At 36.3% G+C, this 72,089-nt stretch overlaps 1 protein-coding gene across 7 annotated transcripts; it reads right to left on the reverse strand.

The window, feature by feature from the left end:
* Positions 1-10,074: 10,074 nt before the first annotated feature.
* LOC149797143 (uncharacterized) lies at positions 10,075-44,891 on the reverse strand. 7 transcript variants are annotated; one of them, XM_089961817.1, is made up of 11 exons: positions 44,821-44,852; positions 41,314-41,377; positions 31,894-31,941; positions 24,176-25,078; positions 21,851-23,245; positions 20,192-20,367; positions 17,705-17,789; positions 16,642-16,833; positions 15,719-15,847; positions 14,463-14,507; positions 10,075-11,715 (listed from the first exon to the last, which is right to left on the reverse strand). In XM_089961817.1, exons 4-11 carry the CDS (start codon positions 25,074-25,076, stop codon positions 11,474-11,476), a joined length of 3,165 nt encoding a protein of 1,054 aa, XP_089817943.1. In that variant the 5' UTR covers positions 25,077-25,078; positions 31,894-31,941; positions 41,314-41,377; positions 44,821-44,852; the 3' UTR covers positions 10,075-11,473. The 7 variants fall into 7 exon arrangements, 6 of the variants coding, with proteins under 6 accessions (XP_089817943.1, XP_089817944.1, XP_089817942.1 ...); XM_089961818.1 differs by lacking the exon at positions 44,821-44,852 and adding an exon at positions 43,313-44,767; XR_016421776.1 differs by lacking the exons at positions 31,894-31,941; positions 41,314-41,377; positions 44,821-44,852 and adding an exon at positions 37,237-37,473 and having other exon boundaries at positions 10,075-10,246; positions 10,549-11,715.
* Positions 44,892-72,089: the final 27,198 nt, after the last annotated feature.

Genomic DNA, 72,089 nt, shown 5'->3' on the forward strand with positions numbered 1-72,089 from the left:
AATGATATTCTGAATGATGGAAGTGTCCAATGTATCATACTAAGGCTGTGGTTTTTATTGTTCTAGATCTCCAATTGCTAACTGGTGGAGGGAATATGACAGTAGTGTAATAACAACAACTATTACATAATTAGCTTACACGCTCCCCAGCGCCCAAAAATATATGCACTATCAGATTTATACATGTTGGGTGGCTTTCCTAGCAATGTTGTGGCTTCCAGAGCATGTGTTAAAATTTATTTCAGTTACATCTGTAGAACTGCTGAGCCAATTTTGATCCATTCAGTTTGATAGGAACAATTCATATGACATGTCCTACCACAGTTGTTTCCATGGTGGCTCACTATCAACAAATACCTTGCTAAGGTAATTTAGAAAAATTACTGTTCAAGATGTAAATAACCTGATTAGAATATCAGTAACTAAATAGATTGTTTTTTTAATTTACTTTCTGGACATGACCCATTTTAGGCACAACCCTTGAGCATGATTAAGCAGAATCCACATTACACAGATGAAATTTGGTAGGCATATTTATTTTATATTTAGATGACCTGATTTGTTTCTCATGTCTTTTAACAATTATTAAATTGTTTATGTGCCTGTCCAAGGATGGAGCATATAATGTTATATCCATTCATCTTGTACATAATGTGAAATGTAACCTTTTTCATTTTGTTTTACATGATCTAATTTTATCAGATTTTGTGGATGGCTTGCTTTTCTTGTAAGGAGGTAGCCTGTCAGTGGTCGTATCAAATGAACAAAAGTCAAGGTCACTGCCACTGAAAGAAGAAAATTATTTCTGAATATATTGCTGTATCACAGACTTAAACTAAACTGTTGTATTTTTGGTATATCTCAAAATACACTAAACCAGAGTCACTGAAACTTGCCATGAAGCATCTTGCATGTTGTTCTTTTTAATTTATGTAAAAGATGCTGATCTGCCCTCAAATATGGACACCATCACTAAAAACAAACTTTAAATGACATCTTAACAACCACACAACATAATTTGATCAAGTTTGATAGAAAGCATCATTACATCAGAGCTTTTCACTTGTGTACAGATAATGCCAAACAGACTTCAAATACATCCACTAATACAAACAATAAGAAAAGTTCCAGACGAAATCCTCTCACAAACCCTGTAGAAAATTTTAACAAACTTTGTTAAAAATCATTCTGGCAAGATGGTCTTCCAAATTTGTGTTGGTTTACCTTCATATATGGCCACCATTACTACAAATAGAAATTGGAAATTTGTATAGAGAATGCTAATAGGTTAGTAAATATGGCTGCCTTATAAACAGATATTATAAAATTGAAACAATTTCTCCTCAGAAATCATTGAACAACTTAACCAGATTTGACACAAAAAAACACCCTTCCATGAAGGTCTTTGAAGTGTGTTTACTAATCCAAATAACGATTACTGCCGTTATTTAAATTAAATAAATTTATTTATTCTCAAAAACCAGTAGATTTGGACAAAATTATCAAATTATATTCTAGTTTAAGAGTCTTTTAATATAGTTTAATATTTATGCTGATCTGCTATTAAATATGGTTATATATACTCAATTTGGACAAAAGATTGAATTAATTTATTTCAGAAATAGTTTACTATCATTGTACCAATTGGGCAGAAAGCATACTGGCATTTAGGTCCTTTAGTATTGTCATTAGATATGTATGAAGTGTTAAAAAAATCCTTGAAAGAATTAATTTCATAATGTATGCAACTGGAAGAAATTTTCAGAGACCCCCAGATTTCTTGTACAGTGGATTTTGCATTAGACTAATAAACGGATGTTAAATAAGAAGCAATCTAGGTCCAACTTGGGCCTCTTGTTTCATAATATTGTTTGTCAGGTACATTTGCTCTAAGATGTTTCTCTTTAATTTAATTAAAGAAATACTAAATTAAGATGACATTGATTTTTGAAATATTTGATTATGACATTAGCTCACCTCTACGAATTTAAAGAGATTGTACCACCTTGCCGTCAGCATCAACACATATCAAATAGTGTACATATGTACAGACTTGTTGCATCTCAACCCTTCTTTCTTCCTAGGTCCTAGGCAGTAGTTTAGAATTGGGCATCTTATCTACCCACTAGCTAGATGGGATAAGGAGGTCTAACTTTATACATGTACTTAAGTTTATATTCTGTGTTATTGTTTTTATGTTAAGCTCAAGTCTTTCATACTCAGTACACATGCTGTCATTCCCAAAATCATGAAACTAGGTTGTGGGATGCCTCTTCTAATAAACCCTAATCCCAAAAGTTGGCCACTATGACCCATATTTCACTCATTTTAGTTAATTTGTGTGAAATTTATTAAGTTAACCACCGTTCATGCAAGGTTCGTTGAAATAAATGTGTAACTATTTATTTCTATTAGCATCACACCTGTATAACAAAATTAGGTCACTGTAACCTTAATTACATATTTGACTAGCTTATATTGTGTTGATGCATTTAGCTCAAGACCAAATACATTATTTGCATTCTGTATATAAACTGTTGTAACTGGAATCATTAATTTAGTGAGGGCATGTTTCATGATGAGTACTGCATCATCATTGCCAGAGTTGGTCACAGTGACCCATATTTTATGTTTCACTTAAGTTGGTCAGATTTTCTGTTTGAAGTTACTTCTTAAGTTCTGTTCAATCCAGAATCATAAAACTTGCTGATTGCATGCATATATTACCAGACCTGTATGCAATTCTGTTAGCCTCACGCTCTTTCAACAAAAAAAGGTAAATGTGACCCACATTTCATATTTAACTGCCTAAGATTAGATTTTGCATTTAGCTGATGACTGAATAGGTTCTTTGCACCCTGTATACAATATGTTATACCTAGAATCATAAAAGATGAGCACCACTTCCTCATTTCAGTAGTATGCTATTATGGACCATATTTTATGCTTCACTGACTTTGTGTTAATAGATCTCTTTGTGTTCAACTTTATAAGTACTGTTCATGCTAGAATTGTGAAAACGGATGTTGATAATCCAGAAAATCTTGTTCTTGCTCTTCTTCCATAGTGGTATGGGGCTTTCACCAGAAGACTTCTTATGGTATCTAGTTGGTCCTAAATAAAAATAGTGTGAATCTTGCATTCAGTATGGTGGTCATGATGGCCATCTTGAAAATCTTGTTATCTCTACTTCTGAATGGATGACTGTATTGATAAAGGGTTTGTACTAAAATGCTTTAATGATGTAGTTGGTCTTAAATGAAAATGATACTCAACTGAAATCCAGTATTGTTGCCACACTGGCTGATTTCAAAATCATGTTATTGCTCAACAATATCAGAAATGGTTAACACTGCAGTTAAAAGGGAAAACGGTATTATTTTTGGATTTATGGAAATAATTTTAAGGCAGTAGAGCACCAGTCCGAGCAATGAAGTTTTATTTATTGCTTTTTATCTTTTATGCCCAGTCACAGTTTACTTTGTATGTATGTATGTAACAGCCTGTCAGCACAGTAATGGCAATATAGTGCTAGCTAAAATTTAAGTTATAGAGATGTAATGTACAAAAAGCTAGAAAACACTAGTTGGTTAATGCTCTGATATTTCCTTGTCAGGATCCCTTTAGTATGAATTGATTGTGTGCATGATAATGTTTACAGTGGGTACTAAAAAGCTTCGCAGAGGCGAGCTATGTAATCATTGATTACACTGTTTTTTTACACTCTTAACTGCTAATTTAAATTTCAGCTTCATCAGTATCATGAATTAAATTTTTCTTTGAAATATTGTGTTGGTTTCATTTTTATAAGAAATGGGTTTAGGAGAATATTGCACACCAATTGTTTTATACACCCACCATGACACAAAACATTATGTAATGATCCATCTATCTGTTACCATTTTTTATTCTGGATATTAACTCTAGTTGTTCATACCACATCAGTTTGGGCTTTCAAGGTCACAATTACAGAAATGACAAAAAATGGTTTCTGCACAATAACTAGAGTTCTGCACCATCTATGGCAGCCAGATTTTTAGTTTGGCTTGTATTATAATAGGGGGCCCTGAGTGGCCGAGTGGTCTAAAGCGCTCTCCATTACAGATCACTGCCATCTCACCTCTGTCTGCGTGGGTTCGAGTCTAGGATTCGGCCAATGTGGGTATGTGAGAAAGCTTGCCAGTACCTTCTCGTGGGTCGGTGGTTCTTCCCGGGTTTTTAGTTTGGCTTGCATTATAATAAGGATGGTCCCTTTTAATTTTTGGGTCTAAAAGTCAAGGTTATAGTGACCCAAAGAAGAGTTGTCTCTAAACAATAAACTGAGTTCTTCACCATACAGCAACTGTTGCTAATCTCTGTGGATAGCTTTCACGTAGAGCTAGTAAGAAGCCTATGGATTGGGGGTCAAAAATCAAGGATAGTTAATTGACTGCAGCATGTCTTGACCAAAGACCATTGTCAATGAGACCCACAGGTCATAATATCCAGACAAGAGTCTGCACAAAGGACAATAAAACAAGCATGGGTATATAATACATTATAATTTTTTGATGATGTGTCAATTAATAACTTACCTTATTTTCCACTTGCTTTCTTCTTTAAAAGAAAAGTTTTACTAATATTTTCATAACCTGTACTGGTCCATAGCACTGTTTGCTGACTTGTTTCTTGGTCACCTGAACCAAATGAATTTGTGGTATACTAGCCCCGTGTTATGGGGTTTTTACTAAAAGACTTTCTCTGATGTCTAGTTGGTCCTAAATGAAATTAGTTCTGATATGAGTTCCATTAAAGCACCATCTCGAAATCCCATAATCACTACCCCTCCTAAACAGGAAGTCATATTCACTTTTGTTTTCACAAGAACATGTATAATGAGATCTTGTTAATGTTAAATGAATATGAACATCCAGAAAGGCCGACCCAGTGGTCATCTTTAAAATGTATTATTATGTAGGTAAGTGTCACTGGAAAACGTCTTATAATGTTTAGGTGGTCCTAAATTAAAATGGGTGCCAATCTGGCATCCAGTATGTTCAACAAACCAATTATCTTGAAATCTCCTGAATGGAAGGTCATAACTTATTTTTATTTGAAGATTTCTAGTGATTTCTACCTGGTTCCGTGATGGTTTACATATACAAGTTACTAGCACTGAGTGAATTGCATAAATTAGAACAATAAAGCTTGACAAACATGCAAATGAAATCAATTAAATTCACATCACATAAGCTGTGAAACTGTAATAAAATACTAATTGCAACAAAACTGCCATGAAATAATTACAATATTAATGTTGGACAGGAGGACTATTTTTTAGAGTGAAGTAGAAACTGTCTTAGAAATTAAATCGGTTTCCAACATGAATACTTTTTGATTTCCTTAGTTTCAACAAGACATATATATATATATATACGATTCCACACAGAAAAAGTAACACAATCAATATGTAAGACTATGCTGCATTTGTAGAAAATGGCAATTTTATGAGAGAATAATTCATTAGAGAGAAACAAGTACTAAACGTCTAAGAAACAATTCTTTGCCTAGTGGCTAGGCTACATAAATTTAAGCAGAACCAAGAAGAGGGTTTTCTGATATGATTTTGTAACACCAATAACAAGTGTGCATTCACCTTTCCAATTCATTTTCAATGGCCATTCTTGGCACCATACTCAAGATCCAAAGGTCAAAGGTTTTGATTCTCAAGAAGAGATTTTTCTGCAACATTCTTAATTCCAGGCATGAGTAATGGTCAAAGAGATACAAAGCAGTTATGAAGCATGGTTAAATCTGTTGGTAGAATTTTCTCTACAAGAAACCGCAACCTAAATATATTCAAACTATACTTCTTAGTTATAAGACGCATTTCTAAATACTATTCTGAACTAGATTATAAGGTAGTTCCTTTGCATTTGCCAATTTCTGGTCACTGTCATACAAAACATAATACACAAAAATTATGGCATTATTTAAAGTGAGTTTGCAAGTCGAAAGATATAAAATTAAGAAATATTCAAAAATAATATTTAAAAATAAAGTTTATAAATAAATAATTTACTAAGTTTGGGATTCCAATAGTGTATGATGATTTCTTTTGTATTTGTTATTATTAAATGTAAGTTTACAATTAAGTTAATAATAATATAACCAATAAAACATTTATCCATATCTCCAATTAGAGAACACTAAATAAAAATAAATTTACTAACTACTGAAATCTCTATTGCATATAATGATTTCCATTATGCAGAAGGTAGGTCACATTTACGTGAAATATTCTTTGAGTAAATTAGCACTATTATTTAAAGTAAATCTTCAATATTTATTTTTTTATGTCTCTTTATCACCAGAAATCACATTTAGTTCAACTAGTAACGAAAAAATGTTATTATTCAAATTTTTATTTCCACTGCATTCTAATTTTCCATTGCATATTTTAGTCATAACCACACCATAAGAGTGCATGCACAATGTTAAGATAAAACTTTCCACTGGCTGCAGTTCAGAAGATGCGGATGAAAATGGCTTCAAAACTTGCCCTCGAGCCAAAATATGCCAAATATTATGCAATTTGCTATTAATCATAGAGGTCAGAACAAAATCGTTACTATGTGTTTCAAAAGCATCATTACTGATGTAGAATCCAGTTTGAGATATCTGGTGACATGTACATGGTTTGTAGTGTATCAAGGTCTCCCCTCTATGTATATTTGTCAAAGTGGGGTAAGTGAAGAAATATATTTTCCGGACTTCCCTCAACAAAGAATATTTTGTGCAAATAGTTTAAATGTATGAAGGAAAAAAAATTCACTTTGTGCAAATTCATTTCATTGATCATGATGAGAAAATAGTCATGTTGCCATTAATGACAAGCAAACAGATCAATTATTAGAGTTACCAACCTTTAATATTGTAATATGAATGTGTACAAGCTTTGGTGTGTGTGTGTGTGATTTGGATTTTTAACGTAGCTTTAACAATTTTTCAGTCATATCGCTATGATGTCTGCAATGTGGCAGTTTAAGGTGATGTCTAGCACTGGGGCATCATGCTGCAGACATGTAGCATGATGTCCCACCCAGTCACATTATCCTGACACCAGGCCGACCAGTCCTACCACTAACTTCTTAATGCTGAGCGCCAAGCGAGGCAGCTGTTAGTACCATTTGTGTAAGTCTTTGGTATGACTCGGCCGGGGATCGAACCCACGACCTCCCGCATCCGAGGCGGACGCTCTAACCACTAGGCCACCGGAGCGGTCTACAAACTTTGGTAGTTCAATCAAGTTATATGGAAGTAAATGTGGCACAACTTTCTTAGAAAAAATTTCTTTTACTTTTTTAACATGACATGTATGATAATATATTGTTCGGACTGCACTCTAAACAAAATACTTGCAAAACTATTTGTAATTCAAAGAAATATATTTGCGCTGAAATTTAAGTATTTTCTTGATGACAATTTGAGATATTTGGTGACATATATGTATAACAATATACCTGAAAATATTGCTATTAAACAAATCAAGGCAGATGGAAAAGAAACAATTATTTTGTTCAAAGAAAACTTAACAACTATTTTATATTTTGGAATAGATGATGTACTGGCATCTTGCATGAACGCAAAATGTTTTCAAGCTAGGACTCTATTATCACTATCAATTTTGACAATATTTATGTAAGGTCAAGGAGTTCAGAAGAGAAAGTCATTTTATGATTATTGTTTGCTATATTTGTAACAATGGTCATACTTCATACAGGAAGTTTCATTTTTTGTGGGGCCCCGAGTGGCCGAGTGGTCTAAAGCGCTCTCCATTATGGATCAGTGCCATCTCACCTATGTCTGCGTGGGATCGAGTCTCAGATTCGGACATTGTGGGTATGTGAGAAAGCTTGCCAGTAGCTTCTCGAAGGTCGGTGGTTCTTTCAGGGGGATTTCCTGGGTTCTTCCTCCACCATTAATACTGGCTGCCATGTATAGCCTATCATGTGCTGAAAAATGCCATTAAACCCTACAACATCATTTCTTGTAGGATTTCCTCCTGTTTACTATTGAAGTCTAATTGTTAACAAAGAAGCTGCATCAAATATAATTCCAGAATAGCAGATCTAAAGAAACATTACCACCAAGTTTGATTTAAATTTACTGAGCTAATCTGGAAAAGTCAAAAGTGGGTGTTTTACCTGGCTACTATAGAAGCCATAACAATGCTTATGGAGCCACAAGGACCTGAAATTGCTCACATGGCATGACATTTGCCTAATAGCAAAAGCAGTTGTCCAAAACATCTGGGTCACGTAAGATGCTTTCTGTAGAAATGTCTTTAAATGTTTTTAATAATAATAATAATAATGAGGACTTTGTATAGCGCCTAATCTTTAGAAGCTCTAAGTGCTTTACAACATTAGACAACACCTAAAAGATAAAAAACATAATAATATTATTACAAAAACAAACAACATGAAATTAGAAAAACATTAAAAAATAAAAAACATGTTGAGAATATTTCAGGAGGGAAACATTATTAGGTCTTTAAGTTTGTTCTTGCAGTCAAAATAAATGAGTTTTGAGAGCCCTCTTGAATGTGATCACTGTGTCTTTGTGTCTAAGTTCAGTGGGCAATTCATTCCAAATTGCTGGGTCCTGGTATGCAAAAGAACGCTGTCCATATATGACTTTGTTTTCATAGTGGGAATAATGAGTATATGATTGTCAGAAGAGGAGCGTAAGTATCTTGCTGGTGTGTATACATGGGTGAGGTCAGATAGGTATGTTGGACTAGAATGCATACTTTTCTGAAAACAACTGTTTCAAGGTTTCTATATTTTTTAAATCTTCATCCACATTTAGTGGCATATTAGCAACATCTGTCCAATAACAACAGTCCTTTATGCTTGGTGGTTTGAACTGTTGTTGTTTAACCGATTCAGCCCCGGTCCCGTCTGTAGGCGTGATGAGGCTGTACCCTACTTCAAAGCTCTGCAGCATCAAGGCCATTTAAGATACACCAACGTGGGTGGTATTAAAAGAAAGCAGACAGATATAGCCCTAAAATGAAATCAAATAATCTGGAAGTTCAAGTTGCACTACAAAATACAGAGAGAAAAACCTCATTTTTTGGACCCGTTTTTTTTTCCCACCAAAAATTCGCTCAAGATCGAAATGTGATTTTGGGTCCGGATTTTAGACCTTTTGGCCGCAGATCTAAGGCATACCAGTCTTAACTGCACACAGACAGGTGAACCTTTGCAAAAACTAGGATAAGGTGGGCATTTGGAATAAATTGCGGTCTCCATACGAAAATGATGGGTCCATTAAGCAAAAAAAAAATTAAAAAAAATAAAAAAAAAGGACTCCAACTTTTACCCTTCTGCTCATGCACAAGCAAAATAACCAATGAAAAATGATGTTTCTAATACAACTAGGCATTATTCTCATGGAAAATCTGTTGAAAACCGCTGTATTAAGATGTATTCAGAAATAGCCCCCCTGAATGTCTTTCCTATGCACATTTCAGGCAAAAATGACAAAAACCTCTGGGGCCGAATGAGTTAAAACGTTCAATTTTTTACAATTATGACCATATTTGTTGGCTCATAAGCATTATTTCTTAGCAACTGTGCTTTCTTTCAAATTTAGTGAAGCAATTATTAAGAAGTTGCTTACAGATTTTGCAATTATTAATAACTGCCATATTTGATTTATACAAAATAAAAAGCCCTTTATATCAAGTTACTTACTGTCAAATTTTATGAAATTCTGTTGAGTGGATTCTAAAAGTCATTTATGATTTTTCTAATTTTAGTAACAGCAGCCATATTTGATAGTGGATCAGCATCATTTGTAAAAAAAAAAATTGAATTCTCTTTATGCCAGGATGCTTTTTGCCAAATTCTGCTAAGTAATTTCTGAGTAGCTGTTTAAACAAATATTATATTTTGATATTTAATGTAATGGTGGGCATATTGGATGTCATATTGGTATGAAATGAGGCCAGAATACTTGCAACAGAAGTGTGTGCAAACTAGTGTAGTGATTTCTGGCAAATTGCCAATAACAACTGTGAACTAATTAAACATGACTGATGACAGATGAAGAACCATACCCAAAAGCTCACTTCTGCCTAATGGCCAGATAAGCAAACATTTCAAGTCAATGAATGAAGTCATGAAAACTGACCTGGTATATTTCTCATGGACCTGGTATGGAGTAGCTGAACCATTCTTCATACGACTCACTTTGACTAATAAAAATTAAAGAAACTATGTGATATAAAGCATTTAACAATATACACCATGTTATTCGCCAAATTTGTATTCAATATTTACATGTCAAGTTTGCTGTAGGAACTGGGACAGAAAAGTGCATACTTTGTTGTTTTTGGGATTAAATATTTGCAAACTAGATTTTTCATATAAATTTCAATCACTCTAGTACAAATCTGTATTGAATGAACAAAAGATATATTTGATATTGATACTGATCATTTAATCACTATAGAAAACAATATATTTCATCTTTCATCTTCTTACAAGCAATACAAACCTTTCATCTCTTGTTATTTTGAGATTTCCTCTATGTATAGGTCTGGGGCACTTGCAGGTATTCACGTTTCTGACAGGTGTGATGTTTCTATATTTCAGTTAATCAAAAGCTCTAATTTGTTATATGATAAAGAGAAGAACGAAAACTTTCTATTATATTCTCTCAAATTCTCAGTGTAATTATGAAAATGCATTCAATAACATTTGTTTTGATACTATAGTACTTCTTTCAATCTGTGTTATCCCAAGGTACTGGTCAGTGTGTTTTAATGTCAGGTCAACATTTTTTCCGATAAGAATAATATTTTGCGTAATAAAGTCCAAGTCTTTCTGAGCTCTTGGAAACTTTCTATGCTCTTTATATTTCCTTCTAGCACTACAACTTCTGCCATTCTGTTGTTATATAACTTATCTGGATTTATTGCAGCAACATGGGTTTCTCCAACATTCAAGCCATCTATGTCATAAGGATCTGATAGGTTCTCCTAAAGAGGTTTTTAAGAACATGACTTGTATCCATTCTTGACTTTGATCATGGATAAATCTCTTCTACATCTTCCTCTGAAACTTATGTTTCTTGCAACCAGCATTTTATTTGATTTCTCCCTTGCTTTATACCCTGTAACTCCTTCATTTTGTTTATTATTTCTGATTTCAGTTGGTTAACTCCTTGTCATTTCATGTCTTAGGTTCTCCTTTGCTCATTATGACCTGGTTCCCCATATACTCATCATTTGTTTTCTGTCCATTTAGGCAAACATGCTTTCCACTTTGTGCATTTCATCAGACTGGACTAAAACAATCCTTTCCACTTTGTGCATTTCATCAGACTGGACTAAAACAACTAACTTCTGCATGATGGTGTTTCTGTAACAACTCAGTGCCCTTTTCTACAGGTATCCGATTATATTTCTCCCGGGTAACTCTTAACCATAAAATGTCTTCACTGTCCCTTTAATCAATGTCCTGCAGATTGGACATTTCCTCATGGCTGGGGCACAGTCAGGACACGTCACAAGGTGACCACAGGGCAGAAAAACCACACTAATGGTATTTTCTAAGCAAACTCTGCACAGTGTCGCTTCAGATAATTCTCTGTGTTCTCTCACAATTTTTTCTGGATCTGTTTGAGATTCCTCCATTTGGGTATTTCCTGTTGCCTTATGCCCTGAAAAAAACCCCCAAAGAACTTGTAGACGGACTGAATCTGAATTATTCAGACATCTATTCACTACAGGGTCCAGGAAGCTATAGATGGGAGTGCAGTTATCTGGACATAAAAGCAGTAAATAGTGGATGCATTACAACTATTTCAAAGCAGGTAAGAAACACATTATTTGAAGACATATTTATTTCCCCCTCTGATTCATCTGAAATACTTTATCTAAAAGATAGAAGTTATTCATAATTTCTTAGATTAATCTACTCTGTTATGATACACAATTATTAAAACTCAACACAAATGACGCAAAGATTTAATTAATCCTCCACAATATGACATCAGTTAATGCCATTCTTTTATCTCTGCAGACTCTAATTCAAAACAGATAATATATTACAACAGTTTTTCCACCAGAAAGAATAAAAGACTTTTAAAATATAAAATTACAACACCCATAGACAGCAGCTTTATAGGCCCACAACAGTATTGTATTCATAAATGCAGTGAAGTCATACAAAAAAATGCATTATAAGTGAAGTCACTTTAATGATAATAAAATAAAAGTTTTTCTACAAACAAATTTTGCATATGTATACACACAATGCAAAAAGAGGGATTTAATAACACAGAACTACATTAGGAATGGCTCTCATTAGCTAAGAGATATTGACTGAAATGAAATAACTAGTTTTTATAGATTTACATTAACTGCGATCACATGTACATTACTAAAGGGCTACATGACACTAAAGGGTATTATAGCAAAGATATACATGGTGTACAAGCTCTCAATACACCACTCCCTCAATAACTCGCACCCTGATAACTCGCGAACCTGCTTATAATGCTCGGTCAAGCATTAATCCCATTTTTTAAACCAGAAAATACCCAAAAAATTTATCCCTGTTTGTTGAACTTGAAGAAAATCATGATCAAAATCAGTAACAGAAACTCTGATGTATCTTTCATTTTATCGTCAAAAATGGTAGATAGGACCTGGAAATTTTAATCAACACTATGAAATATCAAATTTAAATATAGGTCATACAATTTTTCAGATTTTCTTTCAAAACAACATTCCTAGTACACCGCAATTAACGATATGTAAGGAAATTTTGATCAACGAAAATGTCACGCCGAGTGGAGGCAGTACTTTAATAAATAAATACAAATTAGATACTTTTTTTTTCAACTGAAATTTTTGTTCTAGTTCTATCTTTTAGTTTCTTTTAAGTGTAATCATCATAAATGCAATGTGTCCTCTTGTAATTAAACATAAAATGCATCAATGTACCATAAGAGCCATGTCCACGAGCATTTCTCTGAGAACCTAATTAAGTGCTGTGTTTTGATAACTGACTTCCGGAAGTATTTGTTGTATTGTTGCACTGAATTAAAAGCTGGCCTCCTTTGTAATTAATTATGTCTTCTGAATCAAATAAAGGAGGTGGAATAAAAAGAAAAGTTAAAAAGCATGAAAATACTACAAACTTAAAATCTAGCAGCCCCCTGTCGTATGTTGGGTGAACTCACTTCATTTGATCAATCGAACACTTATAAATGTTATTGTGTATGTAACATAAACTACCTTAAATTAACTGACTCTTTCATAACTGTGATCAAAGATAAAAAGGCAGCCAAGCGAAACGAATACTTCATAAAATAAAGAGCTTGCTTTCACAGATATGGACCATTGTGGGCAAGCGAGTTTCAGAGAATTCTTGAACTGGCACTTAGAGATATCCTCAAAGATGATAAGAAATTTTATTATTACTTCCAATGAAATCACAACATCAATGTTGTACTAATTGTGCGATGCAAAAATTGAGTTTCAATGTAGACAATTGTCTCATGAATTAAATGTTGCATATTTTTGAAGAAAAAAAGGAATCTTGTTTGGAGGTGTAACAACAGTTAGTCTAGTTCCCTGCTCTGTGGATTCCTGATTTGGCAGGATAATATTAAATACCAGTCCTCAAACCAGACTCATCAAGAAAACAAAAAGCAGTGATGTAATACAGATTTTTTTTGCGTACATGTGATGGTTGTTGAAACCAGTTGGAATGATTTTTCATATGTTGGACATTTGAAAATAAATGTTATTTAAACAGAATAACGAACAACTTCATTAGAAAAAGCACGTTATTAAAAATCACTATCGATGTGATTGTAAAATGAGGGTTCCATAAATAAACAGGCCAGTTCCCTAATGCCGCTCCCCCCATGGTTTTCTCGATGTCAAAGCCATTTTTTTCCTTCAATTTTTGGAGGTCCCTCAGTAACTCAAGCCCCGCTTGTAGTGCGGTCTATGTTTGTGGACCCTGTTGTGCATGGGTTGTCCAGGGAGAAGTGTATTTTCAAGAAAATTTCGTAAAGAATTTAAATCAACAGGACTAGCTGTTTGGGACCAAATCACCCCTTTTGCTCTGGCACATGTCGAAATTTAGCGAAGCTTGCTGCATATGATCTTTTATTTATATTATTTTCATATTAAGTCTGAATAATCTGAGTACCCTGCTAAACATTTTTTTAAATGCCTTCCCTTGATACTACGTATTTTTAAATAGTACAGCCTTTAAAAAAAAGAAATACAAATTTCAAGAAGAAAACACAGAAATGATGTCATAAAATTGGAGATATTTAGTATAAATGTATTTTGTTTATTACTATTTCTCATTTATTACCCTGTATGCTGCAGGATACATCCAACAATATCTTTAAATTATGCAAAAACATGTATCTGTAGTTCTTACCTTGCTGTCCATCTTGTTTATTACTAGCTTCACTACTTATATTAGCTGAAATATCAACATGAATATAAATTAACACAGCATATACAACTTGAATGAAGTCACAAGTAGAAGCTGATGGGTTAGCAACATGTGACTAGGAAACTGACAAGTGGCATCACAATAATGTAACTGTTTAATCTGAGGACTTACCTGATTCAGAATTTGTTAATTGAAAGCAGTTAAAGCTTAGAACCATCTTAACATAGATTATCAAGTGTTTGACAGAATACATTGTCTTAACTGTGAATTGTGTTATCATTACCTAGGTAAGACATCTGAAATTAAGGCAGTGTGTGTGTGTGTGTCTGTGTACTGTAAATAACAATATTTAAACTTTTGCTAATCTTTAATTTGACATTCCTGAACCAATTAAATTTGATGATGGATCTGAACCTAATCAGTGAGCAGTATTGTAACAAGAATTCCAATATGGCTTCCAATAAATCAGACTGGGCTTTATCCAGTACAAACAGCCTGGTGTCAGGATAATGTCACTGGGTGGGGCATGATGCTACATGTCTGCAGCATGATGCCCCAGTGCTAGATATCACTATAAACTGCCAAACTGCAGACATCATAGCGATATTACTGAAAAATTGTTAAAGCTACGTTAAAAATCCTAATCCAATACAAACAAATGGATTTCCAAATTGATAAATAAACACTATCTTCCAGATGAAAAGGATAGACATAACTCAGAAATGGCAAGTGACTGTGCAGTGTAGTTGTTTTGTACTGATCTTGCCCATCTTTCTGAATGAATAAAGCCCTGGTCACTCTGTGTATCAAATCAGTTACAACAATTATGTTTACAGTCTCTATGAATTTTATTTTGGTTAGGTCACATGCAAACCTATATATCTGTATAAATTTGCAGATGTTTTCATTGCATGAAATCCATCAATTATACACCTCACTGTCAAATTAAAGCACTACAACCATAATATGTCAATTGATATTGTCTTGCTTTAATAAGAAGAATTAAAGCATACAAGCCTGTTTAGCGCTCCAAGTTGCATCTAAAATGGTTGTATTTGGTCATTGTACTTGTGACCAAATATCCTGAATAGCAAGTGAAAACTGTCAATTGGTCCCCCGCTCCAAAAGTCCACATTCAGCATTTTCAAGCAGCTGCCAGAAAACCTCATAAAAAAAGCAATTGCATCATGTGCTCACAATTACTAAAAGTAACAAAATTTCAAATAGTCGCATATTACCTTTGTCACTGCTTTTACCTTCTTCAGCAGCCTGCAAAGAAACTGGCTGAGTTATACCTTGTGACTTGTCCTCTTCATCAATTTCAAACACAGCTTCCATTATAATTTGTCCAGTCAGTTCTTCACTTCCTGATCACAAATGAAAAAGCAATATTTAAAACAAACTGAAATAGTCTTTTTAAAACTATTAAATGGATATTATTTTAGAGTACAGGTGTCAAAAACAAGAAATTGGCTGGGGTCATTTTTAATCATGACAAGCATCTTGTATAATAGATTGCCAAATTTAAGACAAATTAAACCTCAGAATGAAAGTCTTTTAAAATTTTATCGCAAGTTGCAGTCATATGGGGTAATAATATTTAGCAATTTACAAAACACTACCAATCTGTCCTATTTCATGCAGTAGATATCTATGTAACTTTCAAATTGGCTGACTTACAAACCTGAGTATTTCCAGAAACTGATAACTTATGTCTTCATTCTAACAGCTATCTGTATATTCTGAACTCAGATTGTACAAAGATGGTGTCTATTTACTTGACATGGCTGTTCCAATGGTTAACCAAGTTTCCATCATGAGGAATTACCACAAGAACAAAATAGTGTATGTGAATCCATTGAATGACCTAATATAGTGATAAAATTCACAACATTTAGGTCCGATCCTTACTGTATCTACTAATATGGAGGTTGAGTGTGTAAATACAAGAATTAATCAAATTAAATTTCCCCCAATATTGAAAATATACACATAAGGCAGTAGTGTTGCACAAAATTTGTTTTAGTAGTCATTTTTAATATTCATTTTTTTATGAAATTCCTGGCTATTCATGCTGATATAAAATGACTATCTGGGTAACTTGATATTAAATTTTAATATGCAAGTGAAACCAACAATAATATTATATTTAAACACTGACCCTTCTTCATCAGTACTCTTTCAATGGCACGCAGCACCAGCTTGGGTTGGTAGCCCATGTCTAGTACACTCTGAGCTGCATCTGTCAGCAAGTATTTCTGTATTTCTGTATTGCCAGGTGGCAGACTGGATGCTGCACCCCTAACAACATTGCCATCTGTGGCCCCCACACTGCCTGGAAACTCTTTGGAAGCTGTGGAATTAGTATTAAAATTGTTTGTGGAGTTATGGAAATGAAGGAAAGTCTGTTAACTAGTGATGATATGCGTTAAATTTTTTACTACATGCCTACTGTGCTATTTTGGTTAACATATCCATATAATAATTTGTTGATATGCAACAAGTGTAATAACACTTCATTACATCATAATGACATCTACATGTCATGTATGGCAAAAACTCATAATTTGTTGATATGCAATAAGTGTAATAACACTTCATTAAATTACAATGACATCTAAATATCATGTATGGCAAAAATTCATAATTTGTTGATATGCAGTAAGTGTAATAACACTTCATTACATCATAATGACATCTACATGTCATGTATGGCAAAAACTCAAAGTGTGCTAAAATGTTTTCTAATGAGCAATGTAAGTTTACATTCTATTAAGTTGCTAATTTACGAGAAGCTGGCAGTAATTGTACTGAACAAACATCATCACAGAATTATATCTAGTGTCATCAACTTGTGTCTATTGTTACTGACTTGTGTCAAATGTCACTGACTTGCATCTATCAAATAAATTACAAATAAAAATGTTATCACTGCCAAATATGTACAAAATGCATTTGGACAGAAATTTTGTTCTGCTACATTTTTGACTTTCCAACTACCCAAATATTATACCAGTGGTGCAAAGGCCAGAACTGATCTTGACCTATGCTAAACTGGTTGCACTGCTTAAGTTTTGTGTCGAAAATAAAAGCATAAATATACATGCTATAATTAAGTGGATGTGTTGTGCTCCCTGTATTATACCATCACTACAAGAGACCAAATCATTGTTTCTCTTCTAGTATGGATATTACAGTTTCCCTGGGGATTATTCCCTTATTACCTTCCTTTATAATAGCTGTTGGGGCTGCTTCATTGTTATCTTGTGATGTCAGGTTTCCTCCATCACTACTTCTTGCGGCCTCCTCCTGTCAAATAATTTAAATACTGAATTAAGTCTTTATGCATCAGATTAAGCCTAAACTTGTAAGGCCTAAAACATGACCTTGTCCCATATTTAACAAAATCAGGTCACCTTAGGACAGATCAGAAGATTTTTTTCAGGAGTTTTAATTTGAAATCGGAATGAGTTACATCAACAAGATTTTTGGCATGCAAATGATCAAAATGATAAGTACTGAACACATTCTCTTTTTCTATGTGAAAATATGCATATCATCTTGTCATGTCAGTCCTTGTTGTCTTTCATACTGTTTTTTTATGTAGCACAAGCATTTTAGTATTTTTTTTACAATGTTATTGCCTGAATTATATTTGTAGCAGTCCTCATCATTGTTAATCTCAACACTCAAGAAAGGATGTATCACTACTGGATCCATAATTCCTCTTGAGTCAGCCTGAAGTTTCATTTGCACAGACAAAGTCCATTAACTGTCTGCACTGGAAAGAGAATGTTAGTAAAACTTCCACCAAAAAGTTTAAATTGTTTCCTGCCTATAGGTTGATTCAGACTGCTGATTATCTGTGTTAACTGCTCATGACTGCTGCTATCTGGAAAATTCTATTTCAAATCAACTCTACACGAATGCTAAAATGTACAGTCATGCCCCTTGAACTTGATTCAAATGTTATTTATATCAATATTGTCATTTGTGTGCTTGACTTTTATCCATGACTGCAGGTTGCATACTACACTAATGGTCATTCGTAAACAGCCTGTTTTGAAAGCTAATGTTTGTCAGTGTTTGTAATCTAAAGAAAATTTCAATAATGGAAAGCCATTTTGCAAATTAAAGTTTGGTTTGAGCGAGTGCACAGGTTTGACAGCGGTCAAAATGGGCTTGCATGTCACCAGAAATGCCATTAGACTGAATGCCCTTTCCACTGCCAAGACTAACAGTGATGAAAGTTTTAAAGCTTCATCTAAATGTTGAACACGATTTATGCAACGTGACAAACTTCCATTTGAAAACGCACTCACACTGCCTAGAAATTGTTGCTTGATGTTCAGGAGACAGTGGATAGTTTTCTTTTAAAAATTTGTCATCAACAAGAGGAAACAAAATTATTTTACTGTGGCATACACAGGAAATATGGATGAAACTCCCTTGTTTTTTGTTGAGTTCATTCAAGATAAGACCAACACTGAAGTATGAACAAAGGACAGAAAAGACAAAAAATATGAACTGGATGATGAATCAACAAAGAATCTGCATCAAATGATGTTTATGATTACAAGATGACAGTGGAGGAATTCAGAACTTTATCTGGTAAATCTGACGATACAGATAAATTCTTGGGCTTTGACCCAGCTGATGATTAGACAGTTACATTTACAGGATAGTGTCAATCACAAAAAGGTGGAGTTTACTTTGTTTATTATAATACTTTTGGAATTAACATATTATGAGATATTGTGAACTGCATCATTCTGGATTATGATTTTTATAACTGTATATGACATACAATTCAGTGCATGGATTTATGATATAAATGGATTAAAAAATGTTAAGTGTTATGGATTGCATTATATGAAGATGGACAAATTGTAATTTGTCAATTTATTTGTATATATTAAATTCAATAATACAAATATATTTATTCCACATTAGTTTTGTCTTTATTTGTACTGTCTATCTATCTATCCAGTTGGAGTTTTTTATTTTTTCCCCGAATGCAACCCCGATTCACTGACCATATATCACCCCTTTCAGACAGATCTACCTCCACTAATGAAAGGGTCACTGAGATATTTTCTTTTTGCAGCTATAAAGTGAGGGTGGTTCAACCTTTAGTCAAATTAACTTATATACAAGTATATATGGTACCTGTTTCATGCCTAATTACACCTGGCATAAAAAAGTCAGTCCTGTGTTTCCCAATATGTAAAGTTTGGATGCAAATTAAAGGAACTGCCACAAATAGATCAAAACTTTGACACAAATGAAAATGATGTAATGTACATGAGAAATTAGAGCAAGATTACAGTAATCTTGTGAGGAACTTTTTATTTTATCATTTTCTTATTTTTGTTTAATAGCTACACTAACTAAGTGTATCTTGATATCATACAACCACTGCTAATAATAATACATGCATAATTATAATAATAATGATACATGTACTACTACTACTAATAATGATGATGAAATTCGGTGCATATTACATACATTTGTCATAAAGCAAGTTTGAGAGCTGAACATGCCTTCATAAGTCACCCACCTACAAGGAACACTTTGGCCTTTTTCTATGAGTAGTTTCCGTAGACAGGTCTGACTGAATCTATGAGCAAAGTTTACAATGTTAAAGGAACTGTTTGGTCTTTTTTTGTATCAGTATTACACTGGCAATGCTGATTGAACTGTCTTACCCTCTCAGCTATTTCTACTGCCATCTTTACCAGGGAGACAAACTCCTCCCCCTTCATCTTGCGCACATATATACATTCCATTGACCATCGTGCATGTTCAATCCATGGATCATCTTCACTCATCCAATGTCGCAATCCAACACCACAAAAGAAACAGCGCACACAATCATTGAATCCTAGAATTAAAAAGGTAAGGTTTTCTTCTGTATTAGCAATTTTTCCTTTTATAGTATTCACATACTTTCTTGTTTGTTTGTACACCCTTATCAATTTTAAAAGCAACAAGTTTCAAGGATATAAAAAATGCATAAAACTATCACCTGGGGTCCCTAAACTATCAACTTATTAGTGTTTCAGTCAAAGCTCTTTAAGTAAACAGACAGACAGACTGTTTACTGTCTTTTTCTCATTTCTAGAACTGTGCATTGCAGTTAAAACTGTCATCTGTGTGCAATGTCTAGTTTTAATATTTCTAAAAACATAAACTGAACATATAAAAAGGAGGACTCTTGTATATATGAGTTCGGAGATATGAATCCGAATTTTACAGACTTATTGAGATTATCAAATATGGTGAACAGCATCACATCTGTAGCTTGAAAAATGGTTTGCCCATGCAAATATGGCAACCATGTTACTAAAGAAACTCGCTTTTGATAAGACCTGACATGATCTAAACAGACTTCAGTTTTATGACTCAAAATTCTAGATAATGTCAATTATACAATTTATTAACATCAGCTGATCAGAATAACATATAAATTTTGAACTTCAAACTAATTGCCTCCCTTCCTACTTGAACACTGAACCCTATACATGTACATTAAACAAACAAGCAAAAAGGGATACACACAAACATGTATACATATGGGTCAATAAAACTATACTGGTCTCATTTTCAAAGATTGAAAAATTAATGTAAAACGTACAGTTGACATGAGTTGCATTAAATTTATATTAGAAGTACAATTCATCAAATATAACATTGTCAGTGGATTTAATGCCTTGCTCTGTATGTATTTTCCTAACATATCTTCATTCCCAACTTCTACAGGAGTTACTAAAGGAATTTAGAATACAAACACCAAATATCAGGGCCAGAGTGGCAGAGTGGCCTAAGCGCTCACTGTTACAGATCATTGCCATCTCACCTGTATGCATGTGTTTGAATCTTGGGCTTAGCCAAAGTGGATATGCGAGAAAGCTTACCAGTAGCTTCTCATGGGTCGTGGTTCTTTCTGGGGTTTTCCTGGGTTCTTCCTCAGCCATTTATTCTGGCCACCATGTATAGCCTATCTTGTGCTGTAAAATGGCATTAACTCCTACAACAACTACAACAACAAACACCAAATGAATATTTTCAAAAGGAATTATCAGTCATGGTTACCAGATACTGGTGTATAAACAGTCATGTCTCTGAAAACACACACACACACACACACACAAACACACACACACACACACAAACATAAAATTTCAATCAAGAGAGTTTGTAATACTTATCTTAACCATATCTGTGTATATTGGTTTCTATAAGCAGGAGAGTGTATCAAAACCTACTGTACCTGCATAGTAAAATCCACATTCATTACGATTCATGATCCATACATACACATACATATAAATTAGTTTATATAAGTGTATCTAAACCTAATGTACCTGCATAGTAAAATCCACATTCAGCCATTTCCTCTGGCTTCTGTCGATGTTCTGCTGGCCATCCCTGGAATGACTTAATCCTTGTGTTCTTAACTGCATATTGTGGATACTTGGGTGGTGGCTCTTCCATGAAGTCTGAGTGGGCAGAAACAGCTTGCAGATTGTCCGATACATTTTGTCCCTCTGAAGACACCAGCTGATTTGGAGCTGTGCTTTTGTTAGTGACCAACATCTGATGAGACACATTTGAAATACCGACCCGATTCTGTTCACCTGATGGAAGCATCAAAGATGACTTGCCCTGAGCTGTGTCTGACTGATTTGACCCATAGGATCTTTGGATTGTGAGAAGCTGAACTTCTGCAAGAGATGGTGATTCTGTGGAATTTGATTTTCTAATTGGAACATTGACTATAGCATTATGTGTGAGAAAGCCACAATCTGGAGCCATGTTCTGGTGAATCAACAGTGGAATGTCTCCAAGAACCCAATTGTCTTTACGATTGCCACAGCAATAACATATAACCTGGTCTTGGTGTCCAGCATAATAAAATCCAGCTCCTACTATTCTAATGACAAATGGTCGATCCTGTCCTGGAAAGGTTTTCATTGTACAAAGTCGGAGCATCTCATATTTCATAGTAATCTGTGGTCCAGGCACATTATCTAAAGCAAGCAGTCTTAACATTTCTCTCAGTTCTTCATGTTCAGAAGGAGGCAAGGTAGATCCTCCATGTCCATCATGGGTCTGTTCTTCAACAAATCCAACTATTGCATCTCTGCCAAGTCTTGGCAGTGGAAGCCAATTTCTTGGTAGCCACACAACTTGTCTAAGATGATACTTTTTCTTTTCTTTCAGGTCAATATCTCTAGCAGTTCTTTCATCAATTTCAACCACACATTTCTCTTTCTGCACAACGACATCCATGTATGAGACGATTTGCTGCTTACTTTCAGTAGAACCTTTTACCTGGAGAAGACTTGTACTTATCCATTGCCCTCTGCAAGAGATTAATTTAACTCCCTCTTTCAAATGTATTAAACCTTCCATCATTTTCCTGTTACTTTTCTCAGAAACAAAACTTAAAGGGTTTTCTGTGTTTCTGAAATGCAATTCTGAACTCAATGCCTTCTTCTTCTCAGACTCTAGAGAAATAAAATCAGAAGAACTGTCAGTGGTTATTACAGAATTGTCAGAATTCTTTTCATTTATCTCTTTACATTTCAGGGAAGAAGCATCAAAATGTTCCTCTGTGACCATTAATACAGATTCATCAGTGCTTGTGACTAGAGTAAACTCTTGTTGCACACTGACTGATGGGTATGATTTTGACCATTTCCTGTCTTCGGGAGAACATGGCACCCCTCTCTCCTCTGACCAGTCGTGTTCTCTTTCTGTAAGTTAACAAGAGAAACTTAAAGGAAATTCCTACAAACATCATCAAATACTTAATTCATGCTCAATTTTAAAAAATGCAATCCTTTTGAACAATGAGGTTAGAATAGAGAAAATTTTGGGATCAGTATATCACATGCAGTTCTAAATGCAATGTTAAATTTTCAGGACTTGAAATAGATTTTATTGTCAAGAGTTCAGTTTTCTCTGCTCTGGTAAATTGTGTGATTACTTGGCCAGATCATTCAGTCAATCACACATCTTCTTTCTTCTTGCCCATGACACAAAGCTACTGAATAATACCATTAAGATATAACATATGAATGTAGACCAGTTTTACTGAATTTCTCCAAATTTATTCTAAAACAGAGAGTTTGCATCATTTTGCTTATGGTAATTGTGGTAAAATTCAGACTTTTTCTGAGACAGAAACAGCAGAACAGATGGAAAAGCTTAACAGAGTAAAACATATGACTGTAACACATGAAATAGTTTTATCCTTTAAACAATTATAGGGCCTCTAAATGTGCAGCAAAACAGTCATTGTTGTAAACCAAGCATTAAAAAAGTACTGACCAAAATCTCGGTGTGAGGAAGAAAATTTCAGATGTATATTGTGCCATGCCCTGATCTTTATCTTTCCTGATTTAATTAATATTTCCATTTTCATGTCTTGCACCGAGAGAATGGATGGCTTAAATATCATGATCTTCAAATGTAATGCTGATAATTTTCAGAAATTACTTTTAAATGAATTAATTTCAGAATATAAAAATTCTTCATAATGATGCAGTTTCATTTTTAGTGCAAACTACATTTCCATATATATATATATATATATATATATATATATATATATATATATATATAAAACCTGTTTCATTACACAGCTAGGAAAGAATGTGGAATATGGACCCTCCTTAGTTTACCTTTATCTCCATAACTCTGTTTCTTCTTTATAGATTCCAATATTTCATCAAATTCATCATGTTCATATTTCCCTCTTTGAATATCTTGGTAGGAGAAAGGATCATTCTCTTGATTCTCATTTGTATGACCTTCAGATCTATATGCTTCTTGCAGACAGGGTAGATTCAAATCATCACGCATTACACAATCACTTAAGTATTGTCCAGTGGCCAATACATCTGAAGAGAAAATACTATTATAACTTTCAACTTCCTCCTCTCTTTCATTCACCCTACACCCTGCTCTACAACTTTCAAACTCTTCCTTATATGAGGCATCTGTTGTGATTTTCACATATTCCTCATCTAAACTGAGAGTATAATCTTCTGCATTATCATCAGTTTTGACAATCATTTTAACATTCTCCTCCTTTCCTGTGAGGATTTCTGATGTAGTGCTATCAGTAGAGTTGCCAATGATTTTCACAGTTTCATCTTTTACCCCTAGAGTTTCAGCATCTTCACTGCTATAGGCTTGGCCAACTTCCCAAGATACCTTCTTTACTCTGAGATCCTCAGTCACTTTACAGTCTGACATTGGGGCAGTGTTGTGTACAGTTCCATTCTCAGCCATAAAATATTCAACTTCTGTACCAGAAGAGGCTTGTGTGTTTATCTTCAAAGTTTCCAAATTTACTCTTAAGTCATTGATATCTGCAATACCAGAGGTTTGGAAAGTGCATTTTGCAGTTTCCTTCTTCACTGTGAGACCTTTAACCTCTGATTCTGTACTAAAAGACTCATTATTCATATTTTCATCTCCACTGCCTTCTGAATCTTGACAAGCAACTCCAGATTCTCTCTTCTCTTTCAGTGAATCCAAGGGGCATAATAATTCCTTTGGAATACTACAAAAAGGCATTCCTGTAAGTAGACAAAAATGTACAATACACGTAAATCTGAGATCTGATTTAACATGGAACCCAGGAAATGCTGTTTTAATGATGCCATAGTTTAAAAAAAGATGCTGATGTCTCACCTGCATAAGCATCATGAGCAAGGCCGTAGAGAGCGATCACAAGCCCTGGGGTAAGAAATACCTGGGCCTGTCCTAGTTCTTATTCAAACAAAATCTTTTATAAAATTAAAAAGTGTTGATATATCCCAGTTCCCCCATACACACACGCACTTGTCGGCCCTGATCATCAGGCCTAAAGGAGCACTACTTTATAAATTTACATAAATTTTCCTTTTATTTGTTTCTTCTATTTCATTAAAAATATCAAACAATTGTGAAATTAAGTTTGTGTTCAGCTGTAAAAAGACTAAAATCATGTTTAAAGACAGTTAAACGTCCAGGTACCTAAGGCTTTCCTCATCTAAAAATTGAGCTAGACTATATGTGATATGGTCGTCATAAAACAAAAATGGTGAAATAAGGTGCAAACTGCAGGCATGCAGGTGACAGTGGATGCTGATGGTTTTGCATTAATTTCAGTGATAATAAAATACTATATATTTCTGTTCCAGATTGGATGAAGTAGTTTTAAAATATAGCAATTTAATCTCCTACAAGTAAAGCAGTCTATATATTTAGTTTCTGAGCAATATGCCAAGCCATTTATTGTATGATGGGACTGTCAGTGTCATCTCAGATTGTACAAAGTGAAAGCTTACTTTCTAACATATCTCTCCCTCTCTCTCGCTCGTAAAATAAAATAAAAGGTTAAGTCTACTAGTCATTTATCTGATAGTAAAGATGGGCCAGGACTGTCATCAATATATATTCAACAACATAGTATTACTTTCAAAGATATAGCAAAGGATCTAGCAAAGGGATTGCATTTCTTTGTATAAATAATTATCAAGAAGTACTGTGGAAGAAAACTGATCTTTTCCAATATCAATAAGCCAAGAGTCTCCAAGTTAACTCCTTAAGGTGTATCATTTTATCCTAAGCACAATAAACAGTTTGAAAATCCATTCATGTAATTGCTAGAACCCATTTTATTCACAAGGAAAACCTAACACACCACTTTTAATTAAACATGCCCTTTTCTTCCCTAATTTTTTCATGAATTTCTGAGAATTAACACGATTTTTCCAGAAATTGACAACAAAAGCTATCAAGTTACCAAACTTCATTCCTTGAAAGTTATCGAGCATGCCAGAAATTTAGCAACAGATAAAACCTGACATCAAAATCAGCACAAAAATCTTGATCATGAAGTACAATCCCAGATAGATCAGTTTTGAAACAAAGTTTTTTATTTTTAGGTGCATTTGTGTCAAAATTAATTTAACTTCATCTCTAAAATCCAAACATTAAATAAATCTGAAGGAATCTGTTAGCAAAGGACATAAAACAGTTTACACTCATAAGTTGTGCCTTTTGTGTTGTTCAGGTTCTGTTTCACAACCATTTTACAAATTGAATCAGGTGAAACTTTACAGGTGCAACTGCACCTATTAACTTCCCCTGACTACCTTCATGCCTTACTCATTATAACAGGAGTTGAATGAGTGAACTATAGTTATAAGTGAGCAGGATCTTGAAAGATAACCTCTGCTTCTGTGACATCAGCCAGTCTCTTTGAGAATAACCAACTAACAACAGAATGTAGGTCTCAACAACCCTAATTTGATATGTGACTACCCAATAACTAATTTCCCATATGGACTTGAAATTGACCATTTTGTAGTAATAGGTTAAATGGGGTTATAATTTGAACAGAGACATCATTTTAATGTAGTGTTCAAAATACTGGAAATGAGGTCATATTCTAACATACATCCTTAGTGTAATAGTTAAGCTAAAAGGTATTATAATTTGAGCATTGATACCATGAAAAATGTGTGAAAAGCTTATTTCTAAGATGCATTCTTAGTGTACTTTTATAGAAATAAATTAAGAGGTATCAGATTAGAGCCAATAAATAATGATCACCACTCTTTTGTACTTAACAGTAGGTCGAAGTGACCCAATGTTTGTGCATGACATATGCATCCCATCCCAAGATACGTAAAAGGATACACTTAATCTCAACAGATAATGTGGTCAATGAAATGCAGCTCAAACTTGGCGGAAGGATGCATTTTGTATAGCAGTTTTGAAACAGATCATGAAAAATACATAATTGTGTCCCAATTTTGTTCGAGACATGTGCATCATAAGTTGAACTCTCAGCAGAGGTTTGGTTGCAATACTCAAATTGCTAGTGTTATAGTTAAATCTATGGTAATAGACTTTTTGTGTAACATATATTCATCCCAATATGCATATGCACTGCAAGTTGTATGTAAATATGTTTTAATGTACAGAAGTTACAATCCTAACAAAATCTGTAAGCGAAAATTTTTGTATCCTACAAATTAAGTCATATCAATCTAACTCTGGCAAGAAATACAGATCTAGCTCTGGCAAGAAACATACATCCACCCTTTAATCCCAGTTTGATGGCAGCAAGTCAAAAGGTGGTATAATTAGATCCAAAACAAGTTTTAATCATCATTTTGGTTCTCAATAAATCCTGGAAAATAGGTCAAAGTGATCCAGTTTTGTTGCACAATAAATGGTAAAAGATGACCCACAGTGCAAGTTTAATGTTCATAAGTGAAGCAATATAGGACTTGTAGCATGGACAAGATTCTGTGATACACTACATTCAACTCCAAGACAGAATAAACTACAGCTATAACAAAACTATTAAAAGCACTTTGATTTGTTGATGTGTGCATCTTCAGATGACGACCATAATATGTACCAAGTTTCACACTGATTCATAAAACTGCAAAACAAGTGCATTTACAAGATTACGTCATAGACTACATTCAGCTGTAAAACAAAATGGGAAACAAATCTAACAAAGATTGTGGAAAAAAGAATAATTTGTTGTGTATATCTCAAAATTATGACTATAATAAATTACTCTGTGCAAAGTTTCATTGCAAACTGACACTAGTCACAGCTACATGATTCTGTCATACACAACATCAGGCTCCAAGACAAAGCGGGCAATAACTCTAGCATAAATCATAGGAGCATAGTAATTTGTCAATATGCACATCTTCAAATGATGATCATAACATTTCCCAAGTTTCATGGCAATCCACTGAAATCTGTTAAACTAACCACATTAAACAGGATTCTGTCAAACAATGGATTTGTCTGCAAGTCGGAAAGATCAATAACTCTTAAAATTGTACGAGTACAGTGATTTGTCTATATGTGCATCATTTTTCAGGTGATGACCATAATAGTAACTAACTTTCCCTGCCACACATGCACATCAAAAACTGCAGGACTTACTAGTTGTGTTGATTAGTCATACACTGCATTAAGATACAAGACAAAAGAGCAATAACTCCAACAAGATTTCTTGAAAGGAATTTATCCTCTACTGTCCAAAACAAATTTCCAAGAATTCAAGATTATTCTTTAAAATGCAAGACTGGAACATCAATATTTTCAAATTATCCACTGTGCCAGCCATAATCGATGTAAGATCACCATTTCAATTTAGGACAAAAAAATGCCTTTAGAAGACTTCTGGTGAAAATCCCATGTTGATATAATGATATAATCATCAATTTAAGATAATTAGTGACAAGATTTTCAACATCATTATTGTAGCAGCCATATTTGATGTTACATCAGCACCATTTTTATTCAAGACTAACATGATAACATATTTAGTCTTCTTGTAAAAAAACCTATGATGATTTGACTTTCCATCCGGGAACAAGAATCATTCCATCAAAATTGATATGGTTGGCATCTGTCAGGGCACAACTGTGCAAAATCAAACAACCCAAGATAGTATGCCTCCATTATTGCAGTAAGAACAACTGTAGATAATATGTTTCAATAACGACAAAAAATCAGGCTAATCAAGAACTTGCTTACAGGGCATTAAATACTGAGTTTCATCTGAAATTTGTTAGTAAATAAATAAGGGACAAAGGCAAAAAAGTAAGACAATGACAAAAAAAAGAAAATGTGACTTTTAATCCAAGCAAAGTGAAGCAAATTCCATATTTCAGGTTTCTCCACATTCATTCAATTGGGAATAAGAATTCCCAGCAAGGCAGTATTACATCTTTATAATTACCGAATGATCGTAATGTTCATTGCCTATGTTAGATGAAAGTACTGTTTTTGCTGTTAAAAAGCGACTTCCATTAGGCATATGATATAATAAGGATGGGTAGGCCATGACACTTTCTTAAGTCTTAACTATCAGATGCTCCTTTAAATGTCTGCAAATTTAGGCAATTGACTGAAATTTTGGGACAAATGAAAATATAGGTGGGACAAGTGAACTTTCTGATGAAAAAAATTAATCATCCCTGCTGATAGTATTAAATCTCTATAATCTTACTCTGTGTGTGTGTGTGTGTTTTGGATTTTTAACGTAGCTTTAACAATTCTGCAGTTATATCGCTACAATGTCTGCAATATGACAGTTTATAGTGATGTCTAGCACTGGGGCATCATGCCACTGACAAGTAGCATGATGTCCCACCCAGTCACATTATCCTGACACCAGGCCAACCAGTCCTAACACTAACCTCATAATGCTGAGCACTTAGGTAGGCAGTTGTCATTACCATTTTAATAAATCTTTGGTATGACTCAGCTGGGGTTCAAACCCATGACCTCCTGCATCTGAGTCGGACGCTCTAACCACTAGGCCACCAGAGCAGTATATAATCTTACTGAACATGCCTAAATATAGTATAATATTGTGGTAAATATGATTTAAAGAAATTAGTACTATACATTCAAATGCTTGTTCACGCCTCTTTGCAGAAAGGTAAACTATTACAGAGATGCTTCAAGGATTTTGAATCTAAAGAGCAAAAATGCCCCCTTCTCACATAAATAACGGCAGAGTTGAACCAAATGGAAGGTAATGAGGAAATGGCCATATTTCAAATATTTAACACTTCAATATCCACCTCTCTTTCTTCCAGCTCCATTATTAGAGCCCCATTGAAATCAAAATCTTTAAACGAAGCCACCACTGGCAAGTTGTGTTTTTTTTCTTCTTTTGTACATCCAGCATGTTACATTGGACTCATATTTAATAATAATAATAACAATAATAATAATAATAATAATGAGGACTTTGTATATCGCCTAATCTTTAAGATAAAAAACATATAATGATATGATTACAAAAACAAACACCATGAAATTAGAAAACATTAAAACATACTGAGAATATTTAAGGTAGGAAACATTATTAGGTCTTTAAGTTTGTTCTTGCAGTAGAAATAAGTGAGTTTTGAGAGCCCTCTTGAATGTGATCACTGTGTCTTTGTGTCTAAGTTCAGTGGGCAATTCATTCCACGTTGCTGGGCCCTGGTATGCAAAAGAACGCTGTCCATTTAACACAAATTTCATGTTCAAATTCACTCACTGGTATCTCCAATAACACTTTCCCACTTCCAATAATTGAATATACTGACCAACTTTAAAAATACACTGCCTTCATCATGTTGTAATTAAATACAAAAAATGGACAATTATTGCATTTATTAAAATTTCTAATTTTAATATTATAGATCATAGTTTCATCTAGCAAAGAGAAATCACTGTTTTCTAGATTATGTTGATGTTGATTAAAAACCACACACACACACACACACACACACATATATATATATATATATATATATATATATATATATATATATATATATATATATATAAATAGAGAGAGAGACACACACACAAATAAGGAGACAACTAATTTGATGGAAGAATTTGTTAAGAAATTACTTTTTTGAAGTCAGTTAAAGTAAAATCCAAGAAAGAGTTCATTTTTTTCACAAGTAATTAAATAACTATAATAAAACCTCAGCATGCCTAAAGGAAAAACAGAAAACAATCTATCTTAGCCATGCAAATAATCAAAGGGTATATACTTATATCCAGTTGATACTCAACTGATGCCTCCCTACATGAAGTCAAATAACTAGGGTCAAAAGAGAACTATCATAATTCTAAGAGCTTCATTCACCTTAAGAGGACAATCATCAAGGGAAACAACTGATATGGAAAAATTTGTTTTATCCCAGTTTACTAAGAAATAAGATGACAATATGTTTAATAAGTCACTTGGATAAAAATTTTGTATAAATCTTAACTTAATTCTCAGTATTAGAAACAATGTTATTAATAAGAAAAAAAATTCTGACCTTAACAAATTAAAACCTACAGAAACATAAAATTCCCTCATTGTCTCCCATTTCTAATTTGTTTCATTATTTTAATGAATTGTTTTTTGGTGATATATATATATATATATATATATATATATATATATATATATATATATATATGCACACACACACACAAGTAATGTACATACAAAAGCACAAGAGTAATGTACACTAGACCCCAAGGACATAAAACCATGGACACCTAGTTCTGTAAACAAACAAAACATATTCAGCACACTAATATGTATACACATGTGGGCCAGGACAAAGATAAAGCAAAAAAAACTGATTAAATCAATACACATGCCTGTACAGGTAAGTATCACTATGATTCTTAATTATTTACAGCACAAGTGCATTAAATAACAAGACAATGGCCTAGAAACAGCAGGATAAAACCTAAAGTATCTACTGGTGTGCATTAAGCACGTTACTGGAATATCATGAATGAAAAATGAGTATGTATTCTTTATTTGCATACACCCGATGTCAAGTCTTATTTTACTTACTGAATATGTACGTCACCTATACCACCTGTATCATCTCAAAAGTGGCAACTGAAACAAACAATTGCTTGAGGTATGACAATAGAAAACAATACAAGACTGACAGAAGACTGTATATAGCAATCATTTCATCCTTTAATAAAACATTTATCAAGGTCAAGTTCAGCATACAGGTGTGAATGAATAATGTATGAAACACAACTTATTTCAACAATGCCATATACTCTGTTGCAGACAAGACTCAAACATAGTGAAACATCCCCTTCCTACCAATTTTAAAATGAGATCAAAGCCAAATACAACCACGTTTTTAGTTCTAAAGATTTTTTATTTATTTATATGTAGTTAAATCTCCCCAAGTGCAACCAACCCTCCAATTCAGAATAGTGGCTGTCATTTTCAACCTTGATCACCTGGTCCAGGAGCTGTCCCCAATTATAAGCACTAAGACAGTATGCAGAGTGTACCAGTTAAGAACCGAGTAGTGTAGTGGTTCATTATTGTGTAATTAATTCTTCATTATGAAATTATATAAGGCAGAGCACCAGATAAGCAGAGTACCCACATATTTCACTCAATTAAAATACTGTAGTAAATAAACCTATTTTTCCTCTAGTATGTGTACCAGATAAACAACCATTTTTCTTTCATTAAAAAATCAATGTTTTTGTACATTGTTTTATTTAACATGTTTAGGCAAACAGCTGATTTAAACTGGCGATCTAAATCTATTATCTTGTGCCACTTACATTACTGATAACATCTTAGCATGTGCTTCAAGTGTTATAAACTACAGTAAACCACTCTAATGTTTATTGTTGCAAACTCAAATAGGGCATTTGAGTGCTCAAGTAGTGCACACTATCAAACATTGAGACAATATTGGACATGCATTTATAAAATGTATCAAGAAAATGAGTCAGAATATCTGCCAAGCCCGAAATTCTATAATGAAATTTCAATAAACCATAACTTTTTCTAAATGACAGTTAATCCTCAATATCAACAGTGAGAAGTATTCTCTGATATAATGAATAAATCTATTTAATCAGCCTTTATAAAATTTTACAAATAAACACTGGGGAAAAAGTTTCATGAAATATATGATTTGGAGAGATAATCATTTCTGTGGTTGTTTAGTGACCGATGTGATACTTAGAAAAGGCTGAAATGTATGCATTGTACCAAATACAAAATAAACAAATGTTCAGTCTGATGAGGTACACAAAATGTAGCGAAGTCCTTGGTAGTCTTGATGAGGTACACAAAATGTAGCGAGGTCCTTGGTAATCTGATGAGGTACACAAAATGTAGCAAGGTCCTTGGTAGTCTGATGAGGTACACAAAATGTAGCGAGGTCCTTGGTAGAGAAAGAGCATCTCAAGAACCATATTAATGCAGAGAAATTGATTTTGAATGAGAACATAAACACCGAGTGTAAAGTAGTTGCAATAGCAGTTATACATGTCAGTGACCATGAAACATTATCATTCAGAGCTGTCTACTGTTGTCACTGAAAATGTGAATAATTTACTTGAGTTACAGATTTTAAACAAGGTTGATGTAAAGTATAATAGCTTAAGTTCAACAGCTATTAGCAAGATCCAGCAGGATATTTCATCACTTTGGAAAGGATTCGTTTTATATATTAACAGATCAGAATTTTGTTCTTTGCCTATGTTAGACGAAAGTACTGTTTTCACTGTTGAAAAGCAACTTTCATCATGCATATGATAGAATAAGGATGGGCAGGCTGTATGCAATGTTAATAAGCTATGTTAAAAACTATATTACTCCTGTTTCAATTAATGTTAATGTGCTTTCTTTCTTGGATATATATAATTTTATGGATTTTCAGCTTATAGAGTCTCAATGTCCACCTGGGAACTTAAAAATTATACACATAAGTTGTCTTCTTACATGCATCTTCATGAAATGTTTACTAGGTGTTTTCACAAAATTTCAAGAACTGGTCCACTGCCATAATAAAGTAAATATCCTTGACAGTCAGGATTTCACAGTGTCAACATGTGCTTCTCTAATGGGTTTTGTTCTAAGCTGCATGTTCAGCTGTTTGCAGACCATATGTTCTGAGTAAGTTTCAGCTTCATGAGGTTCATTTTATTGTAAAACTGCCATTTGGGACAAAAGTTTCCAGTTTGTTTTCAGAGTAGATTGGTTTCAGTTTACTTGATTAATTTTATTTAACATTAAGAATGGAATAATATATGTTGTCTGGTAAAGCAGTCTTATTTCTTAGCTGAGCTCTAAATGGGACATTTTATGTACCTCTTGTCCCCTTATAATATTCAAAATGCTGAATTGTGCTAACTTTAGGGTGACTGTGAGTGGCCATTTGGTGTGGGAAAATGTCCTTTGGTTCCCTTAAGATGCAACACTATAAAGAATTTAGGACATATTCAGGATCAGTAGAAGAAACACAGATCAATTAAGTGATACAGTTGTCCCATATCATATAAGGACCATTTCTAGTGAAGCCACCCTTAATAAACCACTCTATCCTGTACCAAGGTCATGCATTTTATACTTCTGTATTTCTACCATCAAAGGCTAATCCACTTAAAAGGCCATCATTAATTACTGAAGGGGTCCAATGTAAAATATTATCTCATACCTTGTTGTGGTAAACTGATATATATTTATTCATTGTCATTGACTTCATGTGCACAGGGCCAAAAAAAGAATTACACCTAAATATAAATGTGTTATTAAAATCAATTCAACCGTATATTAGATCAATAATACATGTAGTTTTTCAAGTAGATATTAAGGGTGTGATATATTTTGGCAAAAGACAAATGGACTAAAGTTAGGATTATAGTACATACTCAAACTGAAAACTGTATCACTTCACAAAATTATCTAAACAGTAACAAGAGTACATTAATGGCACATTATATGCACCCTAAGTATTCAACAGTCCTCTATGTATATAGCTGAAATTTCTGTGGGCAAAAGACAACACTTTACTTATTTTCAGTTATTGACCGTGACTTTTGACCCCAAAATCAATAGACTTCTTCCTTACCAGAGATCTAAGTCATTCACAAAGTTTAGTCAATGTCAGTAATGTAGAACTATTGTTATTGTGTGGAAACCATTTTGCTTCATTCCATAACATTGACAGCGACCTGTCTTTTGCTGCTTAACTCCAGAACTTTTTTCTGTTATCCCAAATGCAAGCCAACCATATAAATGTAGCTGGTAGGACACTTGAATTGTGCAAAACCCATTTTTCTTCTTCAGTCAAACTGCCCTTCACCTCTAACCATTCAACCCCAAAACTGATTTGATTCTGACTCACCCACAGTGCAAACCATCCAGAAAGTTTGGTAACTATCGACTGTGGGGAACTAAAGTGGTTGTGTGGAATGCATCTGCCATCTTTTATCAGTGATCTTGACTTGGCTATTGAATCCTAAAATTCATAGGGTTCTTCCTTACCATAAGTGCAAGCCATCTACCAAATTTCATAATTATAGACTGCAGAAAATTTGAATTATTGTGCACAAACCATTTTCTTCCTTCAGTCACAGATTGTGACCTTTGAGCTTTTGACCCCAAAATTGTCAGGGCTCTTCCTGATTCTAACTACAAGCCATCCACGAAGTTTTCTAACAGCAGATGGCCGACAACTCACGCTGATATAAGAAAATGAAATTGCTAGCAGAAGGATGCCATCACAACATAACATGTTCTGTCTTATGGCAGGCATTTAAAAAGGTTATTTTGTTTCGTGTTATGTCTGCCCTGCTTTCAAATTCAGTTTAATGTCAACTGATCTATGGTACATGTATCTTCCAAAGTTAAAGCTGTTCTGATATTTGATCCAAGTAAATAATCAAAGTTGGGATGTTTTATGCATGCAAGGCAATGCTTTCTAGAACCTATGTGTATGAATGCCATATTGCATTTTGAGTGAGCCTATGGTACACTCATCCCAAACTGTCTTCACACATATAATAGACCATCATATCCTAATCATTATGGGGGGTATGTAAATAAAATGTCCCCCTGACAGTGTACCAACAGTGCAGAACTCTGAATGTGTCCTGTTCATTAAGGCAATTTAGAGTAAACATTAAAATTTTTGAGCTGATTATGTTTCTGCTAACAACAGATATCATTTCGCTATCTAAATAAATGAATGGATGCCTTGCATATAGAGATGTAACCCAATACAAACACAGTAACAATATCAGGAGTAGTATCACAGTACTGTAATATGGTTTCTAACAGGGATATTCAAAAGGCTACAAGTTACGTCCTAGCAAAGTATATATGCTAGACTTACTGAGACTAAATGTAGTCTTCTACAAGGTGACTGGAGGCTTGGTACTAGATCTATAAACTAGCTTGATTTTCTACCCAAAAAAATTGTTATCACTAGGCCAAAACAAGATTCTGAAAGCAGAAATAATTATACCTAGCAATGTAATTCTAATCAGTTTCAGAACTCATGCTTTTGAGATCTATTACAAAACTGTTAAAACCATGATGAGAAAAAGTGTGAATGCTGAAAGTGTGGAAGATAGAGAACAGTTTCTCATTTTGAAATAATATTTATGAGAAAATTATGTGTAAGGAAACGTAGGAATGTCAGATAACTACATTTTTCAAATTCTTTTAGGTAAGATTACATAACTACCTAAATTATTAGGTTTTTTAAGATTAAGCAAAAGCAAGTCAAACTAGAATTTAAAATGAAAACGGAAAAAGCACACGAAAAGGAACGCTGTACTTTCAGTCGTTCATTCTTTCTCTGGTGCAAAGTCCAAAATGTACTTCTGTGAAAAAGGTGTAAGGTGAAATTGTTTGCATTTGCAACAGCCAACATACACAGGTGCTCGACGCGAGCTTGATGATGAGAAAAAATAAATAATAATCTGATGGGAAAAAAATCATACTGAGTGACAAAACTACCTTAGATGACCCCCTAGCTACTAATGACCCCCATGACCCGTTCTGACATATGACCCTCTATATCGTAATTTTTTTTTTCTTCTCAACATCAAGCTCGCGTCGAGCACATGTGCCAACATGCACAATGGAGGGAATGCTGGCATACTTCTATGTTACTTTTATGTACTGCGGCTGACATTTGTGTGTGTAAATTGTACATCATCTAAACATATAACCAAAATCAAAATGGCTGCTCCCGGGTAATCGAAAAACCGGCCTGAATTAGGCCTTGTCTGACGTACACTATCTGTTATTAAAATAGAAGTAACAAATTTTGCCGTCTTCTGAAAGTGTAATGGATGAATTACAAATTAAATAAAAAGTAAAAAAAAAAAAGTTCTTGGCTCTTTTTTTGCACTTTACCTTTGAAATCCAGGATGTGAAAATGACAAAGGTGAGAAAACAGGGTTTGTTCGAAGTCCATGAGATCAATTTGACCAAACGGAGCTAGCATTTTTTTTTTATTAATTTTTTTTATTGATGCACATCTGACATGTGGCAAAGTTGTATTCTCTATAAACCATGTTATACCCACAGGGACTGGTTACAAAGAAAATCTGGAGTATCCGTCCTTGAATCAAGGGATGGGGTTTATATTGTTACAGGTTAGAATCCCCATCCCTTGATTCAAGGACGGATACTCCAAATTTTCTTTGTAACCAGCCCCTGTGGTTACACCCATAAAGGGAATTTCAAGGAAGTTTTTTGGTTTGTTTTTTATAATGAAAAAAGCAATACCTAAGATAGAAAAGTTCTTTTATAAAAAGCTAGGCTAACCAATAGGAAAACCTGGGAAATTCATTTTCTTCAAAAAATCCAACCCTATAGAAAATACGAAACTTTAGAATGCACCGTTAAAAGAAATAAAAGAAAATGCATCAATTATTTACTCGGTTTTTCACATCATCATGTATGATGTTCTCTGCAAAACGTACATTAACAATGATGTATTATATTAAAAAAGAGTAAACTAATTAGACTGAAGTTCCATTTTATTGAGAACCTGTCAAATATATCAAGCAAATGTGTGGTGTGTTCGCATGCAGTGATATCTTCAGCTATCGCTGAATTCCAGATGTAGTGGACCCAACAATTAGCCTAAATTTTGACATATCTAATTCCTGTAAAATGTCATTGATATAGACAAAATATTCAAATGATGTAAAACACCTCCCTGCTCAATCGCATGTTCTGTTGGAAAAGATATGTATTTTGATTTATTCATTGAATATTTGAATATGAGACCCTTTAGTCCTACCTGTAAGACCCGACACTGATATTTATGTTGTATAGCACCTTAACAAAATCAAAATGTGCCATGTCTTACGTGTAGGACTATGAGACCCTTATGATACGTAAAATCTTTCTTTGAATGCCTAAGGTTTTTTTTAGTTTTAAGAATAGTCATGATTCACGGTGTCAGAAGCCATCTGAGTATCTCAGAAAGAAGCAAACACTCTTGATCCTAGTTCTAAATTCATGTAAACTGAAAGATGCTATTATACTGCTCCGTCTCATCATAGCTGGCATTAGGGAAGTTATAGGGGGTTTCACGGTTGCAACGGAGTTACTGATCGTCGCGCCTAAAATTACCTCCCTTAGCGCTCCAATGCGCATCCCCACAAAATATGAATAAATAATTTTTTATTTGTGTGGGTTTTTTAAGTTTCAGATATTACCGTCACCATGGTAAGGTAGTTTGGAATAACCATAACAGTCTGGGTAGACTAAGACACAAGTCGCGTGTAGACTTCACCAATTTAAACCTCACATTTGTATTTCCAGTCAAGGTACGTGGACAACATGAAAGTCACCATATTAAAATTCTAACAAGTCAAGTATGAAACTGTCTGCTAAATAATTTCACATGCTATATACAGTAACGTTTCATTCACAACAAGGCTGTTCTTATATTGGCTAGATGTATGTGCAAAGGGTCGATGTAGAGCGAAGTGTATAGATGACGCTTGGTTAGCAAAAATCTGTCCGTCATGTTAGTGCGAAAAGCACGGATTTTTTTTCATGTTGACTTAGTCGGTTTAACTTCCAGACCATTTAAGACTTGGATGGGCTAGCAACAATTAATCTATGAACCAAAATAATAAGGTTTCGACAATTCTAAGTCCGAAAGAAGTATAAAATTTTGATTCAAGGAAACATAACACATTGATCGTAACTTGAAAGATTTATACTGTAGGCATTAGGATTTATGCATTAACTAGGACCCTTATACAGAATATAAAACACACTTGCTCAGTCGCACAATGGTCATGCTAAGATTTTGAGAAAATAAGCAATATTTCTTAGAATCAGATGTTTTCTGTCAATCAAATTATTGTCTGTAAGTAAGGAATACTTATTAGTTTATCACGGTCATTGATTATTTCGTGAGGAGGTTGCAAGGACATTTTGAAACCCTCCATTTTTCCAACCATCTGCACATTATGTTGCCATTGCGTCCATCCTTCATGCATTTCTCTCCAATACTATCACGCAGAATTCCAAAACACGTGATAATATGTTTTTCCACGTTCTGATATAATACAGGGATCATGCATAAGCCAAATATTTTAAAACCTTTTCAAATATTCTCTCCTCCCATACCATATTTTATCCTCTCCATTTCATCCATCATTCGTGCCAACTTGACAGCAAAGTTACATTAGAAATTTTGACGAGTGAATGTCAATCCAGATTTGTACATGTTTACTTTGGGAAAAGGTTTAGTTACACATGAATAATTGCCGTAAGTTACAAATTTTATATCAAACATAGTGGACGTATCCCTGAATCCAGTAAGAGAAAACGTGTTAATATGAAGTGAAGCTACTTACAAAATCTTCATTATTTATATGAATCTTGTTAGAAAGGCCTGTCACTATTATATGTCTCATAGCTAAAATTTCACATTCTATATAGCAAAACAAGTGAATCGATAACTTGTACTGAAATCAGGAAAATGTCAAGGATTAATGTGTTTTAGTTTTGGTTTATCAGGGGACCAAGTGTCTTTACATAGTCGTACATTTACTGATAGAACTTGACGCTAATGTTTATCAAAATATATAATTATAAGGACTTGTACAATCAAATGAAAATATATATCTATGGTACGCACTAATTATATAAAAGTGATTTAGCATTTTACAAAAAGTCTGGTATCAGGTTGTCTATCAAGAAATGCCAGTCAGGTGGGCAGAGTTTGATTTATAAGAGACATTCGACTTTTTTTTCACGGATGAAGTTTGTAACCCAGACGCTTTTATCAAGTTTTGCATTCAATATTTAAACGTAATGTGATTTATGTTTATTTTAAACTAAAAAGAAAAATGATCACCAGTGAAACTTGACTCTAACATTTATCATACTATATTTATGGGATGACATATATTGAATTAAAATTTATATCATTTGGTAAATATGTATTGTGTCTCTGCATACTAGACATCAACGATTTTGCACCACATACATGGGTATCAGATTTTCATTACAATAACGTTGGCACCTTGCTAAGATATTATTTATCCTTAATCTAGTTTATCAAGATCTACCGTATTATTCTACCTGCTTTCATCAAAGATGAATGAACATACTTTGCCTTTATAGAGTATTTAAAGTTGCTTATTCAAATCAATTTCAAAAGATCTGCAATCTCGTGATACAATTATATCCAAAGCAACTATGCAAGGAATCACTTTATAAACTACATCCTCCTTAAAATCTAAGTCAAACGCTTTGCAAATATATGAAACAAAAATTATGAAACTTTCCTTTTGGGGGTGGGTACGGGAGAGAAGATTGCATAACTTTGACTAGATCTATCACTATGCCAAAATGGTTTAATGAATCTTAGTATGTATTTTGTAGACTTTCTCTGTTTGCATGTATATAAAATTTAGGATCTTTATGCTGCGAGCGCTTAAGCGAGACAAAATGCAATAATACACGTGCTAAAACACAGCAAAATAAGGGAAATAAAATAAGCTTGTGTCGATCATGCATGTTGTTACCTGATAGCATGTATTTCGATTAAATGTGTATTCAGAAATAATTCATCATAAAACCATCCAGTACATTTTAAATAAATGTCTTTGTCCAAGAATTCTGTATGAGCACTCAAATATTTCCAGGAAAAAGAATTAATCTTTTAGAATCCAAATAATTTGAATAAAAATTGAATAAAAATTGAAATATAACTCCAAACTGTCACAACAAAACGAACACCTTATCTTCCAGGGTTTAGAAGCCCGACTGCCTAGTTTCTCTATAAACAAAGGTAATAAGGTAACTTGAGACGCAAAACAGATTCCCGGATGAGGGTCATGTGATCACGTTCTAGAATGATTTAGAAGGTATCTACAAGTCTAATGACACATACCAGTACAGCCTCGATCTCACCATATCATTCACACATTAAAAATGAATTAAAAAGTTGTTTACTTGATTCTCAATCAAGGCCAGGAACTAGGTCAGCATACAACTAACAGTCAGGTCAAACTAATTTCTGAAAATATCAAATTACTAGTAAACAAAATTACATTACTTTGACATATAATGAAATTAAAAATAAAAAGATTTAAAACTTACAAACAATTAAATTAAATCAAATATATATATATATATATATATATATATATATATATATATATATATATATATATATATATTGTAACATGATTTTCTTAAATTTTGTAACTTTCTTTCATGGTTGTACATTGTACAGATCATTTTAGTTAGATTATGCTTTGATGACTAGGGTCTATTAAGAGCGTAAAATTACATAGGATTTATAAATAGATGCTTACTTATATATTGACAATTACTACTAATAATCTTAATAATAACACTTAATGGCGACTTTGGGTTAATTTCTAATTGGCCGATGGTGTTTTGACAGTTCTAGAAGCATTCAGTAACTTCCCAATGGGTGGACTAGGTCACATGAATAGGCAATTTCGAGACAAATTGAATAGTAAGATATGTCACCTAGGGTATGCTGTGAAATATAGTCGTAATAAAAGATGTATATAAGGACTGAACTGAGTAATCATTTTAATTCCTATTTTGGAGTCATACATTTTTATGTATTCCTGTTATAAGTCTGCATACGTGTTTTATGTCATACTTAGATATTATTTGAAAGGAAAACCATTGGTTTTGGACTGTTCAGTGGAAATAAAAAGTGCTCATTATTTTGACTATAATATTATTCTGAAGCTATTATGAAATATTCAAAGGCGTTCTGGACGACGTCATCTTGACCACGTCATTATTCTTGGTGGACCAGTACATTTCCGGTCTTGAAATTTATACGGAGCTTTTCATTCTTTTGGACTTTCATAGAACTTTATCAGGATTATTTTGGATTTACTTAATAATACTGTAAGTTTCTCTTACGTTTTAAATTATAACTTGGATAAATAACTTATAGTTTTAAGTTTTAAAAAACTGTTCTTTTGCATTGCTTCTTTCTATTACTTTGTTTATGACCATATAATCGTAACATATGTGAGTAATTAAATCATTAATGATCAGGTCATCAAGCACTTTGTTTTTGTTCAGATGCAAATTAATAATAAAAACATATGAACCTTCATGGCGTGATTCGAAGAAATTTGTATTTAGATGAAGTAAAATGTATCTAAATCATGTCCTAGTAGATTATATATATCTAATGTATACGATATATATAACAATGATACTCTGAGGACCTAATCAGAATAATAAACATACGCACAGCAATCACATAAAATTATCCACCATATGAAACAACTCAGAAAATTGAAGTCTTGATACGAAAAGCACAAGTTGAGTTCAAAAAAGAGAAGTTTATATGCCAAATCGACGCAGAAAATACAGTTAGTGCGTACACACAATGAGTAAGGCTTGTAATCACCATGTATTCGCTGGTTAATTATGATCACACGCCTTCTCAATACTAATAGAAACTAATTCAATATTAACTATCTATGATATTAATGAAGTTACTTGGCCGTCCCTTTAAAGTAGAGAAATGTTTCTGTCTATTAACCTATTCAATGTATATATTGCTAGCATTGTTTTCAGACCTTTCATATAACTTCCTTTAAAGAACAGAAAAATAAATCAAAAGAAACACTAGTTTAGTGCATGCACCCAACCACCAATGATCCCAACAATTTCTGCAAAAATTATTGCATAAAATATTCTCTTTTTCAAAACTTGTTTAAATGATTACAACTTTAATCACATGCGCACTTTGATGCAAAATATACTGAATTTTAATGTTATGAACGTTTCAGTGATTTGTAATATCATTTGAGCAGCATTGCTTTCTTTTTTTCTTTTTTAATTTTTACAGCAATCATCGAAATGCCTTGATATATACATGTATGTGTGTATATGTGTGTGTGTTAGAGAATTTTAATTAACAACTTTAACGACTAAAAGATTATCTAACCTGTATCTTTCTCCATAGATAATACACTTCATATTATTAGACATCCTCCTGAAGAATCCAGAGATAGTGCTCTCCTCTCTCTCTGTAAATTTGTAACTATTTGTAATAATTTCTATATACCTCGATTTCTGTCAGAAACAGTGTATTAAATGACAGTTAATATATGAGTTGTCGTGAGAGTGTTCCTGCTGCAAATTATATATTATTACCGTATTGTAATCCTTATTTTCCATACATAATCTCATTTGAACTTAGCCTACTGTAAGATCCACGGTTAGCGCTTCTTGTTCTGTCGGGTGTATACACCTCTACTGGAGTGACTGCGTATAAGACTAAAGTTAATTATTGGGTCTCCATGCGAGTTTATTTGTTACGCACACATGCCTGTACACACGGCTGTGTCCCATTCTTTTTTTTTTTCTTTTCGAGAGGACGTGGAGGCAGCTGCGTGCAATGAAGTTGACTGGTTTTTTTTTTTTTTGTTGTTTTTTTTTTTTGTTTGTGTTTGGTTTGGTGCTTACTGCACAATAACACGAATATAGATTATTTAGTTCCGAGGCAATTGGAGTAAAGTGCCCTGCCCGAGGACACAGCAGGGCAGCTGACCCAGGCTGGCCCGATAATAGGATTCGAACGCTTTGGGTCTCGAGTCCGCCACGCTAACCACTGAGCCAACGCGACTCCCATGGCGATTGGTTTATATATACCAATCACACACATGCTTACGTATATGCATGCCTGCTCTCTAGCTGACTAGTATATACTTATCCCTTAGCCATAGGTTTGATACAAGTAAAAGTGTGTGTGTATTGGGTAACATGAACACATCTTCAAGATTATATGTTTGGTTATTTAGTATCCAAAATGGTTGCCACAACGTCGATTTTGAAAATCTTGTTATTGGTACCTCTCATGCACGGAAAGTCAGGTTGGCATGAAATTTTCTGACTCATCACGACAACAATAGGAAATGATTTCATGCATGTTAACTAGCGGATAGAGGTGCTTCTTTCTCTGCTTGTCAACATATGTAGATGCTGCATGTTCATTGCTTGTCTATACACATGCTGAATTAACGAAATAGCCAAATTTTCGGAGCAGATTGACATGGAGATAGTTTTTTCTCCCATATACGTGAATCTGACCATAGCTCATAGGACTATATTGAATAATCGCTATTCTCTGCCCTGTCTCCAAAATTTCTACATAGGTGAATATTATAAGGGTGAGGTTGTATGATTTAATTTTTAATATAAGTTGCAATTTCACTTGCTGGTTGCCATGGAAATCGCGTGTTCAGAAATATCAAAAAAGATGTACACATTTTTCATCTTATGCGCGTATTTCTCATTGATACTGTCATTCCGTCCACTATTCACTCTATTTAAAATGACATTATTTATTATAATTATTTTTATCTGGTATATAGTTGTAAAAACATGGTTTTAACTGCTTGAAAAATGACCTGAAACTAACTCTAGTAATATATGATGAAAAATTTAACTTACAAGTCAGCATGCTACTGTTTTGAGTTCCAGCATAGTTTTCTCAAGCCCAGGTTTACATACTAGTTATGCGACAGTTCAAAAGCCTACAAATAGTCAGTTCATAACTGAAATACGTAATTTATATAATTTGAGAGGTAAGCACGATTTTGACCGACAGTGTCATTCGGTGTTCATACCCGTTTTCACTCGTGGCGGATTGAATGTCACTTATGACAACTTCAGACTAATTTAAAGTTAAAACTCCCGTCAAAAGATAAATATGGGTTGTTTTTGTTGTTGTGGGGTTTAACGCCACTTTTCAGCACACGATAGGCTATGCATGGCGGCCAGTATTAATGTTGGAGAAAGAACCCGGGAAAACCCTGGGAAGAACCACCGACCCACGAGAAGCTACCGGCAAGCTTTCTCACATACCCACATTGGGATAAATATGGGTCGAACAAGCGCTTTTTATGATACTCTTTTTATACTTAACTGGAAAATTTGAACACATGAAGTAGGTGATATACAGCGATACTTCCGTACACAAATTTTGGAGTTTATTTGAGTTGTAGTGAATACATTGGTATAAGCGTTAGGTCAATGCGTAATTAAGTTTGCTTATGTCTTCGAGTTTTAACGTTTGTACCTTTCCATGTTTGAATAGTAAATAAAAAAAGACTTTCAAATTTTAAGCAAAGTGACTTAGCTTCTGCAAAGAATTGGTGACCCAGATTCAAGCAATAAAGTCTGCATTCAATGAATACGAGTATATGCTTTCGTAAAGTCTACATGACTCCGTTATATTCAGTTCATTGTTGGGATTGGAATGACATCAACTTTATTATAAAAGTTAACTCTCTCTCTCTCTCTCTCTCTCTCTCTCTCTCTCTCTCTATATATATATATATATTTGTTTCAAGGGCCAATAGTAATTGGTTAGTTAAACAAAAGGAAGCAGGAATATTATTTTCATGTTGGGAAGGTGTGGAATACCATTGAAGACCAAATAAAGAGGTTTCTTTTTCAACTTAATTTTTAATCTTTCATCCCTGGAAATATAATATTTGCTATCATTACACATCTTAAGACACAGTTTACAAATATATGTGTTTAAAGGCTTCACCTTAATAAAAGTTGGCGCAGGTACTACCTCCTCCCAACATGTATACGAAGAAAACGTTTCACTAGAACAAAGAAATTGCACTCGGAACACTTTAGCGGTATGCCTTGGATGTCTGTTGGCCCTCTAATTTCCAGAAAAATCACAGAGTTTGTTTGGCGGAAATTTCTTCACAGAAAAAGAAACCGCAACCTATTCAGACCATCTCAGCTATTGACAGAGTTATGTGCATCTGCATTTTCTTGGTCAATCCTTGTTGCATAAAAAGCCAATGGCAGCCCGTCATACATCCCTATAACTGATTTCGAAGCTGAGGGTAAAATAACTCGCCAAAGTAGAAATTAGTGTCGGGGACTTGCAATAGGTTATTATAAACAATGATTTTGTGGAGCTGATGGGACTAATGTTACACCTTCGGTCAAAATGGTCATCAATAGATCGAGATAAGCTGTGTCATCGTACTGTTGCTTTTTCAGATTCGTTGTTTTGTGGTCAATGAACTTCGTCTAAATTTGAGAACATAGCTGGATCGGCTATGGAAAATAATTCGTATCTAACTGGCGACCCCAATTCAGTAGACGCATAACTGAATAAGTGGTTCAGATATATCAATTTTTTTTCTCCATCGCGAACACAGTTCAATACACTTAGTAGGCTTTGTGTAGTCTACTGAAGAGCACGTTCACAAGCAAAAGCAAAACATACTGGTTGTTTGTTCTTGTACATATATACGCTAGAGCCGTTAACTTTTTTTTAACGATTTTCGTTTGGCAAATGTGCGTGACTGATTTGCGAAGTATGTTTTTATTTTTTTCTACGGTTCATACAAATCTATAAAGATTTGACTTTGTTGTTTACAATGGATTTATCATCCGTAATGCTTAACTAGCGTGTAGGGCATGACCCGGAGATTCGAGGACAATTATGCGCTCCGTCTTGTAGAGGACAGACTCTGGTCAAAGTGTTGTTTTTCGGCTACTCCCCAACTCGTGTCTTTTATTCAGTTTGTCCTTAACATGAAGCATGCTTTATATCTGTGGATTTGTCACAAGTGACACTGACGCATACATGTTTTGTTTTTTTGTTTTTTTAGAGGTATGTATTTCGCTTCAGGATTCGAGTTCTTCAGCGAGTGTTCCAGCAACGATTTAACTTGGTGATGGAGAAAGGTAGATAATCAAACCTGTTCACTCATTGTTGAATAATGGTATCGGGAATCAGCTGAATCAAACATTCATGAATGTCATTCTAGTGTCAAGGTCGAGTCAGACTGTATAATGTGCATAATCTAATTTTCTCTGCCATTCATTGGCGAGGTTTTTTGAAAATGAGAATTTCCTTGAAATATTTTTCTTTCTTATATTTATTTACAGAGGATAAATGAAATGGTAACTTAAACGTAGACTATCTGACTAAACCGAATTACATTAGATAAGGGAGAGTGGTTTTGCTGGAAGTGTTAATATCCATAAATATTTATCTGCAGCATTTAATGTGGAAAAAAGTATTGCAGTTTATCTTGGGACTAGAATTTTAAAATTTTAGTACTTGAGTTTACAGAACGATACCTCATGATTTATTTAACCACCAGAATTGTTGTGGTTGGTTGCCATGCTTATAAAGTCCCTTTCTCTGTCATTTGTTGGAAACTATATATAAGAGCTGTTTGTTTTAAATTCATATGTATATACTCTTCCATATAAGATACTGGTTTAACGTGAGACTAGTTTTGGTCATGTAGAATATAAATCTTCAGCAACACACATATTTATATCTTCTCAATACATGAAAATCATGTTTGAGAATATAATCTTCTTGTTGTGATGGTCTAGTACAAGAGCAGTGTAAGTTCTGTCCTCCATGACTTTTTTCAACAAGCCACACACGTTATGCAACCCATGGACAATTAGCATTATTAATTAACTAAATGCAGTAGCCTAAGCAAGCAGCAAGAGTCACGTAGGGCAGTAACCGGAAAAACCGTTATTGTCACTGACATACTCAAACGTATTCCACTTCCCATTGCTAGATCTATAATCACTGTATCTGACAGTCGTTGTTGAGGCGTTTTATTAATAATTTTACCAACCGAAGTCGGCATAGTTTTTGATGATGGTGATGCCCGGATCACTAATAGCTTTAGTTGATCTCTAAGCGATTGAGCCGTTTGTAATCCTAGTTTTCCATCCGATCCACAGCAACGTTTATGATACTATAAACGAACTGCATCTCAACTTGTTTATCGGTGCAGCGCGTGAAGATAAAGCTGCGAACACACCTTTAGATCGCCCGTGAACAATCCATGAACAACGCCACTGAGGTCAGTTCCATATTATTTCATGGAAACTGGTTTTCGTGCTTCTACAGCGCAAGGGTTTCAAACGTCCACGTACGACTTTCATTATTATTTTTAAATGTCAGGAGTAGTTAAGTGGGGTACATTAGCGACAATGGGAATTAGCATTACAGAGACCCCTGGGTCAGATTAGCGACAAGGGAAATTTAACATGGTGAAAAATCGTGGGTCAGATTAGCGACAAGGGAAATTAACATGGAGAAAAATCGTGGGTCACTCTAGCGACAAAGGGAATTTAACATGGAACTATAGTGTGGGTCTGTCTAGCGACAAGGGGAAATTAACATGGGGAATAGAGTTTGGGCTTTTGGGATTTTTTAAAAATTTTTTTAAATTTAAATTTAAATTTAAATTTTAAAAAAGGGTAGGCAATGGAAAGTCTAGTTCTTTTTTAGAAATATGGCTGGCCCTGAAAAGGGCCTTTGGGTTTTCTTCTTCTTCTGCTTCTAATTTCTTCTTTTTCTCCACCAAGTTCTTATTTTATCTCCAACACTCTTTCTCTTCTTCTCTTTCTTTTTCTCCTGCTCTTCTTTCTTCTTCTTCTCTTCCTCCTCTTCTTTCTTCCTCTTCTCATTTTCTTCTTCTTTTTCAATCTTTTCGTTCCATTTGCTTATTCTTATTCTTTCCTCTTCATCCTCCTTCTCCTCCTTTATCTCTTTCATGACACCACTAATCTTGTCCTTTACCTTTTTTAAGTTATTAATTTCCATCTTTACACGATGGGGACTATAGGAATAATGGTCTTCAACCAGTCTTATTAACATCTGCTCCATCATTCCTAAGTTGTCTAAAACGTCTTGTAATGTTTGTATTTTGTCCATTTGGTTAGAAGCCATCTTCTTTTTTTATTCTTTGCAGAATGGTTTGAACGACGAATACTGTGGGTTCTTATACTTAAAGCGCGTACGTGAAGGAAAACATCCCCCTAAAACGTAAAATTGATCTTACCTAGATCATGACCAAACAACGCGCGAACGTGAAGGAAAACATCCCCCTACTTTTTCATTTCATATAATAAAACCCAAACTATACTTTCTCATTTCATATAATAAAAACCCAAACTATACTCTCCACATACGCTAAGAAACAATAAACAAAATCCATAATCTACTATCCACACAATCTTACGTGAGCGCTTACAAAACCCAAACTATACTCTTCACATACGCTAAGAACAATAAACAAATCCATAATCTACTATTCACACAATCGTACGTGAGCGGGTACAAACACAAACACACAAACACACAAACACATACGCTAAGAACAATAAACAAATCCATAATCTACTATCCACACAATCGTACGTGAGCGGGTACAAACACAAACACACAAACACAAACACATACGCTAAGAAACAATAAACAAATCCATAATCTACTATTCACACAATCGTACGTGGGCGGGTACAAACACAAACACACAAACACAAACACACAAACACAAACACACAAACACAAACACACAAACACAAACACATACGCTAAGAAACAATAAACAAATCCATAATCTACTATCCACACAATCGTACGTGAGCGGGTACAAACACAAACACACAAACACAAACACACAAACACATACCCTCACACTATCTTAAAAAAGAGTTAGTGTTTATATTCACACTACTCTACCTACACATTGGCAAATTGATGGTTATTTCTTTTCTAGAGTATTGGGTAGCCCTGAAAAGGGCTGTTTTTTTTTAACTTCATGGACACCTGGTTAATGGTGGCACCTTCCAGGCCTGGCGCCACATACACATCTTATCCCCCAGTTACTTTTTACTTTTTTGGGGGAGAGAGCAGAGGCAGGATATGTCGCTTCAGAATCCCAATTTTCGCTCTCTGGGATTCTGAAATTTATTCTTCTTCTCTTCTTTTCCTTCTCCTCCTCCTCTTCTTTGTTTCTTCTCTCCTCCTCTTTGTATCTTCTTTCCTCTTCTTCTTTATATCTTCTCTCCTCCTCTTCTTTTATTCTTCTTTCCTCCTCCTCTCTTATCCTTCCCTCCTCCACAATGGCTTCCGCGGCCAGTTCATTCAACAGGCGCCTGGCATATTCCAGATGCACATGAAGTTCCAACAGTTCAGACAGTCTTGTGTTCATTTTTGGTGTTGATCAATCAACAAGGGTAGCTAGACTGCCCAGCGAGTTTCAATTTATAGTGAAAGCGCGGACGTGAAGGAAAACATCCCCCTAAAAAAACATAAAATTGATGTTACCTACATCATGACCAAAAACAACAACGCGCGGACATAAAAGAAACACTCACTCACTTTTTTATGCTACCCATCACTATTTTAAAATTTTTTATAAATCACTTCATTAGACTATCCACATACGCAAAGCAATCCAATCTAACTCCAAATATACACCTCAAACACCAAAAAAACATGATTTTAATCTACTATTCATACCAACTTACTTAAGCACTTACTAACACACAAACACATACCCTCACATTTTTTAAAAAAGAGTTAGTGTTTATTTTCACACTACTCTACCTACACACATTGGCAAATCGATCGTTATTTCTTTTCTAGAGTATTGGGGTAGCCCTGACAAGGGCTGTTTCTTTGTTTGCTATGGCATTCTTTTTTTAGTTTCTAAGAATGCGATGTCCTCTGAGGATAGACTTTCTGGCGATAGGTCTGCTTCTTCGGAAAGAAAAGAAGAACTCTTTGGTGTCGATACGGCAATCGACAAAGCCTCTGTCAGGTTCAGGTTGCTGCTGCTGCTGCTCTTGTTGTTGTTGTTGCTGCTGTCTCTGAAGTCTGTACTTCTCTGTCCATTCTTCTTTTTCCCTGTTCATTTCTTCTCTGAAGAGCTCTTCTATCAGGTCTTCAGTGATTTTTAACATTCTCACATTCTCTATTTCTTCTGGCTTCGGTATCAGACTGTGTCTGACCCTATGCAAATTCACGTAGGCTTCGTTGAGTTTAGCTAGTTTGGAGCACATCTTTTTAGGAGGATGAGTCGACAATGGATGGTTAGACTGGAAACAACCCGGTTCTTAAAGTTAAAGCGCGGACGTGAAGGAAAACATCCCCCACACGGTTTTTGAGTCGCAACGTTTAGTGAGTGTCATGAGAGGGATAGTAAGAAATGAAAGAGCATCAATCCAACATTCTTATAGCTAAACAAAAGACAAAGGCATTTTTTTCAAAACACAACATTTTTAATTCAAAAATCACTTAACACTAAACAACAAGAACTCTAACATTTTTTAACAATAATCCAACACTAAAAGTTTCTCCACTAGGTAAAGAGGGACAACAGTCTTCCATGGTTTCTAGTAATCTAGGATGACTTCTCTCAAACTGTTGATTTCTATGGTATTATCGAATTCTGCATACAGGATGACGTTCACCGTTTCATCAGGGTCTCGGTCTTTAAACTGAATTTCCACACGAATCTGGCCGGATTTTATAGGGTGGAAATGTCCCTCGTCGCTGCCTTGGTCTGGAGTGAAATCGAAAGCCCACAAAGCGTAGCCTCCTGCATAATCCTCGTACGTAATACCGTGACTGGTATTGGTTCCTAACTGTCCGGTGGCTTCGTACAGGGACAAGTACGATCTCAAGTAATTCTTCTTGGTAAAGTCAGGTTCGAAAGGTCGGGTACACAAGGTCTTGCCATCGCGACTGACTTCGATTTTGGACACGCCAAAGTGTTGAAAGTAGAAAGGATTTTTTTCGGCAGCTCCGTTGAAGGCTGTATTCTCGACGATACCAACAATCAAACGTTTGGGTAACTGTCCTTGGAACAGATGATCTTCGATCATGGATCGCTGTCCCTTGGGAATGGTGAAGGTTTTCACTTCCACGCGTCGTATGGGATACTTGGCGGTCGTTCTACTCAACGTCTGACTGATGTCGTTTCCCACTTTAGGTAACACTTCCACACGGCGTACGTAGAGTCTGGCTTCTAGGATTTTGGTTTTGTAACCGTCACTATCAGCCATCAAATGGAAAGCGACACTGCTACGATTCAGTCTCAGGCGGACATCCACCCCGTTCAGCAAATACTTTTCTTGCAACCACATGTCCAAATGCAAACGATCCATCAGTTCTAAACTTGTGTCGGCTCCCGTGATTCTCTTTCTTCGTTCTAGAAATCCATTATTGTTGTCTTTCTTTTCATCAGTTTCCAATATTTCAAACTTGGTAGGTTCGTCAGCTTCCCATACCACACAGGCATTGAGATGAGTGTTCTTGGCATCTATTCCGTACGTCAAGAGATTTTCCAGGTAGGCACGATAAGGGTAAGTATCCATGCTGCTACTGACCAGTTTGTTATTCAAGTACAAGTCCACTCCACTGAACAAGGAATGCATGAAATTGTTGACGGGAGCTACTGCTTCATCGTCTATAGCACCTCCAGTCTTATCTAGAATTTTGACTTTCAGGTACAAGTAACTGCTATTCAGATCGATGTAATCTTCGGGCTGTCCTTTGATTTCAAACTCGATGGGAGCGGAATCGGTCAGTGAGGAGACGGGGTGAAATTCCACCCACTGGGATTCTTGCATGGTCATCATGGTAGGGGGCATGGCAAACAGATCCAGTCCCGTCTTGGAACAAGCGCAAGATTCTCGGTGCATCATTTTTATTTTGTCTCTTTTCTCAATAATCGAAAACGTCTAAGTCTCGAACGGTTCTTCTTTTCTTGGCCTTTCTCGCTTGAAGTCTGGTGAAAGGGTGTTTTCTTCGTCGTCTCTTTCTGCCTTGTCCTTGCTGAATGCCTGACTCATTAGCGTGCATGGCATTTATAGGTGTTTCTCGTTGGCCTAAAATGTCTTTGCCCGTTTGCAGCAAGACATTTTTGCCTGCCCTCATGAAAGCTTCTTTAGGGTTTTGTTTGTCGATGATGACATTTTGGAGAAATTCTTTGCCTTGCGTCAGTGCCGCATCTTTCAAGGCGTGCAATCCGCGTGTCACCATCGGTTTCAACACCGGGGCCACCGAACGAAAGGCCGATTTTAACATGTCTCCTAAACCGTGTCCTCGCTGTCGAGCAACCCCTCGGTACACTGGATACATGACTTACTTACGAGTCGTGAGAGAACCGTTTTCGAAAATGGAGTTTCACCGTGACTTTTCCTTTGGTGAATGAAATATTTTGTCCCAGATCTCCTTTTATAGCAATGTTGACCGTGTCCAAATACGACTTACTGACAGGCAAATAGTGAGGTTGGACAAATTCGCGGTTGACGTGGTAAGTGTTTCCACCTTCCTCGTCAGCGTTCGTGGCAGAATCCACTTTGAAAGGAATGACACGCAGTAACGGTACGGAGGTGTGTCCCACCACGTTGTACTCCACCACATCGGAATACACGAACATCAAATTCAGTCCTTGGTTCAGTTCTACCGGGGCACGAAATAACTTGCTAAAAGACTCGTTGTCGTAAACGATGGGTAATTCGTTTTTCTTGAGCATGGCCTTTCTCATGTCCATGTCTCCGCCCAACATGTCAAACAATTCAGGACAAAATAAAATGGACACGATTTTACTTCGTTCAAATTTCATCAACAAACGACGAGCTGCTTTGTGGTACTCCATGGTGACATTTTTGTTGACATGCTCCAAAGCTTTCAGAAACACGACATTAAACCTGGAGGTTATGGTGCTGACCAAATGTTGACCACTAAAATAATAGCCTGGGGGAATGAACAAGTGATAGGTGGTGTACTTTTGTGTACGGGTTTTCTTGTCATATTTGACATTGCTATCCATCCACTGTTGCATTTGCTCGTCATGAACTTCCACATCAAAAAAATTTTGATTGGGAAGGACATTGAGGACTTGGGTCGGGTGAATCATTTCTACTAAAGCCACTTCCCAATGGGCTTCGTGATCTAACTGGATGGCCTGAGGTAATTTGGCCGTGTAACAGCACAACGTGTTCTTGGGAAACACCTCCATGGAACTGTCACTGGGTAAAGTTAAGTAAAATTGGTTTTGGTGACTCATAATTCCAGAGTTCTGTGGCTGTCCGAGGGGATATTACTGGACGTCAGAGACGTGTCTCCGTCTAAAATGGGGTTCTGGTTGTGATTGAAGTGGTGACTGGCACTGGCACTGGACACAAGGTTCCCGGGGTTCCCGTTCGAGGTGAATTTCAGGGAGGGATTAGGAAGCAGGTAACCGATGCAACTGCTCAATAAAATGGTCCACAATTGTTTGTCTCCTTGTTGCAAACTCAAATTGGCAATGGCTGCCCCGATGACACAATACACCACGAAGATTTGGCAGAAAAAGACGATTTGCGTTTTAGGCACACGTTCTCCACACCACACCCACAAGGGTTGTTTTTGTAAATCTTGCACAGAAGAACTAGGGGAAGGAGGAGTGGTCGACGTAGCTGCGTCTGCTGTGTGAAAAGGCATGATGGTCACTTCTTTTTATAGTCGATGACTTGCGAAGCGTCGATCCAAGAATCGAAACTGGGTGGATATCCTTTCCAACGTACTTTGACTTCTTTGACACGTCGTTTGCCCACTTTACGGGTTCTGCGTTCGAGAATGCTTTCGATGTCGTACACGTCGTCTTCTTTTTTGGTGACACGTTGTAACTCGGGCAAATAAAACGTTCCTTTGAGCACTTCTCCGTTCATGTCTTCCAATTTATAGACGGCAGGATGACGGCCATGCACTCGTCCAGTGACGCGAAACAATTCGGTCGTCCAGTTAGGTAAGTAACCTTTGTCGAAAGTGCGTTTGGTTTTGCCAATGCGTACCCAATCTCCTACGGCCAACTCTCCACTTTTCTTGGGGACAGCCCTCGTCGGGGACGTACCAAACAGGCGCTCAAACACCAACAATTCGTTCTCGGGAGTCACGTCTTGCGGGGCACGTCCGATGCTTCGATGGTAAGATTGGTTGTACGCTTGCACCAGGTGCGGTAAGATGTCGATGTACTTCAGAGTGTGGTGATACGTAAAATATTTCCACATGCGTTCTTTCAAAGTGCGTTGAAAACGTTCCACGATGCTGGCTTTGGTTTCGGGATTCTCGGTGGTAAAAAAATGAATGTCACGTTTCTTTAATTCTTTTTGGAAAGCTTGGTTCAGAAATTCGGTACCTTTGTCCGTTTGCCATCGAAGAGGGTGACGACCGCTTTGTTTCAACACTCGTTGCAGGGCTCGCACTAACTCGCTGCTCGATTTGGAAGTCAAGGGCACGACCCAGGCAAATTTGGAAAAGACGTCGATGACACAAAACAAATATTTGTAGCCACGATTGTAGCTGGCCAAATGAGAGACATCGGCTAAATCGGCTTGTCATTGATGATCGATGCCTTCCACTCGGGTGCGACTTCTGGCAAACTTGCGTCGAATGGGTTTGTGTAAAGTGTAGGTAGCTTGTTCTTGTAACCATCGTTGCACTTGAGGTAAACGGAGACTTTTCAGTCGAGTTTTGGCAGCACGATACAATTTTTGAACTCCTGCGTAACCTGCAGGATGCGAGGGATCGTAGTAAATGCTGGCTAAGACTTTTTCCATTTTTTTTGTGTTGGTTGGTGTGTTAATAAGACACCCACTCTTGGAGGATGGTACTGCAGTCGTTGCAAGAGTTGACCGTACTTTTGCGATTTTTCTGTTTCGGACAAATCTTGGCGATCCATCAAGGACTGCAATTCGTGTTGTAACTGGGACATCTCGCTCAAATGGGGATTGGGAGGTAAATGCGGGGTGCGTTGTTCTTGCCACCGATGGTATTCCATCCATCGTTTGTAAGGCACTAAAGCTAGTTTTCGTCCTTCCATGGGGTTGTCAGGGGTCGATTCTGAGATCTTGGGACTTCCGAAGGCCTTTTTATCTTGCTCCCACCAGTCCTCCCAACATGGTTCCCAAGACTCCTTTCAGTATGGGGCCTAACAAGAGAGGTAAAATACCTCCACGTTGCACTAACATCTTCTTTTTTTGCCGAATGGGAATTTTCTTTCGAACCATTTGGCGAAGAACGTGACGATGTTTGCTTAAGCATTGTTTCTGGTGTTTGGACAAAGGGATCGTGCCTTTCAAAACGTTCAACCAACATTCGCACACGGTATCGATGACCTCTTTGGAGGCCGTTTGAATGAGTTTTTTTCGTAGGGGTGGAGAAGCTTTGGACAGGACAGATAACATGTCCCCATGTTTGGCTAAACGTGGTGGCAGTCCTTTCCTTTTCTTTCCTTGGGGTTTTCTGGAGGGTGACATCTTTGAGTCTTCAGGAGCACCGAAAAAACACTGATACCCGACTTGGTCACAGGCCTTTTTTATACTGGAACGCGTCGCCACTGATTGTCTTTACGTCGTATCAGTTTGAGGACAGGCATGACACGTCGTGCAGGGGTACGCAACGGACTAAATCGAGCCAGTTCTTGCTTGGACAAATCCAGTAAACTTTGTAACATGCCCGATCTTTCTTGGACTTTGATTTTGGGAGAAGGTACTTTGTGAGCAGCAGCCACTGCCACTAAATTGGAAGGTCCTGCCACTGGGGAAGTTCTTTTGGGGTTCATCAACGGAGAAGTTCTTGGTGTGATCAACGTCTCCAAGTACTCTTCAGTTCTGGGTGTCATTAACGGAGAAGTGGACAAACGTGAAGCTGCCGGAGACGCAGTCACCGCCGTGGCAGGTCGTGGTTTGCGAGTGTAAGGTTGCGTCCTGGCCGAAGTGCCTCTCTTGCGACTAGTTTTCTGTGGACTTTTCTTTTTCTGGGGGCTTCTTTTCTTTTTCCGGGGTGGTGTCTGGTCAGAGGAGGGTCCTGCCACTGGAGAAGTTCTCCTTGGGGACCTGGTCTTTTTCTTCTTGGGGCTTCGTTGGACTTTTGTCTTGGGTATAACTTTGGGGGCATTAGGATCCCATCTTAAGAGTGAGCGAATGATGACCCCTCCTAGAGTACCGCTCCCTCCAGGTTTCAAAATGATTTGTTTTTTGGTTTGAGTGTCGATGCGGGGATCGGCCAGTTGGACCAAAGCGACTTTGTTTCGATCGAAAAAGCGTTTGGTTTGATGAGGAATCTGAATGATTCCTTGGAGTAATTGACGTGCCGTCACCGTGAACCATCGTAAGACTTCTTTGAGACTAGCTTCTAAGACACGAGCTCGTGTTTGTGGATCTTTTTCTCGACTGATGCCATACAAGGCACGAATCAATTTGACGGGAAGATGCGACTGAAGGGACGTCATGTTCGCACTGAGAGTGAGACAGAAGAAAAAGGGTCTGAGGTTTTTATAGATTTTTTTATGGGGAGTGAAATGAAGTCGAGGACGGAGACGTGTACAGGACAGGCCCTCCGTCTTGGCACCAGTGGTGAAACAAGTGGGTACGAAATCGCAAATCCTCGGGAGTCGTAGGTTTCAAATCGACGAGTAAATAGGCGTGTGGAGTTTGAGTGGCATCGTCGTACGCCTGAGTCAGCCAAGGCGTTCCTAACTGTTTGGCTAAGACTTGCACTTGCGATTTATCTCGAGGACTTTTAAACAAGACCACGTAATGCGCATTGAGACTGATGGTGCGATGGGCTTTACTTTGTTGAAACAAATTTTGGGTGATGTAAACGACACTGGCATTACGGTGATGCCCTTTGCGCGTGAACCACAGTTTAATTTCTTCTTCGTCTTCTCCTAACATGTCGTCGAAAATGACCAAATGGGTTAGACGGGAGTCAGAGACGATGTCGTCGTCTTCTTTAGGAATGCCTTCCACAAACACGATGGAATCGCCTTGACTTTCTCGCAAGAGGCTGTACGCCGATTGCCACTCTTTGTAACACCACACGATTTGTTGAGGGGGTCGATCGATCAAATGATGTTTATGTTCGATCAAACGTTTGACGAATTCGGTTTTGCCCGAACCGCTAGGTCCAGCAATGAGCATGTTAAAGGGATGGCGAAGATACAAAGCCTCCCAACTGGCACGATCTAAGTGTTCGTCGATGACTTTGACAGTAGAGGAAGAGGGAGCAGAGACAGCAGAGGTAGCCATGGTGTGAGAAATGTCACTTGTGACACGAAAAACAAACAAGACAAGAGTTTATATACTTTTTCAGAACACGTTTATTGAATGTTTCAAACATGAATACGAAAGACAAAAATACATAAAAGCCAAAGGCTTAAGTACAAGAATAAAAGGCACATGATAACCATGAACGTGGAATAAACACAAGTGTCTGTACAACATGTTTTGGGTAAAGTTCTAACCAGTTCTATAGTAGGGGGTAAGGTCACACAAGTGTCCTCCCGAAAGGGTCTTTCAGGCCTGTCCACGACAGTCCTGTCCTGGGTGACGGGTTCTTCTGGCACCGTCACTAACACAGGTTGAAAAGTAAATTTTTTCCTTGAATAACTCTCGTGCATACTGGGCCACCTCTTGTGTCCAAGCCTCAAAACCCTGGTCTCGGTGATGTCCAACATTTGACTCCTAACCAATCTGGTTTCTTCTTCGTCAACGACATGGTAAGTTACTTCAATGAACAATGAACTATCGATCTTGCCTAGGGTTCCTTTTCATATACAGACCAATACCGACGTGACCGTACGGTAAGGTGAAGTGATTGGGAAGTCGCACTCGCTTCTGGTATACAATTTGATAGACTTTTTCCAAGGGTCGACTGACGATGTGGTGAGTGGGTAAACGTACAATCTTGTTCGGTTGATAGGTGGTCACTTTAAAGTTTCCATCCTCTCCCGATTGCAATGCTTCTTTCAATACCCCAAAGTTGACCACTCGACTGGTACGATGATTCAGAGTCAGTCCTTTCACTTTGCACGTCGTGGTTGCACGTTTCGGCACAAGTACGGCACAAGGGAAACATCAGTTTGCCTTGACAATGGTGAGGTAAGACGGGATGGTATAGGTTCGTGGGAGGCAAAACTTTACACTTGATCAAGCCTTCGTATTGTCGAATGTTTTTCAGGTTGATGTGTTCCGTCAACAATTGCGGGTGCCCTACAGGAAAGCGACACGTAGGGATACAGCGAACACACGTCCAAGTATTTGATTTCTTCTCCTTTCTCTTCGTCGGCTTGGTACAGCAAACAGGTGGCATTGGTCCTTCCTCCGTACAAACTATCCCTCGGGTTCAGCGGGTCCATGAACTGGTAACTTTCCACGAGGCGTTTAAACTCGGGATCGGTTTTCAAACGGTGATCGTACTCGTGTTCCCACATTTCCACCACTTGGTATCCTTGCTGTTCTAACTTTAGGCGTCGCTGACAAGTGTCCTGGTACAAGTCTTCCATGGTTCGTTGCAAAAACTGATTTTTAGTGTCACGGTCAGGGTAGCAGACGGGACATCCGTGAAATAAGCAACCGTTAAACTCGTACACGATCTTGGGGTTTTCTAAGTCCCAGCCATCGACCGAATACGTTCCGATGGTCTTTTCGCCTCCTCCGTTGCGGGCATGCTGAATCCATTTGTCTTCCTTGTCGCACAAGTAATGTAACCAACGTAGGGCTTTGACCGAGTATTGACGCTTGACATAGTGGGTCGTTTGAGGACTGATGACAGCCACGGTGTTTTCAGGCATGAATCGTTGGCGGTACACTAAGGAACACGCTTTGGCAATGGTGCAAGATTCTTTCAAAGGATCGACCCCTCCGTGTTCCATGAACAGTTCTCGAAATTTTCCACAGCAACGCCGTAAAATGTCCACGTCGGAACGACAATACTTTAACATTTCTTCCTGAAAGTCGAAGGGGTCAGAGGCATGAGCCTGGTACCAAGCGTAGAAAGCTTCTCGTTGTTCAAAGTCACTTTAGGACGTTCGGTGCCTTGTTCCGCATAGTACCTCAAAAGAAACTGTCCATCGTATCCGGAGAAATTGTGAGCCATCACCGTGGCATGACGATGACAATCTCCGTAACGTTCGATGTCCTCTTGGCTCCACGTCTTGTCGATGGGGTTTAAGACCCATCGGGCAAAATCGGCTAACGTGTTTGGTCCTCGAAAGATTTTTTCACGTCCTCCAGGAATCTTGCTGCAGTGAGGGCAATGACTGAAGATAGGTTCTTGAATGCACTTCTCGCACGCTCGATGAGCCACGCAGAAATTAGGAATGTGAATGCCGGTCTCTTGCATGCATTCGAAATCGAAAAAGATGAAATTGCCTTTCTTCTTGTGACCGTCCTCTTCCTCTGGTGGGGGTTGGTATTTTTGCACGTAGCATTGGTGTTCCAAGTCCACGATGTGGTGACAAATGTGACATTTTTTCTTTCCTCGACATACGTGTGCCTTGGCATTATTGGTAAGTATGCCTTGTCCACAGGTAGGGCACAATCTCAGGAGTTGACAAGCACATTTCTTCTGTGAACCTTGTGTTTTCAAATGTTGTTGGTAACAGGTAGGACTGACAAACGTGTGCAAACAAGTCGAACAAGGCACTGGTCCTTCGCTCAGACAGGGTGGAGAGGCCAAACATCCTGGGCATTTCATTCCACAATGCTTGTGTTGCTCTCGATTGTTATAACCATAGTCATATTTCTCACAATAATAACTGTATCCCAGGAATCCAGTGATACTGGTAATGGTATCGAAATGGTCATCGTGATGATAGACATGAATGTATTTTCCGTCCTTAAAATCTTGGCCTCGAAACAACAGAGTTCGACGCATTTCTTGAGGGTGCACTTTCAAGGTGTAGCGTGGAGCTAGGGCATCTTGCAATTTTTGCATCTCAGGAATGCCACAGGGTGTGTCTTTGGACAGTCCGGCTTGTTGCAACAGGAGTTCTGCTTCATTTCGTTGTTTGGCTCGATCGCATCGTTGAATAGTTTTCCAGGTTCTTTTCCATTCTACCGTGTCGTTCTTGTTGGCATAGGTTCGTCCCACCACGATGGCACGGGCTAAACACATCTGGTCTTGAGGGTTGTTAATTCGGACAAGACTCTTTTTGGTGTTGCGAAGGTCGTCCACCAATAACATCTTTTTGCATCCAGTTCCTTGAGGAGGAGAGACGTGGGCCATTTTCAGTGTGGCTTTACCATCGGTGATGTCAAACTGGTCATTAGATTGTTGCACCTGTTGTATCTTGTCCATGACTTTGGAAGGGGTCAGTTCTGCGGGTCTGCTAAACTCGATCCAAACAGGGGATTTCAAACCGTCGTGATCTATGGATAGTGTCAAGCGATCGTCTTCTTTGGCTTGACATTGTCGCTTGAGTGCGGTGAGCAAAGAATCCCACATCTCGGTGATAAACCCTTCTGCTTTCTCCAAGGGTACGTCGGCCTTGAAATCTTTAAACTTCACCGTGTAGGTGTAAGCCGTGGTTCTAAATTTTCTAGAGGAGCGCTTTTCCGTCTCTCGAATGGAATAGTACTTTTCAGGGTTGACTAAGGGTGGTGAACTTGGTTTAGAGGGTTCGGAATCTGGTTCACTCATGTCCTCTTCAAAATCACCGGCATGAATTTGTGCCAAGATTTCAGCCCTGGTACGAGGCGATAGATCACGTTTCTGCCTCTTACTTTCTTCTTCTTCTTTCTTCTCGAATGAATGGGATCGTTTCATCTTGAGTGCAAAACGTCAAATGACTCAAGTTTAAACACCATAGACTAATTTATAGTCTTGGCAAACCAGCGTATATAAAAAGGGTGTGTGTCTTGTCCTTTCACTATTCATTTCACTCTCAAACTGAGCACAACGATGGAAGAGACTACCAAGATCGAACGTTTCATCAGAGCTTTGCGAGGGGTCATTAGAAAATTCTCTTCAGACCATCCGACGGACTACTCTCCTTCCTTTCGAGATAAAAGTCAAGATACTTGCTATATCTGTCAGAAGAAAGGGCATTGGTCTTCAGAGTGTCCAGACCGTCAAAAAAAGAAAAAAAAACAGGGGCTAAAAAAGACAAAAGTCAAGATACCTGTTATTATTGTCAAGAAAAAGGACATTGGTCTCCAGATTGCCCAAAAAAGAAACAAGACGAGTCAGAAGAAAAGAAGGATTCTTCAGAAGAAGAGAGGGATTCTTCGGAAGAAGAGAGGGATTCTTCGAAAGAAGAGAGGGATTCTTCAGAGGAAGAAGAGGAAGAAAGAAGACAATTCTATTTACTAAAAGCAAAGAAACAGGAGAAGAAAAGAAGAAGGGAAGAAAATGAGGAAAAAACGGTGAAGAAATTAAAAAAACAGAGAGACTAAACAAGGAGAAAGAAGAAGTCAATGAACTTTTAATTAAAGTGTTCTGTGGTGAATTGTGAATTGGATTGTAAAAAAATGGATAAAAGAATACATGAATGATATAAGGTAAGTGTCTTTGAGTTCTGATTTTAAAATAAGAAGCTACACTCACGCACTCATACACAGACACGTACTATAAGGTAAAATGGGTGGGGTTTATTCTTGAGTTATTGGCAAATTGAAATTGTATTTCTTTTCGAGAAATGTGGGTGGACCTGAAAAGGGCCTTTTTATTTTGGTGTAGGGGTGAGTTTAACCAATCAACTTTAACTGCCTTAAGCCTTTGCCACGGCCAAGGCCTACTTCTGATGATTGGGTTGAAATCACTAAGGGTGGTACGACAGGCTTAGTCACAGGGTTGGCGTGTTTAGCTCGGGAAGGTCGTATTCTCTTCGGTCGTGATAAAGAAGTCTGATACATTTGTTTCAGACTTCTTAACTCCGCTAAAATGTCCAACAGTACCGTAGCCGTTTGATTTTCACCCTCTTGTTTCTTTGCTGCTACTTCTTCTTGCTGTTGTTGCTGTTGTTTTTTTCTTACCTCTTCTTCTTGCTGTTGCTGTTGCTGTAGGAGAAAAGCTTGTTCCGCTTCCTTTTGTCGTTGCATAAATTTCTCCAATTCTTCTTTCTGTCTCTGTCTAAAATTCTCCACTTGCGGTAATGAAGAAGGTAACGAAGGTTCCGGAACAAATTCTTGCGAGGTAAGAAAATCCACAAAATCCCAATGTACCTCTTCTGAAAGTAAGTCCGGGTTCCCTTGGGCAGTCTCCCCTGTTGGTGCACCCCAATGGATCGTTTTCTGAGTTTCCGTCATGTTGAATCACTGTCGCATAGATTGACTGCACACAAGCGCTAACGAATCTATATAGACCACGTGACGTCACAGACTGCTCTCTTCGGATTGGATGCGAGCTGACTGAATTTTGTAACGCGTGTTCGGATTGGTAAATGAATTCAATCCGTTTCAATCCTTCCTGTACCTATAAATAAGCGCAGTTCACTGCATTGATTCACTTGTTCTCGTCGCTTCAATATGTGGACCGATGTGCAATCTTCTACGCTTGTGTCTTCCATGATGTTCCGGACGGACATGCTCATGTATGTCCGAGCCAAGTGGACCGTTGTCCACAGGACAAACACCAGCCTGTGGATACGTAGGATCTACGTTGAAAGACAAGGATGCCTGAAAAGAGTGCTGATTTACGGACCAACAGTGAGACGTAGCCTAAGGACAAGAAGAAGACCAATGCGGTACCATTTATGTTAATGAATACATTAACATAAACCCAAAGGCCCTTTTCAGGGCCAGCCATATTTCTCGAAAAGAGATAGCCTTTCCATTGCCTACCCTTTTTTAAAATTTAAATTTAAATTTAAATTTAAATTTAAAAATTTTTTTAAAAAATCCCAAAAGCCCAAACTCTATTCCTCATGTTAATTTCCCCTTGTCGCTAGACAGACCCACACTATAGTTCCATGTTAAATTCCCTTTGTCGCTAGAGTGACCCACGATTTTTCTCCATGTTAATTTCCCTTGTCGCTAATCTGACCCACGATTTTTCACCATGTTAAATTTTACTTGTCGCTAATCTGACCCAGGTGTCTCTGTAATGCTAATTCCCACTGTCGCTAATGTACCCCACTTAACTACTGTCAGGTCAATCTCTAATGTAGTTCTATCGATCGCAAACGCGCAGGGTTTAAGAAAGGGTTGCTGGTTATTCGCGGCTGCATTAACGAAATTATCAGAAACAACTTGAAGTAAATATCCTGGTGAAAAGCACATTCCTGGATACAATTACTGTTGACCTGGTTTCCGGCAGGATATACGACCTAATTCTAACAACCATCCAAAGCCTGGTAAAGCACCCGTAAGTTTTGCTGATGCTGTATATGACCTTGCTTAAAAGGCATCCAATGATTTCCGTGCTCGTGAACGCGCCAACGTGGATCTCATCCATGACTTCAATGCAATTGCAGAAGCATGTGCTGGAGAACAAATCACAAGATAGACCTTCAAAGGAGTCATAAAAGCGAAGACTGTTTGGGGTGTCAATTAAAAGTTAAATACATTAATACATACAAACAAAACATAGGCACAAATAGTCGCACATTATCAAAAATATTCTTTGGCGTTGGCATGGAACTTATCCACGAAACGGCTGATATGGAGAGATATGTAGCTTGATTTCGGTACATCGGTCAAGAGTCCATCCTGATCGTGAATTGGTGTATTTCTCCAACGTATTGAGAAACTTTTCCATGCCTTTATTAATTTCAGCATTTATGGCGTTTGTGTCTCTACGGTTCATGATTGTGCGAGAACCGCTGTGAGTCCACGGTTTTAGTCAAGACTAAATGGCATAAAAAATGTGCATTAAGAACAATATCTGCTTTAACTCCAGAGTGGCCAAAGTGTTGTAACACCGAAGTAATTCCAGGAATCATATGCGTTAACAGTTGTCGAGTATCTTTGCCTTGTTTGTTTGTGTGCGGGATAATTGCCAAGTGATTTTCTAATTCACTATTACGTGTATAAAATTTAAATTAGGCTCTCACTATCGCTGTGCAAGTTCACGAGCATGCTTAGCAGCTTCAGCAGCAATAAAATATGCAATACAGTTTTGTTCATCTCGATGACGAATTTGTTTATTTTCAAACGTACCTAATATCGCAAGTATGTGAGCTTTTTGCACCTCGTGGTTTTCGTTCATTATGTTCACGTGCAAGTTGTTTCAGTTGTTGTACCATTTTTTAATTAGCGAACGTTGTTGCATTGACAATCGGTGATGGATTAACAGTTGTTGTTGTATTATCTTGATCCAGTGTAAATATGGGTCTCAATATTTCCATTGTGTCAGCGTTTTGGATACATTTTGGTAATCGCATTCCACGCTGTTGTGTGATTTGTTTGAGCTGATGCACAGTTGGCAATCCTTCAATCCTAGCTCTTATTTCATTTATTTCTTGCCTGTTTCGGGTGTTTGTGCAGTCACACGTGTCTGTGTAGTCACAGGTGTTTGTGCCTATCCCTGACGTCTAGCGTGATAATGTTCACAAACAGATGTACATGGTCGGCAAATGTTATTATGTGATTTGACTCCGATGCCTCATTTTAGACATGGTTGAGCATTGGGGCCAGTATGTAACACCAGCAAATGTGTTTTACAATATTCATAATGACATGTTCTGCCACAGAGTTCATAATTTGCAAGGCATAGGTTTTTGCATCTGTTGAGTCCCATTGCCATTGAGCTTTATATATATTTATTCAATTGGAAAAGGCACATCGCTGGACTCGTAAATAGATTTTCAAACTTTCCTCATTTCCTTGAACATAGATACCAGTCGCTGTTCCTTTATATATATTTCCGTATAAAATAGTACACTGATATTGAGGCTGGGCGGAATGAAAGCTTTATCAAGTCAATTACGCGATTGTATGTTAATTCGAAATTATAAACCAAGATTTCTCAAATAAAAAGGCTTGTTATTTTTGGAATCAATTTAAATGTTTCACACAGGAATGTAAATCAATCTTCATATTAAGCGGATAAAAAATTCCAACTTTGTATCAGCCAAAACTAGCTTAAATAATCCATAGCTGAGTACTACGCCATCTTGAATGAGACCAGACTTTGTACGTTTGTATCCAAAATGGTCAAGTGTATTGCAGAATTGGTATATTTTCTCAACAGTTTTTGCCTCGTTGCTTTTAGTTCTGAAAATTGTTTCCGGTGCTTGCGCCCGTCTACTTCTGCGTCGTTATACCAACTTTTGTAGATATACTGAAGATTGGTCAGTTCGGATTCCATTATTATTTTAATGCACCAAATCATTTGTTTAATTGAATATGCTTTTGAATATCCTGAGTAATCACTGCTATTATCATCAGAAAATTAATTTGCGTAACTCACCTCGCTCACATCTGATCACATCTGATGTAGCGAGTGATTTACTCAACTTCAGGGACTCCATTTTTTCTTGCCTAATATTATATAACTTTTTTATCCTTGTCTGCTCATTAGCTTCGCCATATTTATTCCATTCAAGTTCTAGATCATTACTAAGCTAGTTAAGTTATCATTGTGTTCCGGATATATCTGAAAACACATACAACGGCTTTTGAACGTTTTTGATAAATCTGTATAATGCATTCAAACAAAACGACGATTTAAGTTTTCTGATATCTTTACATGCCATTCCCCGAGAGAAACGTCCTCCATAACGTCTTTCAAAATATTATTACCTTTGATCGCCTGAGTATTTTTCGCCATTATATATATATATATATATATATATATATATATATATATATATATATATATATATATATATATATATATATATGTATGTATGTATGTATGTATGTATGTAAGGCAATTCTTCAATATACAATATGTATTTTCTGCTATATTTTCACACTGTATAATTTACCTGTTACGGGGAAATTTCGGTGCTCGAGATGTATTAAAAAAATCAATAACTTGAGTATCCTGTTTTCTGTGGAATAAATTTAAAGGTATTTAACATTATTAACAACTTATATATGGTTTCACCGTGGGCGCGCTTGTGTTGGTGGATCGAAGTAAAATGGATTTTCAGTAATAATCCTACCCATCTAGGGTCTCTGATCAACAAAATATGTAACTTCAAGTGCAGGACACGTAGTTTTTTCATGTGAGGCATTCTTGGCATTTGAGAGAAAGTTGTACAAAAAGTATGCTGGCGGTATCGATTACTCCGACAATACCCAAGTGGGATTTGTCGACAATGGTATCATGGCGTGTTTTAACAGCGCATGTTATTCTATTGATGGAAAAGATATTGTATCAATTCTTGACAACATTGATTTTTCCACGACGATTATTGAACTTGCCAGATACAGCGATGATTACAATAAAACAGCTGGTACAATTGTGATGTTTATCAAGGATGCGTCTGATAAAACCGTATGCAATTTGGCGACTTAAACTACACACTAACACTGCTAATGAAGCAGATGTGCAAACGTACTTTAACCATTTAATTCAAGCAGCGTCAAGGGCAACTTCTTGGAACCTCATTGCGATTTTCGTTTGCAATTCCTCTCAATAACATATCTGGGTTTTGCAGAGATGTTTGCAATGTTTGTTTTTTTTTTTTGGGGGGGGTCAAACATGCAGTCACATTAACCCATAAAAACAACTCCAAAGATATAATTTGGCATGGTGCAGGTGACCCTGATCGTAGAGTTGTAGTAAAACATTATCATTGTGCATGCCTGTGCTAACCCCTTCTCTGACTACAGAATCACCTTAATGCAATCTGGAATCGCTTCAACGCTATCGTTTCTCGCACATACCACAGAACGAGTATCTACCAATATTTATTGTGGGATAGTTTACATGGCACATAAGTACTCAACACAGTCTTACCGCACCAAAATATGTGTCTTTGGCGTTTAAATTTACAAACTGAGACAATGTCCAAAATGAACGTAAGATAATATTTTACAATTTTGAAGTGACTAAAGATTTTTGCGAATAAAGGAACCTTCTGAAGAAATTCAGCTTAACAAAAAAAAAACACAAAAAAAACAACAACAATCAAGCTGCACATGCATATCACAATCTGTGGTCGTATATGGACTGGCATCTAACCATCGATACTGGTCAGAAGATTTCCCAACATGGCTTCATGACGTTGTACCCAATTTATTACTTTTCATTGGAAGACCAGGAGTTGTTTAGACAGTGTCGACATGTACATGTAGGTGCGGCTGGTGGTGGTGATCAATGTTATGCCGTGATTCTTTCTGACGAGACACAGTTGCTGGCGGCTACTGGTGGGCGAATGAGGGTCCTTGATACGCCTGTGGAAAATACATATAACTGTCTCAGTTTAATAATTAAATATGGTACGTATTTAAAAAACAATATCCTATCACAAAGAGAAGATGGACCTGAATGAAAATCAGCTGGGGAAAAATAAGAAATGCAATAAAATAATTGTGGGGTCACACTGAAACTTTCTTCAACAGTGTGGTTGACCCAAATACAGATCGCTCAGCGTAATGCGGCCAAACGCAATGCTAAACCCGTTTGGTGGGGCTGGATTTGGCTGAGTTTGCGGTATTTTCTTGAATGAAAGGCGGAAAGGCGACTCTCGCCCGGGGTCCTTTTTCGTCCAGCGCAAATTTTCGACGGCCCTGTCCAATCTCTTCTGCATTCTCTCACAAGGTATTCACCCGACCCACATATAGTGATATAGGGGTGGTATTGAAAATCCGTCACGTGTATTACGAGTCTTCCTGCTATGACTGTACATATAAAATTTGGTGAGAAAATATTTGAAAATATCATTGCAATTTAAATTTGCTGTAATCTGATCTTTGAGCACCTTTAAGTGACCCCAGCGATGAGAGCCAATATGATTATCTTCCCTGGAGATGTTTAATCAAAGGACAATAAAACTACAGAGTTTGTACGTTTAAATCCAGTGGTTTAGGAGGAACTGTCTTAACAGACGGACAGAAGGAAGGACGGACAGTCATATTGAGTAAGATAATATACCTTCAAAAGGCGTTAGGATAAAATGTCCTAATTTTTGAACATTCAGAATATTATAGAAATATGCACAAAGGCTGCATGTGCACTGTACAGATCTTGTACAGAGTGCTGAGCTTAACGCACGTATAAAAGCATTCGTTAAGTACTTTCCTAAAAATATAATACCAGTTAAATTTTTCTTTCATAAACGCAGTTATCTGGCTTCCAAATGGGAGCGTCGGTCACCTTCTACTTCTTTAGTTCTGATGCATTAATTGTGTCAAATTTCATGTATAATTATATACAATCCAATGCAGCTGTTTCAAGAGTCACGCATGCCATATCATACCCAACATCAAATTTATTTGGCTGGTAAAAAATGAAAAATATTGTCATTAGGTTCATCTGTAAAAACGGTACACTGAACAATTGGCGTTTATCTGGTGTAACTTGAGTATCCACGCGTTATGTTTCTGACGACAAAACCCCAGTATGTTATTAATATGCGAATGAAATTTATGTATGAAAATGCAAATGTGTATGTACTATGCTATTTAAAGAAATGCCTATCCATGTGGACTAAATCTTCTTGCATACTGTTTACTAGAGAAAGAGAGAGAGAGTTTATATGTGTTTGAAACATTTTTCAGAGTATAAGTGTTTATTTCTTTATGAGCAAATTCAATATCATCTGTGTCGCAGAAACAGACTGAAATTCTACAATATCACACCCTTAAAATGTTTTGGAACAATCATCCTAATATCGCACAATTTTCTCCGATAATTTTAATAATTAAAAAGACATAAGCCTGCAAAAGTACGTAATTAGTCAATTCTAAACCAATTAGATTTAATAATTTTTTTTTATTTTTTTTGTCTCAGAGTTGTAGCTGTCTACATGAACCGATAACTGAGTATCCCTACTTGTGAAGTTGATGCCTCATGTAATGACAGAATCGCTCTTTACTCACACGTTGACCTCTATAAAAAGGTTTTATATTCTTAAGGTTATAAATTTGCATAAGACCTTGTAAACAGTTTTCGATTCAATGTTTCACGGAATGAATGGACAAAAATACTGTACGACGTATATAAACGTTACTATCCCTCTCTATTTGCCGTTAGTATTCATGTCAAGCAATTCATTTAGAGGAATAACTTGTCGTTCATTGTACCTAACTTATCGCCCCATCTACCTAACTTGTCGATCTATCTACCTAACAGAATTTAAAAGAAAACACAGTGTTTAATTCCACATAAATAACGGTGCTTGATAGTGCGTTTTGAATTTTTTTTCTCCCCAATTTAACTAAGGAAGACCTTATATATCATAACTACCCTCCCATTACTTACGAAAAAGATATTTGACGCCAGTAAGAAAAAGATAATTGACGCCAATAACAAAAAGATAATTAACACCAAGCGATGAAAGTGGAATGTGCTGGAATTTTCTCTTTAGTTTTACTGATACAAATTTGGTTTGCCATTTATTGGAGGGTATATATAATTTAGGGTTAAGTGCATCGTTATAACCATAACAATTAATTTAGTCTTTATAGGTAGCATCTGTTTTATGATTTATTCGTATATGCGTTCTTTGTATTTTTTAAAGAAAGGTTTTTATTAATGAAACCTTTCAACCTATTTATAAGGAGTAGGAATGGTGCGAATAGAGAGGAGTAAATAATAATAATAATAATAATAACAATGAAAATACTAATCAGCCATCAACATCACCATATCACCTGCAACGACAGTCATTATATATGAATACATCAGTGTTTAGTATCTAATAGCTCTGAAATATTGTAGGACCAAAAATATTAATGAAAAATACATGCAAAATGTAAATTTATAACTTAAATTCAGTTCATACAATTCATGTTCACTCCCAGATCGCAATGTGGTATTTATTGGGAACCCGTATCATGACATATGCCACCTATACTGGCTCCGTCAGATCATCGTCTATTTTGTTTGCTGTACGGATTGTTCCTAACAAAACCACACAGACCCAGATCAGCCGGCGTATTGTACGACAAGAGACCTGAGTCCGCACAGTTTGAATTTGGAGCTTAAATATAAGCGAGTATACAAGGTATTCGCAAACAATTGCTATAACTAGTCACGCTATAAAGAGGTGGCACTCTCATGTCAACTTTGGAAATCATGTGAAAAGAACAGGTGGGCTGCATATAGCGTACTCACGCCGTGATGTCGCGACATCTGTTTTTTAAAGTCTGATGTGTCAGCGTAGCTTACATACTAAGGAACAGTTCATGTGTACTTCAGATCATAACAATATTTAACATGTTTGAGAGAGAGAGAGAGAGAGAGAGATCTTTTCTTCGGTGGTTAAGCATTTTCTTTTCATTCACTATATAAACTGTAGTTTTACATTGACAAACTACACTTCAATCAATTCTTGATCTATATTTTCAATTTACAGATAGATGGGTGATTAATAGCTGAAATCAATGACTCTTCCGAGACCATTAAGCTTAATATCATACTCTAGAATCACTCAGAACACCTCGGAATTTCCACAGAGACCGAATAAGTAGAAAGACCCGATGACCTAACGACGTTTTAATTGATACGTATTATTGTGTCTTACCTTTAGTTGCATAAAAATTGACAACCTTCATTTTCTGAATGCACAGATAGTTATACCATATCCCAAATTATATCGTTCTCCTCTGAACTTTGTATTTTTTTTTCTGGAAAATTTCTGTCGTGATAAGAGACAAAAGGACTGTATTGAAAAATGTTTTTTTTTACAAAATAAGTAAAATAAACGCACAGCTCCTCCTTATTTAATTGTAGCGTAGGATCCAAAACTGATTTTGTTATTTGTCTTTTATTGTAACTTGCCAATACTCATGTACAGAATTCTTCAAAGAAATTTAAGGATGATGCGACATAGAAGTCAAAATAAATGAATGAATGTAGAGTCACGATATGCCAATCTATTTAGAAATGCAGTCGAAACTGTGCTGTAGACGACCGTGTTTAAGACACCACTGACAATTTAAAATCTGCATTTGATACTTTAGATGGTTATATACCTACATAAAAGAGCCCATCTTCAGATACTGTATGGGGTTGTGTGAGGGTTAAT

The sequence above is a fragment of the Sinohyriopsis cumingii genome, chromosome 6 (assembly GCF_028554795.1).
Source record: "Sinohyriopsis cumingii isolate HCF-2022 chromosome 6, ASM2855479v2, whole genome shotgun sequence".
Taxonomy (NCBI): domain Eukaryota; kingdom Metazoa; phylum Mollusca; class Bivalvia; order Unionida; family Unionidae; genus Sinohyriopsis; species Sinohyriopsis cumingii.

What these genes read in the sequence shown, in the direction of transcription:
- LOC149797143 (XM_089961814.1), bottom strand. Translation starts at nt 37,327, where the DNA reads ATGCTAGCTCCGTTTGGTCAAATTGATCTCATGGACTTCGAACAAACC. An exon ending in TCACATCCTGGATTTCAAAG is followed by an intron (nt 25,079 to 37,236) that starts GTAAAGTGCAAA and finishes GTCTACTTACAG; the next exon opens with GAATGCCTTTTTGTAGTATT. An exon ending in CAGTAGAAATAGCTGAGAGG is followed by an intron (nt 17,790 to 20,191) that starts GTAAGACAGTTC and finishes ATTATTTGACAG; the next exon opens with GAGGAGGCCGCAAGAAGTAG.